Below are 72,089 nucleotides of genomic sequence, written 5' to 3' on the forward strand. Positions count from 1 at the left end.
TTTAAACGTGGGCAAAGGGCAGGGCATGGTGGCTCATGCCTGTAATCCCAGCACTTTGGGAGGCCAAGGTGGGTGGATCACATCACCTGTGGTCAGGAGTTTGAGAGCAACCTAACCAACATGGTGAAACCCTGTCTCTACTAAAGATACAAAAATTAGCTGGGTGTCATGGCACATGCCTGTAGTCCCAGCTACTCAGAAGGCTGAGGCAGGAGAATCATTTGAACCCAGGAAGCGGAGGTTGCAGTGAGCTGAAGTCGCACCACTGCACTCCATCCTGGGCAACAGAGCGAGACTCCATCTCAAAAAACAAAATGAAACAAAGCAAAACAAAACAAACAAAAGTGTGCAAAGGTCATGAACAGACTCTTCTCAAAAGAAGACATAGATGCAGCCAACAAACATATGGAAAAAAGCTCAATGTCACTGATCATTAGAGAAATGCAAATCAAAACCACAATGAGATACCATCTCATGCCAATCAGAATGATGATTATTAAAATGTTAAAAAACAACAGATGCTGGCAAGGTTGCAGAGAAATAGTAACACTTTTACACTGTTGGTGGGAATGTAAATTAGTTCAAACATTGTGGAAGACAGTGTGGTGATTCCTCAAAGATGTTGAACTGAAATACCATTTGATCCAGCAATTCCATTCCTGGGTATATACCCAAAGGAATATTAATCATTCTATTATAAAGATTTATGCATATGTACAGTCATTGAAGTACTATTCGCAATAGCAAAGACATGGAATCAATTCAAATGCCCATCAATGATCAACTGGACAAAAAAAAATGTGGTACTTTAAACCATGGAACACTATGCAGCCATAAAAAGTAATGAGATTATGCCTTTTGCAGGAACATGGATGAATGTGGAAGCCATTTTCCTCAGCAAACTAATGCAGGAACAGAAAACCAAACACCACACATTCTCACTGATATGATTTGGCTGTGTCCCCACCCAAATCTCCTCTTTAATTCTCACGTGTTGTGGGAGGGACCTGGTGGGAGGTAATTGAATCATTGGGGAAGGTGGTTCCCGTTCTCATGATGGTAAGTCTCATGAGATCTGATGGTTATAATAAGGGGAAGTTTTTCTGCACAAGCTCTCTCTGCCTGCTGCCATCCACGTAAGACGGAAATTGATCCTCCTTGATTTCTGCCATGGTTACGAGGTTTCCCTAGCCATGTGAAACTGTAAGTCCAGGAAAATGAGGGGTCAGAGCCTCCACACAGAGACCCTACTGGGGTACCGCCTGCCTAGTAGAGCTGTGAGAAAAAGGCCACAGTCCTCCAGACCCCAGAATGGTAGATCCACTGACAGTTGCACCATGTGCCTGGAAAAGCTGCAGACACTCAATACCAGCCCAGGAAAGCAGCCAGGAGGGAAGCTGTATCCTTCAAAGCCACTGGGGTGGAGCTGCCCAAGACCCACCTCTTGCATCAGCGTGAATTGGATGTGAGACATAGAGTCAAAGGAGATCATTCTGGAGCCTTAATATTTGACTGCCCTGCTGGATTTCGGACCTGCATGGGGCCTATAGCCCCTTCGTTTTGGCCAGTGTCTCCCATTTGAAATGGCTGTATTTATCCAATGCCTGTACCCCCATTGTACATAAGAAGTAACTAACTTGCTTTTGATTTTTCAGGCTCATAGGCAGAAGGGACTTGCCTTGTCTCAGATGAGACTTTGGTCTGTGGACTTTTGAGTTAATGCTGAAATGAGTTAAGATTTTGGGAGACTGTTGGGAAGGCATGATTGATTTTGAAATCTGAGAACATGAGATTTGGGAGGGGCCAGGGATGCCATGAGATAGTTTGGCTGTGTCCCCACCCAGATCTCATCATGAATTCCCAGGTGTCGTGGGAGGTACCCAGTGGGATGTAATTGAATCATGGGGTCAGGTCTTTCCCTGCTGTTCTCCTGACAGTGGGTAAGTCTCATGGGATCTGATGATTATTATAAGGGGCAGTTTTCTTGCACAAGCTCTCTCTTTCCCTGCTGCCATCCATGTAAGATGGGGACTTGCTCTTTCTTGCCTTCCACTATGATTGTGAGGCTTCCCCAGGCACATGGAACTGTAAGTCCAATTATAAACCTCTTTCTTTTGTAAATTGCCCAGTCTTGGGTATGTCTTTATCAACAGAATGAAAACAGACTAATACATAACTTATGAGTGGGAGCTGAAAAATGAGAACACATGGACACAGTGAGGGGAACGAGACACACTGGGTACTGTCAGGGGAGGGCGGGGTGGGGAGAGCATCAGGAAAAATAGCTAATGCATGCCGGGCTTAATACCTAGGTGATGGGTTGGTAGGTGCAGCAAACCTCCATGGCACACGTTTGCCTATGTAACAAACCAGCACGTCCTGCGCATGTACCCCAGAACTTAAAATAAAGGAATAAGAGAAGTGGCATGCAGATTCAGCAGCTTTTAAGAGAATAATAAAGGCATGTTATGAACAATGTCATACCTATAATTGTGAAAACTTAGTTGAAACAGTTGAAATTTCTTGAAAGACTCAAACTACCAAACTCACTTAAGAAGAAATAAATAACTTGAATAGGTCTGTATCTATTACATAAATTTATAGTTTAAAACCTTCTACAAAGAAAACTCCAAGGTCAGATGGCTTTATTGGTGACTACTCTAAAACATTTTAGAAAAAATAATACCAATTCTACGCAAACTCTTTTAGAAAATTGAGCAGGAAAAAATTATTACTAACCCATTCCATCAGACCAGCATTAACCCAGCATCAAAAGTAATTGAAAATATTTCAAGAAAATAATACAGATTAATACCCCTTATGAACATAGATGCAAAAAATTCTCAACATGATTTTTCCCAATCAAATTTAAAAATATATAAAATTGATAATACACCATGAGAAGGTGGGGTTCCTTCCAGGAATGCACAGATAAACATTAGAAAATAAATCAATGTAATTCATTATGTTAATAAATTTCTTAAAATAGGATCAGCTGAATAGATGCAGAAAATTCTATTGAAAAAATCCAGCGTTTATTCCTGATGTTAAAAACTCTCAGAAAATCAGAAGATAACTTTATCAACCAGTTAAAAGGTATGTAGGGGAAAATGTACAGCAACATCAATTTTAACGGTAGAAGGCTGAGCAATTTCTCCCTATAGTTCTATACAGTAGCAACGAGCAATCAGGATTTGAAATAAAAACATTATCATTTAACAAATCATCAAACGACATGAAATATTAGAATAAATGTGACAAAACAGGTGCAACACTTGTACACTGAAAATTGCAAAATATTGGACAGAATTTTTTAAAGGCCTAAATAAGTAGAGAAGTATACGTTGTTCTTAGGTCAAATATCAGTTCTCTGCATTGATCCATAGATTCAACTACTATACTGGAAAGAAAGCTAATGAATCACAGCTATACGTATGAAGGGGATCAGAATATGCCACACCAAATATGCCACTTTAGCATAAGGATTATTTTAACCTGAAGGCAATCAAGAAAAAGCAAAGACAGGAAAAGCTTTCTGTCCTGTCCCTATCCGCCTAAAAGCAGGGCATAAATTCACGTTGTGAAAGTGCAAATTTCTCCCCTATATCAGAAAGAGGAGAACAGCACTTATTACTGGAGATGGAGACCATACTGAGATGAGTCTGCATATACAAACCTTACTAAATAACCCTTATCTACCATTAGTTTCCTCCATATGTTTCCATATGTTTACCTTCCCACAATTTACCATCCCTAGAAGCCCAAGTTCCCTTTCCTTTATCTAATTATTTCTCCGCAATCTATCACTCTTTTTAAAAATGGTTTATAAGCCCCTAGTCTAATTGCTTATTAAAAAAATTTCTCTTCTGTGAAGCCCCATATATGTAAAACTGGAAACATTAAATAAAATTTGTATGCTTTTTTTCCTTGTTTATCTGCCTTTGGTAAGTCACAGGTCCCAACTATAGAACCTAACAGGGTAGAGGAAAATTCCCACCGTTCTAGGTTGAATGACTCTTAAGAAATAGTACACAAAGAATGAGGCCAACAAAATGGCATGCTAGGAAGCTCCAAGCCCTGGTTTCCCCTAACCTTATAGAATCTCTGGAAAAAAGTTCCGCAGTAACCAAGTGAATTTATAATTGCCCAGTCAAGAAAAAGTCATATTCAAACAGAAAATTTCACTGGCATTTTTACTCATCCTTTCCCCATACCCACCCCAGGAACATGGAGTCGTCCTGTTCTGGAGGAAGCAGCATTCCAGTTTTTCATTTCCTTCTATAAACCAGAGGGAGAAGAGGTGATCTTATTTGCTGTGCTCTAACTGGTCTGGGGCTGCCTTAATTATTTGTCTGTCTCACCTATCTCAGTTCTAGGGTGAAAAAAAAAAAAAAGGACACCACTGTTCCTGAAAGCTGCAAGAGGAATACATACCCACATAAGATATTATGTGTGGAGACTGTTAACTTAAATTAAGTTTGGCCTAAAGCTGCCTCTGTATATAGTGAACTGCCACCTAATTTAGTCTATAAACTGCAACCAAATTAAGAGCACATTCTTGTAACATATAGCTGAGTCTCAGCCAATCACAGAAGCTGAGCTTCAGCCAATCACAGGTTGCCAACTGATCAGACCATGTCCATATAAGGCTAATGCCTCATGACATCACACCTAAATAAGCCAAATGCCAAGCTGTAACATATCAAGCTGTTTCTGTATCTCACTTCTGTAAATACTGTCTGTACACATTCATGAGTGGTGCTCTCTGAACTGGTATTTTCTGATTCATGGATAGTTATTTCCTCAAATAAACTCTGCTAAATTTAATTTGTCTAAAGTTTTTTTGTTTTCTTTTAATAAGACATACGATAGAACATCTAAGAAGATGGGGTGAGACTTTTTGGGAAATCAAGACATTCAGAATCAGCTCTATATATCCATTAGAATGGCTGTTTTAAAAAGAAAAAAAAGAGAAGAAAGTAATAAGTGTTAGCAAGTGTAGAGACATAAGAACCATTGTTTATTGCTGGTGAGAATCTAAAATCACGATGCACTGTGGGAAACAGTATGCTGGTGCCTCAAATGAATACATATAGAATAACAATATCATCCAGCAATCTCAGTGTTAGATATACACCCAAAAGAACTGAAAGCAGGATCTCAAAGATATATTTGTTCATCAATGTTCATAACAATATTATTCACAATAGCCAAAAGGAATAAACAACCAAAATGTCCACGAATAAATGAATGAATGTAAAAACAAAACTTGCCATAGCCATACAATGGGATATTATTCAGTCTTATGAAAAAATGAAATTCTGATACATGTAACAACATAGATGAATCTTGAAAACATTATTTTAACTAAAATAAGTAAGACACACCCACACATAAATGTATAATTCCACTAATATGATGTGCCAATAGTGATTAAATTCATAAAGATAGAAAGAATAGTCAATAGCAGGGAAGGTGAAATGGGGAGTTATTGTTTAATAGTTATGGAGATTCAGTTTGGGATGAAGACAATGTTCTGGAGATGTATAGTGGTGATTGTTGCACAACAACGGAAAAGTATTTATTGCCACTCAATTTTACACTTATAAATGGTTAAAATTGTGATGTTTATGTTATCTATATTTTACCACGATATAAAAAATTGTAAAAATTCATCAGCTACCAATGCATCACATATTAAAACAAATAAAAAATATTCAGAAAAATAAACAAATCACTGAAGAATACCTACACTTATAAATTATGATTCTACTTACTTTAAATTTAAGAACTGACAACAATAAATAATATTTTATTTAGAGATATGACACATATTGTTGGTTAAATTATAAAGAAAACTAAAATAAGATTAATGGATATTTAAGGGAATGATTAACTCTGAACAAAGGGAATGCAATGTGAATGGGGAACACAAGAAGGTTATTTCTAAGGAATTATTAAGGTCTCCAAACTTATGTGGTAAGTAGACAAATGTTTCCTTTTTATTAGTCTTAAACTCTGCATATGTGTTTGATTCAATATTTTGTATGTATGATTTATTTCACAAGAAAGAGGTGGCTAGAAAGGTTGGAGGAGGTTATTAGATACTCAATGGTTAGGTAAGGGTCATATATTTAACTTCTAATATCATCCAACATTGCCTCGCTCAAGAAGAAAATGCTTGTGGAGAGAACATCTCTAAAATTAAACATCAATAATTGATGCTTTCTTCAATTTGCTTTTGTTAACATTTTACTCTGTAATTAATTCAATAAATGCTATGCCTCCAAACGTAGTTGACATATAACCCACTTTACATACATTCCAAAATTGAGAGTAGTGAGCTCAATGTTCTACTGACAAAAACAGTTATTACACTTAAGTAAGAACTTCTGTATTATGTCCTTTAGTCACTGACATTCGTTTTGTTTTTTCTCTTTGCTCTGAAACACTGAGAATTCGTTTCACTTAATTCTAAACAATTAGAAAATTAAGTTAAGAAAAAATCAGCAGAAACCAAATTTTTGTATTTCTGTCATTGACAATGATTTGGACTATACCTGTAATGCAATTTATTACCTAAAAATAGGTTTCACAGCATTTCCTTACCTTGAATAAAGATTAAATGGTTTAATAAATGTATAGTGTTTGCATATACAACACATCTCTATTAATATACTAATGCTGATGTTGTGCATAATACAAACTCAGTTCTAGTGCCATTTTCTATAATCACCTTAGTCTTACCACCAACTTGGAAATGCATTGACAATTTACTCTTTTGAAACCTACCTTGGGTTCTTTAAACCTGACCTCAGCATTATTTAACAAAGCGTAAAGAAAAAAATCATATTAAATCATAGCTCTGTCTTCCTAGCTGAGTCTCAGTGAATGCTTCTGGATCTTCAGAGCAAGAGGGAATGACAGTAGCGATGGTAAAATTTTTGCATGTAAATAAGATCTCCACCTTTTCATTATGTATGAGAGCTTTCTTCCAGAATACAGAAATCTAAATCCATGTACTGAATAAATGAGGCTGCGGAGAAATAAAGGATACTGGTCCCTTTATAACAACAAAGGATATTGTTAACAAATGAGTTAACAACAATAAAACAAAATTTTTAAAGTGCCCAAATTTTTCATAAGATTTTAGAAACATATGCTGTAGACCCTAATGCCATCTTTTGGTGTAACAAAGCAATATCAATACTTTACATTTGTATAGTTCTTGATTATTTACAAATTGATTCCATATACTTCTCTCACTTTGTCCTCACAATAGACTTATAAGTTAATATATTTCACAGCTGATGAGACACCTCAGAGAGGCTATGTGGCTTCTCTGATACCAAACAGCTAATGAATCAGAACATGATACTTAATGCCAGGTCTTTTTTATTCTAATGGTTATTTACACGATTCCACACCCTAAAGGGCACATGCCTACACACTTCATAAAGGAGAGAAACTGTAAGTTAATTGACAGCAAGTGTTATAATGAGGAACCTGTTTGATTATCCAGATGACTGATACCACAGTTGGGATATTTCACCAATTTAACAATGCTTACTTATGAATTCATTAAATAGCTTGGCTTTTCATGAAAGGGCCATGTATTTGTAACTAAATTTTAATTTAGAAATTAGAGAAGCAATTTTAGCAACTTAGTGATTTGCAGAAAGAAAAAAAAATTAAAAATTACTAAATAATTTTTCCTCCTCTAGGGAACTAAACTACCTGCCTTATAATTAAAGGGCGTTTTAGTGTTTGTGTGTGTGTGTATGCATGTGTGGGGTGTGTGAGAGAGAAAAAGATACTTTTGTATATAGTATCAATGTGTCATTTTATTTTGCATATTATCTATTTATTTATCTAGCTACCCATCCCAAGCAAGAATAATCAATATAAGCACATCCTTAACAAAATTTTCTAAACATGTTTTCCCACTATGAATAATAATATCCAGTATCTATGTAAGAGCCTATGTGCTAAGAAAAGCACATTTTAAAATGGTGTGTACTTAGGACCTAATGTAAACATTTCAAATATTTCATGGTACTCTTCTTTTAGCCTTAAAATATAGAGACTCTCATCAGAAAGAATTGCCTTCAATAATGTAACATCACAAGTAATACCAGAGTTACAGCTTTTTTTATTTAAATAACTTTGACTATGTTTGGGAGCAGAAATAGATTATTCTATTTGATTAGCATTATAAGACTTAATAGCTTTTTAAAATTTTGGATTTATTTTGCTTCTATGTTTTAGCTTTTTTGCCTTGTGAAGTGGTGTTTACCTTGTAAGAAGACTGAAGGAAACTCAAGGAAAACCCATTTTCATAAAAACATGGGAAATTGATTAAGATCAGATATTTTTGCTCAAAGATAAGAAATGTACATGCAAACATATATATATATACTCACAGAATATGCTTATTGTTTAGAAGCAAATATATGAGAGTTGGGAGAATAAAACAAGTTGCTATTTTTTTTCATGGAAGAAACAATTGTTAAAATACTCTGATGTTTCTAACCCAAATGATACCATTTTCAACTGTGTAATAGAAAAGGACTGAATGTCTTGCTTACCCACCCTCATCTCCTAATGTGTGGATGAATAAAGTGCAGGCATACTATCTTGCCTTTGCTTTTGTTCTTCAATAAATAGGTAGTTTCACACTCTACATTCTTACTATTTGCCACCTTTTCTTGAGACCGCCATAGAACTGCCTGTCAATTTATTCCTTCTCCCTAATGCCACTGTGCTCAGATCATTATTACAGGCTCTTTTCCACTTCTAACATCCAACTGAATTTTGCCTGTTTATTCAGTTCATAGACATCAGAAGATACTGAATGACTCGACATTGCTAATGAAACCATTGAGACAATCCCTAGAACTGAGATTGCAGGCTTGTTCTTCAGGGTACTAAGGCAGAACAGGAGTTGAAGCCTGAGCAACAAGAAAACATTGTCTTTCTTCATGAACACATTACATTTAATCAATTGACCTTAAGGAAAGTCATCCTTTGACATGACAAAGTAGATTGGTTTATCCAACATAATTATTTTTAAAAACCATATTTGTTTAGAAAGAAATTATTTGACCTTTAGCATATATAATGAAGAACCATAATCTCATTGTATTTTTCCTCAGATTGGTTGAATTTTATTGTGAAAATGTACATACAAGGGAAACATGTCTTGCTTAGGAACTCATTAAAACTATCTGCTGAAGAAAGAAGAGAGAAATGACCTTCCTGTCATCAATTACCTTGAAAGATGGTCAAATTCACATTGTAGATAATACGAAATCATTTTCACATTTGAAATATGCACTACTTTCAAATTCAATTAAATTCAGTTTTCAAATGCATTTTTAAGTTCATTCACTCAGGTTGTTTCTACACAACATATTAGTCGGTATAACTAAGTTTGACAGTTGATTTATTTATTAAAATGCTTTTGAAATTCACTGATGAATTCAGTCAAACCGGTGAAACTAGACATGTCCTTTAAAACTCATTTTAAAAAAAAGCAAACAGTATTTTGATGTTTGCTTCAGTATTCCCACTAGATGGCAAACTTCAGTCATAAATGCAGAAGTCATTTTAAAAACAATATAAGATTTTTTGTTATGTGACAAAAATGGCTAACAAGATGTTAACATTAATTTTTATTATAATCATCATTTTATCACTCTTAAGATAAAAGTCTTAACAAGATATTTGCTGGAATAGTTCTAAAATACTAAATTTGGAAAAGCAAAACAGGATAATCTGTAAAGTAAGGTATAAAATAAAAGGTATGGCAATAACAAGAAAGCTTTCAAATCCTTGATAAATCCAGCAATCCTGGACTCTTCGTTAGGGAAAAGATCGATCTGATAAAGGGAATAGAGAGAAAACAAGAAAATAATTTTTTAAATTTAAATCTAATTTCCATGATTCCTGTTATAACTTTCATATTTGTGATATATGATTGCCAGAAAGCAGAAAGTTGATAATAAGTTAAAAAGAAAGGAAATATGTTAAAGGTAAGCTTCTAAATTAAGTGTAGGACCGAAAATAACAGATGCTAGTTTTCTGAAGAGTTTTAAGTGAGCCATAAATAAGTTTTTTTTTTTAATTTGGGGAAACAATCTTTTATAAGATACTATTCTATGCAAGTATTATAACTGAATAAATCTCTGAAAGATCATTGAACACTATGGCCAGGCATCTGAAAATCCCCTGATTGTTGTATGAGATTCTGTTATACTGGTTTGAAAGGCTTTCAAGTAGATATTTTCTATCACAGTTCAAAGGCTACATTAAAAAAGAGAACATTTATATATTTAAAAGTCATGTACTGATTTTCAACATGATTGCCTACAGACAAATATAATGCTTTCCCTCCAAGACTCAGTCTCACTGACTAAAATTTAATATTCTGTTTAAATGAATTTTATTAATTTATATTATGCAAATGTAAATAAGGTAAATTGAAAAGAAAACGTGGCATATTTGTTACTCAGGTATATCCACTTCCAAAGTTACTGCTTAGTAGTTTATGATATTTTCACTGTAAAGTAGTCTAACCTCTGACTTTGCAGTTTTAAGGGAATTGTGCTACCTAATCAGCCACTACGTCTAAAGTTTTCCATTTAACAGATGCTAACATCATTAGTAAGATAATCTATAATGGAACTATAGAAACTCACAATTGCAGTTAGGTACAAAAGTCTTTAATGATGACAACCCGCAGAAAGATTGACAATTTGTGACATTTTACGACATGCAATATTGTAGAATGTTGTGCTTTGATGTGTATGCCCAAGAGTTATATACAGCAATAAGTCATTGGTGCTCCTGGGTTCCTATTAGAACCTCATGGATCGCATTATCCCAGAACATTCCTCAAGGAAAGCATGGTCCTAGAATGACACACACACACACACACACATATATATATAGAGAGAGAGACAGAGAGAGAGAGAAAGAGAGAAAGAAAGAGAGAGAAAAAGAAGGTAGAATTATAGAAGTCTGGGTTATGTGTATTGTATATCATGGGTTTGATTAAAATGTTAAATTCTACAATGCTTTATAAATGTGATGTGAAACATAGGAAAGAAATCACTTGACTATCGATTTAAGAGAACTTTTATATCATAATTACTTTATTATTATTAAGGAAATACAAATAATAATTTTATTTGATATATAATTCAATTAACCACAAACTAAAAATCTTAATTTATATCAACGGAAGGTACAACTCTGTTCACCCACCAATGTTGACCCAAAACGTGAATTTCTAATACAGAAATTGTAAAACATACAAACCCCAAATTTTACAAGTTTCATTCGATTAATATGAAAGCTAAATGTAGGACTAAAGATTAATGGTCTCCATGACTTTATCTTCTGTCATTCTTCACACATTTTTCATGTGGCTCAACCACCTACTCCCTCCAACCTGCCATTTGTACAAACATTGAAAAGTTTCCCAGGCCCAAACACTGATTCACGATTGAAAAATAAATATCTTCATTACTTATTTATTCCTTCTGGACTTCAGGCATTAACAGAAAAATTGTCTTCAACCTAACCCGGTCAAAAAATACCTTCAATGGGATTCATTGCTTCTATATATTATTTGTGAAATTGTTAAAGATAATTTGCTTCATTGTGCACTGCTCAGAAAAGGAAAAAACAAAACAGATTGGCAAACTTTCTAAGGAAATGGATTGACTTCTTCAGGGACAGAAGGTAGGTACAAAGTGGGAAGAGTTTCTATGGGTACCTTATGTCTTTCTGTTTACTGTATTCTAAGTTACTTTGTGTCTTATTTCTAGTTGGTTTTACACTTTTGCTATGGGTGAGTGGCATATTTTTTTACTTTATTTTGTTTAATTATTGTTATTTCTCAAATCTAGTCTCTCTTTTTTTACTCTCCATTGAAACGTTAACAAATGGAGAAGAGTATAACTATCAGTGAGTCACCAGGCAAGTCAGAGAAACCAAGGAGGAAATATTTAGATTGGATTTTCCACATTATCTCTTCTTTAGCCTTATTTTTTTGAAACAGAGTCTCGTTATATCACCCAGGCTGGAGTGCAGTGGTACGACCTTGGTCACTGCAAGCTGTGCCTTCTGGGTTTAAGCGATTCTCCCAGCTCAGCCTCCCAAGTAGTTGGGACTATAGGCCCTCACTACCATGCCTGGCTAATTTTTTTTTTTTTTTTTTTTTTTTTGGTGGAGACAGGGTTTCACCATGTTGGCCAGGCTGGTCTTGAACTTCTGACCTCAAGTGATCTGGCTGCCTTGGCCTCCCAAAGTACTGGTATTACAGGCATGAGCCGCCATGCCTGGCCACTTTAGCTATTTTAAAATTCCCATATGTGGAAAATATTTTTGAACTTTTATATCACTTTCAGAAAAACTAATAGTTTGTCATTTGTTGAGAATACAAAAAAAAAAACTCATAGTATAAACATCCAGATATCACAGCAGGTCAGAATATGTTTATGTCTGTGTATGTCTGTGTATGTAATTCTCCTCTGCACCTCGCCCTCCCCCCCAAAAACAAAACTGACTATCAAAAATCTCAGAATGAGTAAATTATTTAGATTGCCACACAGTGCAAATAGCTGGCAGAATCGTTTTTTGACTGCCAAGAAAAACTACGGTAATCCTAAAGTACTAGATACAAATCTATTTTGACCAGTTTGAACCTCCTCCCTAGTACAGACACATATATTTTTTCTATAATACAGACATAATCCAAGGAAAACTATTGAGATACCTTGGTTTTATAAAATATGCATTCAGTGTCATACATACATATTTGTGCTGATAATTCTTATTGATAAAGCAGCATGTGAGGGAGAAAAGAACACTCTACTGGAAGTATATAGAGAAGTTAATCTTATATTTTGTTATAATGTAGGCAAATTGGTTAGACTATTAACTAAGAATTTATAGCTACTGAGTTGTTATGATCTTATGCAGACAGAGCCATGCGCATGCAGGATATCAGAGAGAGAGCTCATGCCCCCAAGGATCCAATCTCTTACTCCCTAGTGTGACTATTATATTATCCCCTCCTTTTGTTTCTTCTTCCTGACATTCATGAAGCAAAATAATAATATCTTACTTCCAATTCACTCACTGACATTTCTACTGGTAACACTCTCGTTTTGAAAAGTGAGCTGTAAGCATTTCTCCTGCATTTTTAATGCTGAACCAAAATAGCTTCCAAAAACTAAAATTCATTAAATCCCATAAAGATTGCTATTTTTTCCTTTTAAATGCAGAAATTAAAGGGTCATCTGTAAGATCTACTTCACAATGCAAAAGTTGAGCACATTATAACAGTGAGCTCACAAAAGAAATCAAGAAAGCCTCTACTCACTGGAGTAAAACAGACTGAAAAATGCAGCCTCACTTTCCTGTCAGTTGGAGACAGCAAGGAGTCTCCTGAAAGAAAAGCTCTCCCAGGAATTCATACCACCTCACTTTACTACCAATTAAAATCACAGGAGAAACAGCAGGGGCATTTCAGCTGATTCTAATTACCATGAGGCTGTAAAGGGCTACTCAGAGACAGCTTAAAATCTGCAAACTATGGTTTATAGAAATGGATAAATAAGTGTATGCTGGAAGGAGTGAGAGTGATGATAACCTCTTACACTGGCCCAGGTAGACCTATCAAGTGGCCTTCAAAGATGGGGGACATTCTGCTGCTGCTATACTGTCTGATTGACAGAATGATGTAGACTGCCATGAAAGACAGAAGAGAAAAGGCTGTCACTTTCATCACTACACAACTGTATGACAGCTCTCCATAACTGCCACGTGGAAGTAAAGTAGCAACTGGAAATCTAGAAATATTCTGAGATGGTGAACCTCCATGCTAAGGGGTACACTGGGCACTCGAATTGAGGGATCATACATCTAGGGTGTCATGGGTTCTTAATGTTCCTCTTTACCCCTCAATATCACATCTGTTTTTGGATTATGTGTAAGTCGGGTTTACTGGGAGCTATAAAATGAATAAAACTCTCTCCAAGCAGTCTCTTTTTCATCATATGTATTTTACTTGGACAGTTATGAAAATTCAATAGGATTTTTCAGTCAAAAGGCAAGATACGATTTGTACTTTGAATCATGCTTAGACTCCAGAGTATGCCAAATGTCACTTCAGAGTGGGAAAAAAGGTATTTCCTTAACTCATTCAGGCTTTGAATACCATTACATAAATTTCAGTTAAAAGTAGTCCTTGAGATAAAAATTGGTCATTTGCATACTGTAAAGAAAAAGTTTTTTAAATCAACTTTTGGTTCACAGACTTATATGAAAATCCAATGAAAATTATAAATCTTCTTTAGATAATGTAATTTCATATATTCACAAAATGTTGAATGCAAATGTAAATGTTTCCTGTGTTGCTTTAGTTCCATTGATTTATATTATGAACTGCTGCTCCCAAAGACCAAATATGGAAACGAAACAGTCAGACTTCAAGGAAAATAATTTGTCATTGTTGGTTTTCTTTATCCAAACTATTCTGAGAGGGTGGCTCTTTGACAATGGTGCTATAGCTAAAGTAAAAGCACCTGTATAATTCCACAATTCAAATTACACACTTTGATATTATTTGAAGAGCTTATCAATTGAGCGAGGAATTTATAAAAACAAGCTTAAAATATCCAACTATTTTTTTGAATCAAACATAACTAGAGTAGATAAACAATTTTGCTGTGATTCAGAGAATTAATGTGTATCTCCAAAATGTGTTTACATACATAATTACATGCAGTGCAAAACCAGAAGACTATGCAATTAACTGTGTAGTATTAGTTTTTACTCTCGAAATTTAAGCTTCAACTTAACAAAATGACTCTCTTTATCTCGGATTCCTCTGAAGATTCTGGTTTCAGGTTCCCTCAAGCTCTTCAGTCTGCATGGCAATGATAAAAGTTGGAATTCCTGAGGTTTTAAAAATAATTAACTCAGTTTTACCAGTTGTAAAATTAAAACTTACAGCTCCAACCAAGCCCTAACTTGGATAGAATATTTTATTGTGAACCATATTTTTATAGAAGCATGTATAAACTAGATGTTTGATTTCAACTTTTCTTTAAAATCTGTTTAATTCTAAATAAAATTATACTAAATGTCCTCAGTAATATCTTATCTAGAAATGAATATAGCCCCATAGAATATGAGGCAACATATCCCATTTTTGAAAGTGCTTTGTAATATAACTCTGTGGTCAAGTATTCTCTGCACTCTACTTCCAAAACTTACCCACTGTTCAGCCGGTATAATTCTTAAATTGTCTTTAGTTACTTCAAATAAGTGAAAGAATTCATCAAGTCAAACCCTACTTTTTTTTTTATTATACTTTAAGTTTTAGGGTACGTGTGCACAACGTGCAGATTTGTTACGTATGTATAAATACAAGGAGATGTTCAAATAAAAGTGGGGTTTGACATTAGGTATATCTCCTAATGTCGAACCCTACTTTTATTTGAACATCTCCTTTATTTATACAACATACTCAGCTACGACCTAGAGAAATCAAACATGACCATTACACAAATGAACAGTGGAAGAACTCCAGTAGCTGCATATGATATTTTCCTATGTAATTACACTTATTTAACATTTTGAGAACCCCAAAAATATTATTGCTGTGCATAATTATTTTCCTATTTAAGTGATTAACTCTTCTAAAGTATATAAGATATGAGACACAAAACAGAATTGATGCATAAGATCTGAAATTAGATTCAATCCAAAGTGTCTTATCATCCTTTATTTTTTCCTGGGTGTAAACACAATAGTGGAGAATTCTATAGTAAGTCAATGGAAGCAAGCCTTATTCCCTTTCAATTTCTAGAAAACATAGTTCAATTCTTTTCAGCCTGAATCACTGAAGCCTATTAAATGCTTGCCTAAAAAAAATTCAAGATAATCAAAACCTGACTACTTTAATTGCTCTATACTCCTCTCCTCTGACCATCCTAATGGCTAAATAAAACTTGGAAACTCATAAGCTGAGGAAACACACTCACTGTCCAGTTTAGTTCTGCCACCTTTAAGTATATTGGCTTTTTGGCTGGTACTCATTTGAATTTTGCTTTGTTTACAAACTATTTTCTTTCAAGATGGATCAGTTTACCTTTGGACTCAATGATTACTGAAACTTGGTTTTTGTTTCAGATTACATTATTTTGGCTTTGATGAACTTTGTTTCACAGCACAGCATCACAGCTGCATGGTGGCTGTTAAGAGATGCCCATTGCACTCTTGGTCTTCGGTTAACACCCAGCTCAAAAATTTCTCTTGCTTGACTGAAATAACAATGTAATTTGCAGTGGAATTTCCCTTGCTACCACAGATCTAGGATCTCGTGTCCCTAGCACAACTACACCACACCTTCCTCTATTTTCAGTCCCCGCAACTGGAATTCTGCCTCAATTCAGCCTGACTTGTGCTCTACTATTCTAGAGAGACTAAGTCCTAGATCAATGGACCATTTGCAATGTTCACTTAAATACACTAGAGAAAGATGAATATCAATAAAACTGCCTGTCTCCCTTCTAAATGTACGTAATCATGCTGTATATACTGATTACCCATTGACAGTCAGCCCTCCATATCCATGGGTTCTGCTTCCATGGATTCAACCAACCGCTGATATTTGGAAACAAAGTTTCAGTTCTGAACGTGTACAGATTATTTTCATGTTATTATTCCCTAAACAATATAGTATAACAACAATTTACACAGGATTTATATTGTATTAGGTGTTATAAGTAATCTAGAAATGATTTAAAATATATGGGAGGATGTACATAGGTTATATGCAAATACTATGCAATTGTATATAAGGGACTTGAGCATTCATTAATGTTGGTATCTGCAGGGGTCTTGGAACAAGTGTTCTATAATATTAAGGGACAACGGTACTGTCTGCCTCATAAAATACCAATGCTGTACCCCTCTCACTAGATTGGATTTTCTTGGACATTGATACCTGCCTTCACCAAATTCTGGTTTGAAACACCATGGGGCACTGAGCCAGTCTTCTGCTCTTCCTTAGACGAGCCTCTTCTTTCTCCCGAGGAGCCTAGGTATTATACATTCCCAAGAGGTTTCATGTAGGAACTCAGCTCAATTATGCACAGGTGAGTACTTCTCCTTGTATTACCTACCTTTGCTCCATTTAATTCCCAACATTACCCAGGCTGTTCTCAGATTCATTTCCTGTGTTGATCTATCCTTCTGATCTCAATCTCCTTCCTCCATGAACTCTCCTTGCAACCCTTTAGAAGACTGACCTACAATTTTAATTCAGCATTCTCCAAAATGCAAGAACTTAGTAAAATACTCCTGCATTTCTGATTCACGTTATCTATAAGAGTTAATTCAGGCATCTAGAGGAAAACTACGCAATTTAAACTATATAGATTCCCTTCAATACTTGACCAAAATATCTTACTACAATCAAATCCTTTGAAAGAAATTACAAGTATGTTCAAGAGCATGGTATTATAATTAAAATATAGCTAAAAATCTGTGTTCTGAAAAAATCTGTATCAAAAGAAAAGATGATATCCGGACAAAAAAAGTGTTTTAATCTTCATAAATATATGAAGAAGAAAGAAACTCCTTTGAATACTTTTACCAATACCTATACCTAACCACGTGTTATGATAACTATGAGAGGTTTACACTTATTTTTTGTGAGGGTAATAATATGCACAGGTATTAAAAATATTTCATTAATTTTTATTGTTTTTGCTTAAGGTTATAAAAGCTGACATAGAGTTTTAAAAATTCATGTTATAATCAGAGATTCACCTTTCAATCTCCCTCTCACAAATATAAGGTCAGGGTCTTCATCCACCTGGCAAATTTGTGATTCACCAATTTCATGAATCATCTGTTCTTTGAGGTTGCCTCTAGTTTATACTAAAATCACTGTACCTAATTTACATTTACCTCTAAAGGACTAATGATGTTGCACTGTTCCACCGAGCTTGATTTTAAAGTAGTAAAATACAATGATAATTTTTTAAAAAATGACCATGATGAGATTTTCCTGACTTCATACTGATCCTCCTGTTACTTTTCTTCTTCTTTCTGTTTCTTTTTATATCATTTTTTGTTTTAAACTTGCCACACGTTTGTCACCGTACCTTTTCCTATATAACACTGGCAATATGGATTTGAAAGCAAAATATCTTGAATCCTGAGTTTAAAAAATTATTCTCTCTTAAATTGAGGGTAAGAAGTATATAGTATTTATAATACAATATGTTGTAGCTCAGCACAATGAAATATCAATTCTCCATTCATTTATTAAATTCTTATATATTTCATTCAACAATGGTTTTATTTTTGAGAGAGCTTAAGAATGATAACTATTTATAGAAAAAGTTGAGGTAAGAGTAAGACACATAAAGAAAAAAATTGAAATTATGAAAGTAAGCAGAGAGAGGTGGTTGAGATTGGTACTCAGAATGACACTATTATTCCTGTGCATTCAGTTATCTATTTTTCCATAGTACAGAAAATAGAAAATCTCAACCCTCACTTGAAAAAAACAATTTTAGAAAATGAGGGAAGAGTTCTATTTCCATAGCTCATTCTGCCTTTGAATAATCTAATGTACCAATTAGTACAATTTGTAATGTGCACACCAGCTCACCAAGAGCTGCATTGACTAACATAACCAGTTTCTAATTTTATAGTTTCCCAAGCTGCATTAGAATGATAGACATAAACGAACATAACTTGTTCTATTTTCTATTGCTTTTTAAAAATATTTTTTTCTCTAAATGATAACACTGTATATTCTTTTTCATAATAATGCAAAACATTGAGCTCCATACTTCTTCTCCATGTATTCATTATCTGGCAAATTACAGAGATAACTTGGAATACCAAAATATTTTTCAGTACTATTTTTCACACATGGAGATATTCGAGTCGGCCTGGGTATTCTGTTGATCACTTGGGGGAAACATGTCCATAAAACTAATGGGAAATAATTCTCACTGGGATGTAAATAGGTGGAAATAACTTATTTCTAGCTGGAAATCATTTTTATCTTCCAAGATAGCAAGGTCATATACATACCAATAACAATGTATAAAAGCTTCTCAGTACTTACATTAAGAATAATTCACCTGTCTGAATAAGAAGCATAAACACTATGTATTTTATTCCACCATTAAGATACTGGGGACATATTCAGTCAAGATGGTAGTCAACGTTTTGTTCTTAATTAAAAATGTACTGAAAATAAATCAAAACAAAAGATTTGTTGCGATTCACAACTACGAAAGTCTAGGCAACCTCTTTTTCTGGTTTCAAGCAATAATACTTGTGCTTTAGTGCAGTAAATTACATGCTGGTTAGAGTTCAGCCACTTAAGCCTAATTATTATATAGTTTACACTTGAGGATGAAAATCTAGAATGGTATTATGGCTTTAAATCTTCCCAATACAGATAAAAAGATTTCTAACAAAAGAAATGTATGTAGATAAATTACCAACTTTGCATGCTGGAAATTTGTAATAACAATAGTTTCTGTCATACTGAGTAATATTTAGTAAATGTACTTGTATAAGGCTACTATGTTCATAGACTACTAACATGCCAAAAGTATTGGAAGTGTTTTCTATTCATGATAACATTATATTGTGTCCAAGTGCATAGGCTCTGTCCTTAGAAGCTATGAGCTGAAATTCCAGCACTGTCTACTTGGAAATTGTGTTACCCTAAGACAATTTTAAAAATTCTCTGTGCCTTTGATCTAACATCCAGAAACTGGGATAGTACCTACCTTATAGAGTAACTGCAGAATTATAAAAAATGATCCATGCAAAATGTTTGGAGGAATTCCTGACACATAATAAAAACCAATAATTGTTAGGTATATAATTTCAATCATTATTATTATCATTATCATTATTATTGATGTAGTTTTGTTGTTAGATAATGTGTTACTCACAGCTAAGATGTGGTGATTGACAAGAATAATTCTATAGCTGTTCTGGATTGCAGTTTTCTCAGAAATAGGTACTTTCTCCTTTCACCTAAAGGATTTCTGAGAACTGATAAAGAACAGAAGTTCATAAGAAAAAATATGAGAAAACAACAACAACAGAAACCCAACAGATTTAAGTCACAGTAGCATTGGAGAAGATACAGGCATAGAAATGAGATTTTTTAGAAGTCTAGAGATAAGCCTTCTGTCAGTCATATCTATCATTATAATGTAAGAAATAATAAATATAGAGCCATTCATGACTGCTGATTCCAGGGAAAATTTGTTTTCGTCATTCCTTACTTCTCCATTTCAATAATTTTCCTCCATACTACAATATCCCTTTTCTCACAGGTGTCCAAGAATCCCACAAGGTTGATTACTACTCTTAAGGAAATTGAGCTCTGGCAAACTACCTTGAACGTATTGATGGCTTAGGTTATGAATCATCCCAGGAATATTTAATGTTAAAATAAGAATTTCAGGTGATAAAATGCTTAATACAAAACAAAGAATTATCAAGAATGGCATTTCACTTCAATCAGGGATGTATTTTGAATGAGGAGCTTCCACAAGTGACTTAAGACCTACCCTTCAGCCAATTACCTTCAGCTTTCTTTCTACTGTGTTATATATTCCAGGAAACATGAAGAGGTCTCATATATATATATTAGGTCTCAATTTCTAAAATTTAAGACAAGGGATATATTCTAGATTCAGAGGGAGCAGGATTTATGTAGGTATATTTTCATTCAACTTTTAAATTAATAAAATAATATAAATTTTAAAGGATATAAAAATAATATTGTCAATATAATCAATAAAAATGAAAAAAATATCAATTCCAAAATAAAAGAATAAAGGGAAATAATGGAAAGTCTTTCTTTAAAAGTTTCTACATCTACATTAAAATAGGCAAAATCTCTTAATTCTAACTTTACAATTGTAAGTTGTAACATAATCAGGAATGTATGACTAGATACTAATAAAAATTAAAATTAATAGAGGCATTTTGATTTTTAACCTACAAGTAAAATTGAATGTATAGGGCAGTGTTTTCATTGAAAAATGTTAAATCTACCAGAAATACTTGGAATGAATAAGTATGCTTCATGGAAGCAGAAACTATAAATTGTATTCCATTCAAGTCCTCTACGGGATTGACTCGGCACTGTCTGTCAGTTGTCTGTTTACACTGTATAATAAAATATATGTCTTCCAACAGACACAGCATAACTTCCTCTTATTCTCTCCAAACTAAATAATAACCTTTGCTTTTACCAAATACTATTTTAAAATTACTGACACTTGCATATGCAAAGTTGAAAAGGTCTGGCCTATTGGCTGTGGAATTTTTATCTGGGGATCACCAGTGGCCATTTTAATTGATTGTTTATATCTCAGCTGTAACCTAACCAGAAGTCATACTTTTTTTCCTTTTCAATAAAAAGTACCGCACAGCATATGAGGATACAACAGGCCACTACTCTTGGAAATATATTCATTCAGTAAGAAGCATTCTAAGCCAAAACACCCTCTTTCAACAGCCAAAGTTGAATAATCATGTAAGTGGTCATTTTACATTTTCTGGAAATTAGATTGTCACGTTGCTATAGTATGGATGTTTGTCCCTGCCCAAATCTCATGTTGAATCATGTTGGAGGTGGAGCCTGGTGGGAGAAGTTTGTATCATGGGAGAGGATCCCTCATGAATGGCTTGGGCCATCCCCTTGGTAATAAGTGAGTTCTCACTTGAGTTCACATGAAATCTGGTTGTTTAAAAGTGTGTGGTACCTCCCCGCCCCCACTCTCTCTCTCACTTGCTCCTGCTTTCAACATGTGACATGCCTGGCCCTCCTTCACCTACTGTCATGGTTGAAAGCTCCTTGAGGTTTCACCAGAAGCCAAGCAGATGCCAGCATCATGCTTCCTGTAAAGACAGAACTCAGAGTTAATTAAACCTCTTTTCTTTTATAAATTACCCAATCTCAAGTATTTCTATCTATCTATTCATATATATGCATATATATATGCATACACACACACACATACACACACACACACATATATATATGAGAGAGAGAGAGAGAGAGTGTCTCACTATGTCACCCAGGCCAATATTGAACTCCTGGGCTCAAGCAATTCTCCTGCCTCGGCCTCTCAAACTGTTAGGATTACAGTCATGAGCCACCACGTCTGCCTTCAGGTATTTCTTTACAGCAATGCAAGAACAGCCTAATACACATGTTAATGGAAATTGAAAAGCCAAGAGGCAAACACACCTCATATATTACCATAGTGTCTGCATCTGTGAGATACTTGGTCTCAAAAACGTGAGTTTGTAAAAATTGTATTTCAGTCTTGTGAACAACATAGATGTAGTTTTCATACTGATTACTACTGCAAGTGTCCCATCTTCACTGACTATTTAATCAACATGGAATGAACAAAGGCAAGGCAATAACATATTGAATCAATGCTGTAAATTGCTCACATGAAAGTAGCAGCTTTGAAGGAGGCAAACATTGAAAATAAATAGAGGTTTGATTATATTTATCACCAGTAACCATGGCATCTTCAAGACACTTGCTTTCTTCCTTAGTTTTACTGTCTGGAATTTCTCTCCATGGTAGTAGAAAGGCAAAAGCTGTCACTCAGTTGTTAATACCATAAGGACTTTGACTACTTTCTAAAAATAAAGCAGAGAAGGAAAGATGAAGAGAACAGATGACTGGAAGATGAATCACTTCATGATTGCTGTTTTCATAAGGATCAGGACAGCTCAGATTATTTACTATTTTACAATGTAGAAGCAATTCATAAATCTAATAAAATATACCTATTATATCATGAAGTGGATTATTTTAGATTATGGGCAATCACTTTACCTTTTTTGTTTTGTTTGTTTTCTGGAGGGGTTAACGATCATATGCCCACCATATACCCATAATCAAAATAGAATAAAACTTAAACTCCACACTTTTCCAGGTGATAATACACTTCTTACTTTTATCTCGGCAAGTTCTCCAAACACCATTTATCCTCTCCATCATGATGAAACTAGGAAGAATATTGTATTAGTGTTCTATTACTATGTAACAAATTACCACAAACTTAATGGCATAAAAAGACATTCATTTATCAGCCCGCAGTTCTGCAGGTCAGAAGTTTAGCATGGCATTGTTAAGTTCACTGCTCAAAGAATCACAGTGCTGGAATCAAGGCCTCACCTGGTTGAGTTTTTTTCTCAATGACCTGGGGAAAAATCTACTTCCATGCTCATTCAGGTTGTTGGCAAAATTCATTTCATGCAGTTTTATGACTGAAGGTCCCATTTTTTTACTGACTGTGATTCAGAGAAAGCTCTCAACTCATAGAAGCACTCTTCATTCTTTGTCATGTGCCCCTCTCCACCTTCAAATCCAGCAGTAGACAATTACTCATGTATGGAATCCCTCTGATTTCTAGATCCAGATGGAAAGGGCTCGTGTGATTAAGTTAGACCCACCCAGATTATGTCCCTTTTGATTAACTCAATTTGAATTGATTAATAACTTGAATTACTTCTAAAATATCCCTTTTGACATGGAATATAATGTAATTACAAAATCAGCATCTTATATTCACAGGATCGTCACACATTCAATGGGAGAGGCGCATTCAATGCAAAGGGATTATACATGGGAGTGGGTTATTGGAGGTCATCTTAGAATCCTACCTTCCTACAGTCAACTCTCTGATCCTCAATGACTCCCATCCCTCCCAAATGCAAAATACATCAACCACACCAAAGGAACCGCAGGGTCTCATTTAATTATAACATTAGCTCATATTCTAAAATATCATAAAATAGGTATTCATGAGGCTTCCAGATATAAAATTTCTGAAGGCTTGTGAAAATAAGCATACAAGTAGTCTTCCCTCACTACCCCAACATACAATATTGGAATAATCATAGCATAACACTAGTAGACATTATAATTCAAAAGAGGCAGAATAGAAGCTAAAAATAACTTAGTGGCTCATGATCATATTGAAATCTATCAGGGAAAACATTAGTTTTTCTTTAATTAGGTTTTTTTTTTCTTTTATTATTATTAGTATTATTATTATTATTATACTTTAGGTTTTATGGTACATGTGCCCAATGTGCAGGTAAGTTACATATGTATACATGTGCCATGCTGGTGCGCTGCACCCACCAACTCGTCATCTAGCATTAGGTATATCTCCCAATGCTATCCCTCCCCCCTCCCCCCAACCCACAACAGTCCCCGAAGTGTGATGTTCCCCTTCCTGTGTCCATGTGTTCTCATTGTTCAATTCCCACCTATGAGTGAGAATATGCAGTGTTTGGTTTTTTGTTCTTGCGATAGTTTACTGAGAATGATGATTTCCAATTTCATCCATGTCCCTACAAAGGACATGAACTCATCATTTTTTATGGCTGCATAGTATTCCATGGTGTATATGTGCCACATTTTCTTAATCCAGTCTATCATTGTTGGACATTTGGGTTGGTTCCAAGTCTTTGCTATTGTGAATAATGCGGCAATAAACATACGTGTGCATGTGTCTTTATAGCAGCATGATTTATAGTCCTTTGGGTATATACCCAGTAATGGGATGGCTGGGTCAAATGGAATTTCTAGTTCTAGATCCCTGAGGAATCGCCACACTGACTTCCACAATGGTTGAACTAGTTTACAGTCCCACCAACAGTGTAAAAGTGTTCCTATTTCTCCACATCCTCTCCAGCACCTGTTGTTTCCTGACTTTTTAATGATTGCCATTCTAACTGGTGTGAGATGGTATCTCATTGTGGTTTTGATTTGCATTTCTCTGATGGCCAGTGATGGTGAGCATTTTTTCATGTGTTTTTTGGCTGCATAAATGGATAAATTCCTCAACACATACACCCTCCCAAGACTAAACCAAGAAGAAGTTGAATCTCTGAATAGACCAATAACAGGAGCTGAAATTGTGGCAATAATCAATAGCTTACCAACCAAAAAAAGTCCAGGACCAGATGGGTTCACAGCCGAATTCTACCAGAGGTACAAGGAGGAGCTGGTACCATTCCTTCTGAAACTATTCCAATCAATAGAAAAAGAGAGAATCCTCCCTAACTCATTTTATGAGGCCAGCATCATCCTGATACCAAAGCCTGGCAGAGACACAACAAAAAAAAGAGAATTTTAGACCAATATCCTTGATGAACATTGATGCAAAAATCCTCAATAAAATACTGGCAAACAGAATCCAGCAGCACATCAAAAAGCTTCTCCACCATGATCAAGTGGGCTTCATCCCTGGGATGCAAGGCTGGTTCAATATACGCAAATCAATAAATGTACTCCAGCATATATACAGAACCAAAGACAAAAACCACATGATTATCTCAATAGATGCAGAAAAGGCCTTTGACAAAATTCAACAACCCTTCATGCTAAAAACTCTCAATAAATTAGGAATTGATGGGACGTATCTCAAAATAATAAGAGCTATTTATGACAAACCCACAGCCAATATCATACTGAATGGGCAAAAACTGGAAGCATTCCCTTTGAAAACTGGCACAAGACAGGGATGCCCTCTCTCGCCACTTCTATTCAACATAGTGTTGGAAGTTCTGGCCAGGGCAATTAGGCAGGAGAAGGAAATCAAGGGTATTCAATTAGGAAAAGAGGAAGTCAAATTGTCCCTGTTTGCAGATGACATGATAGTATATCTAGAAAACCCCATTGTCTCAGCCCAAAATCTCCTTAAGCTGATAAGCAACTTCAGCAAAGTCTCAGGATAATTAGGTTTTTAAAGCCTGGGAATAAATTTTCTTGGGCCTAAGCTCTGCCCTTGGGCTCTAGGCTCTACTTTCTGAATTCTTGGCTCATCTGTTGGGTTCTCAGTTCCACCCTGTGGACTGTCATCTCTGTGTTCTGAGCCATCATCTCTTTCTTGAAAAGTATCAAGTGTTGTCATCCTTCTTCTTGTCAGTAAAATTTTGTAGGTCCAAAAGCCTCCTTTCATTTCCTTTAAGTCTAAGATGGTAATATTTTTTGTTATATAAATTTTCCAAGAACCTTGTGGGCCTTACAGGGATACCAGGGGGATTCACCGTACTAGACAAAAACCGCACTCACCAACATCCATATTGCTACTCACAATCTGTTGAAAGAAACCTAAAATTTTTCTATCATGCTCTCCAGCCCACTTCCTAGGTCTAGTCTTCACCAATGTCTGGTTCTAAAGACAGTTACTAATTTATATGTAGTTTTTACTCATTATAGACACCAAAATCAGCATCATTTTTCTATTACTGCCTAAAAATTACCACAAAGAAGGATTTAAATTAATACACATTTATCAGCTCATTTTGTAGGTCAAAAGTCTCAGTAATTCATAGGTCATAGTAATCATACCTGGGTCATTACTATGTGGATTTCCAGAAGGTTCTCTTTTCATATTGAAATCCAACAACTCAAAAATAGTATGTATATTCATCTTGAAAACCAGAAACAAATAGACTCTAACTAGTATATATCCTGGAACAAAAATTCTGAAGCTTTGGGCTTCTAGTACCAACAACCCAACAGAGATACCTTATAATGATACCTCCCCAACACCTATGTAACAGCATATAATATGATGGATGAAATAACAAACTAAAATGCTTACATATAACAAAGGCTTTAAAAAATAAAATAAAATCCTACGTGCCAAAAATGGTAACCTAAACAGGAACTTAAAGCTACAATAGTAAGTTTATGAACTGGCTTGAAATGGCCTATTAGACATTAATATAGGCTCTAATTCCTAGGGTTGAGGGTTTGATGCTGAAATCAAGACAGAAGATATGACATTGGCTTTTTGAGAGCGAGACAGAGACAAAGAGAGAGAGAGAGATAGTGAAGGTACTGATCTGAGAAATTGCCTCCTCATTTAAAGAGTAATTTAAATAACTCTTGCCAGTTGACCAGGAAAGCATTCAAACAAAAGTATCTTATAAAAAATCAAAACATCATACCTTTGCAATATGTAGGTGTGGAATCTGAATTTATACTACCCATGAGGTACAGGAATCCCAAAACTGAGAAAAGTAGTATATAAAATAGATTGGCATAGGCCTTGCTCTACATCAAAGAAACTGATGAAACTGATGTAAAACCTTTCTGTAGGAACAAACATAGGACAAACATCACAGAGCATTCCTGCAGGGGGGAAATCTCTTCAAAAGTTTAACTCAAAAACCAAAATTACAAACCATACAAGGGAAAAAATATCTACTGTGAAGAAGAATCACCAGACTCAAAAACAGGTAGATTGGGACCTCAATGACTTCAGACAACTGAACACCAGAAATAAACCATAAAGTAAATGTTTAAACAATTAGGGAGTTAAAAGAAGAAACAGAACATGAGATAAACATAATGAGCACTGTGGAAAAAGTACTAAGCGCATCTGCAAAAGATCTAAGATTTAGAAATAATCTAAGTGTTCAAATGTAGAAAAATGGACAGTAAACTGTGAAAGGGTCACACAATAGAATACTGTCTCACAGTTAATAAACCAAATCTATATTTTTAATAATGAAACAATAAAATACTATCTCACAGTTAATAAACCAAATCTGTATTTTCAATAATGAATACATCTTCAAAATGTCATAAAAAGCAACTTGGTATCATTTATATAAATTATGTACTTTTGAGAAACATGGGATGAAACTATAGATAACTACAGTAACATAAAGTTGTAATTAAAGCATAAAAATATATATTGATAGGACAAATGCAGTTCAGGAAAGTGCTTATCTGTCTGGGGTGGTGGGGTTAGGGGAGATGTAGAAGGCCTATCTGTTTCAGTAGTGCTTTAGTTTTTAAAAAATTAAAAGAACTAAATCAAACACAATGTTATATGAACATTTGTTAAATCTGGATAGAATTTTATAGATCACTATTAGATTATTTTCTATAATGTTATGGACAGTGGTAATTCCATAACATTAAAAACATTTTAAAAGGAGAGAAAAACATCACAATTTTTTTTCATAGACTAGAGCTTGGCCAACATCACTAGAATAAAGATACTAATCCAAACATAAGTTGAAAAAGTCATTTTAAAGTAAATTACTTTTACCAAAGAAAAATCTAGTTGCTTTATTTTTAAATAAAAATTGTCATTAGTTTGGGAGTCTTGATTTTTTGTGGGAAGTTGATAGAAAAATGTGTACACGAGCTCTGGAACGTGGTCTCAAGCAAGACATAATCTGACTCTTAGTTTCTTATCTGAAATTTTGAGTAAACTCTATATTCACAATTTTCTGAGAATTAAATGAGATAACATGAAAAGGACTTAATGTAGTTGCTGGGTTACCCTTTAGGTTGGGAAATGATTGTCATAGCCCTAAAACTTTTAGCCCACATTTTCAAGATGAGTATGAAAGATTGATCAAAGATATTATATTCATATATATATATATATTTCTAAAACACAACAAATCGTGAGCAGACATGATTTCAATAAACAATTTGTTTATAAAGAAAAACATGTCTTTTTTTCAAGATGGTGGGTTACAGGCATTGCTAGCATACCTTTCCTAAGTGGAAGAACAAAATAGTGTATAGAGATTCACACTGTGAACTTTTCTTCAAGAAGCAATGCAGGAATTGAACAGGAAATCCAAAAGAATCTACAGACCCTTTGAAGGAAGGAGGAGGATGCAGCCTACACCATGTGTCAGGCAAAGGGCTGTGAGATCCCAGAGTGTAAGAGGCATAGAAACTGCCTCTGGGATATATACCTCAACCAGGGCTGAACATCCAGGCCATGGGGGAAGACCTTAATCCTACTTAGCACAAGAATCGACTTGAGGAGAGGTGTGGATATAAAAGTAGAAGCAGTAGCAGGAAGACCCTTGCATGCACTCTCAGTTTCCAGTGTGGGCCAAGGAAAGCCATTCCTTGTAATTCCTCACAGGGGATGCTGCAGAAGGCAACCAAATGGATCAGGCAGTGCTCACAGGTGGAAAGAAGCCCCCAGTTGGGTTTCATGACACAACTTCAGATGAGAACAAACCCCCTTGTCCAGGACTAAGGCAAGGGAGAGTGAAAAGTGAGCTGTAGCTGTGACTACAGCATCTGTGAGTGCAGGAGCTGGGCAGCTAGCTTTGCAGCAAAGAGGGAGGGGCATAGTCTGAAAGCTGTGGTTCCTATTTCTGCAAGGACAGCTGATGACTCAGGGCAGTTTCAAAGTTTTTTTTTTGTTTTGTTTTTTTGTTTTTTTGGTTTTTTTTTTTTTAAGACAGGATCTCATTCTGCCACCCAGGCTGGAGTACAGTAGCATGATCACAGCATCACAGCTCACTGAAGCCTTTAACTCCTGGGCTCAGGTGAATCTCCCACCTCAGCCTTCTGAGGAGCTGGAACCATAGGTACATGCCATCCCATCCAGCTAATTTTTTGTATTTTTCATAGAGAGGGGGTTTTGCCATGTTGCCCAGGCTCGTCTTGAACTCCTGGGCTCAAGCGCTCCATCTGCTTCAGCCTCCCCAAATGCTGGGATTACAGGTATGAGCCAACTTGACCAGCTAGTTTCAAGTTCTGAGTGCAGGTTGCCTAGAACTTAGCCTGCTACTGCTCATGGAACACTGCCTTGCCAAGTGCATGGAATATATGTGGGGCTTATATGTGGGGCTTACTACTGCCTGCTACTCCCCACACCCTGCATGAATTCTTCTGTGCAACAGAGGCAGCAATACTCATCTCTAGAACATCAACATAGTGGCCTGAGAACTGTTCCCATCCCCCAGCACCCACAGGGGCTGCTACTTGCCCTGCACATGGAAACTTAGAGCATGAAGCAGCCTGTCCCAGCCCCCACCTGGCTTTGCCCTGCCACCTGTTCTGGTAGTTTAACACAAAGGGCAGAAACTCTTGAGAGCTATATGGCACCAATCATTGCCTGAGAAACCAGAGTACCCTCACTGGGCAACATAAAGCAAGCTAAAATCCCACTGTTACTACTGCAGCTGGTGCTCCTTTGCAAGTGCTACCTCCTGGCTGGAGGCCAAGCAACACAGTTCATTACAACATTTTCTGGTAGAATATTACTGTGCCCAGGTAGGAGAAAACAGCTACATGATCTCAGCTATCACCACTGACTGCACCACTCTGGCTTACAAGGAGGTCCCGAGTCTGTTCACATAACCAGTTCATTACTACTATAACTGGCATTGGAGAAAGCCAACACACTAAGGCTATCAATAACCAAGGAATCTCACAGAGTTTATGTCACCCCCTTAACACCTCCATTAGAGCGGGTGCTGTTACCCACTTCTGGGACACTTGAGGACAGGTTACATCACCACATTCCTTGCAGAAATGCCTAAGCACCAGCCTGGAGTGTGACAACTTCACCAGGTGGCTAGACTCAGAGGGGCAACAACACTTATGGTAGTGTGGCTCCCAAGGATTCCCACTCCTAGAGAGGGGGGAATGTATCACATCAAGGGGACACCCCATAGGACAAAAGAATCTGGATGGGAGGCCTTGAGCACCAGATATTTTTTGCTGGTGAGAAGTTTCTTTCAGCAAGACACTGTTACAGTGATGGGCTCAACGGGGAACGTCTGCAGCTCTATCTCAACCATGAGACAGTCCTGGTGCAAATGAAGGGTCTTGAGGAAAGAACATCTTTCCATCTTTGTCCACCACCCCAGGCACAATTAGGACTTCTCCCATGGGAGCTCTGCATAGGTGCAACTATAGACAGCCTTTCTGGAACACATCAGGGTGACTGCATCTCCACAGAAAGAGCACCCTCCAGGTTCAGGCTTGCACGAGAGACAAACTCACAATTCCTCTCTGCTTGGAACATCAACATCTCTACAGATAAAAAGAGGTGCCTGTCTGATTTGAATAGTTGGAGCACTGGGACAAGATTTTCTTTAAGAAGAGGATAACTATCCTGCTGATCTGGCAGACGAACTGAGGTGGCTTCAAACTTTCCCCCTGATAAGACATCAGTGTGCCTCACTGAGAGCTTCTCTAGCCACCTCTGCCCACCATTGGGTATTGTATTTACCCACCTGCTTTAGACACAATCAGCTCCCACCCAGGGACACTTCTTGTACTGGCTTGACGTTTGAACCATCAAGCCAGTGAATAAAATACCAGGGAAAAATAAATAAATAAATAAGTACATTTCACAGGTGAATAAGATAAGCCTCAAGATACGTCTACTATTGCAGCCCTGTAGGAGATAGTGAACATTCTCACACACCAAATACATTGCTACTACAATCAGCATATGAGAAAGCCATCATACAAAAACTTTCTATAACCAAAGAACTCTTGCAGAGTCTCCACCTCTGAAAACACCAAGAACCATATTGGACTATAATTAACTATAAACATTAGAGTCACATCCTTAGGGGAAAAATAAGTTACAAACCAAACAAACAAACAAACAAAATACAGTAAAATCAAACATACATTCAAGAATAATTAGAAGAAATAGTCTAACAAAAACAGAAGGAACAAGAAAAGTAATCCTGGCAATATGACAAAACAGGGTTCTATAACTCTCCCAAAAGATCACACTAGCTCTCCAGCAATGAATCCAATCCAAGATATAACTTTTGAAATATCAAATAAGGAATTCAAAAGGTCAATTAATAAGCTACTCAAGGAGATATCAGAGAAAGGTGAAAACCATCATAAAGAAATTGAAATGGAATTCAGGATATGAATAAAAAATTTTCTAGAGAGATAGATATCAAAAAGAAAAAAACAATCAGAACTTCTGGAAATAAAAGACAGACTCAGGAAATTACCAAATTTAGTGGAAAGTTCTAACAATACACTATAATAAGTAGAAGAAAGAATTTCTGACTTAGAAGATAAGGCCTTTTAATCAACCAATCACACAAAAATTAAAAAAAAGAATCAAAAGAAATGAACAAAGTCTGCAAAAATCATGGGATTATGTAAAACTGCCAAATCTAAGAATAATTGGTGTTCCTCAGGTAGAAGATAAAACAATAAATCTGGAAAACTTATTTCAGGGAATAATTGAGGAAAACTTTTCTGGCCTGGCTATAGATCTAGATACCCAAATCTAATGAGCTCAAAGAACTCCCAGGAAGTGCAGTGCAAAAAGAACTTCACTGAGCTTTACAGTCATGAAGCTACCTAAAGTCAACATGAAAGAAAGAATTCCAAGAGTACTAAGAAAAAAGCACCAAGTAACCCAAAATTAAATCCTATCAGGCTAACAGCAGACTTCTCAGCAGAAATCTTTCAAGCCAGAAGAGATCGGGTCCTATCATCAACCTTACCGAACAGAACAACTGTCAGCCAATAATTTTGACTCTCAAAACTAAGTTTCATAAATGGAAGACAAATAAAGTCATTTTCAGACAAAGAAATACTTAGGGAATTTGTCTCTACAAAACTAGCACTACAAAAAATGCATAAAGTAATCCTAAACCTTGAAATAAAAGCTTAATATGCACCAAAATAGAACCTCCAAAAACTTAAAACTCACAGACTTGTAAAACAATAACACAATTTTAAAAAGCAAACTATCTAGGTAACAATTAATATAATGAAGAGAAAAGTACCTCACATCTCAGTGTTAACATTGAATAGGAATGACCTAAATGCTCCACTTAAAAGATACATAATGGTGGAATGGATAAAAAATTACAAACCAAATATCTACTGTCCTCAAGATACTCACCTAACATGGAGGGATTCATATAAACTCAAGGTAAATGGGTGGAAAAGGATATTTCATGCAAATAGAAAGAAAAGCAAATGGAAGTAGCTATTCTTATATAAGAAAAAACAAGACTTCAAAGCCACGATACTAAAAAAATACAAAGATGGTCACTATATAACAATAAAATGATCAATACAACAAGAAGATATTACAATTCTAAATTTATATGCACCTAATGCTGCACTCCCAGATTCATAAAGCATTTATTACTAGATGTAAGAAATGAAATAGACAGCAACACAATAATAGCGGGAGACTTCAATACACCACTGACAGCACCAGATAGATCATTGAGAAGGAAGACATATTAGCAAGTTATCACACTATAAATAAACACATACCTGATACTGGGTAATTTATAAAGTAAAGAGGTTTGATTTACTCACAGTTCTGCATGGCTGGCGAGGCCTCAGGAAATGTGTAATCATGTTAGAAGAGAAAGCAAAAATCTTCTTCACCTGGAGGCAGGAAGGAGAAGTGTCATGCAAAATGGGGAAAAGCCTCTTATAAAATCATCAGATCTTTGAAAACTCACTCACTATCATGAGAATGGCAGCATGGGGTAACCATCCCCGTGATTCAATTACCTCCCATCGGGTCCCTCCCATTACATGTGGGGATAATGAGAACTACAAGATGAGATTTGGTTGGAGAGACAGTCAAAACATATAAGAAGTCAACAACAACAACAACAACAAAGTAGACTTAAATGACACACTAAAACAAATGGACTTAATAGATACTTACAAAACATTCTATCCAAGAACTACAGAATATACTTTCTTCTCATCAGCACATGGAACATTCTCCAAGATAGATCATATGATAGGCCAAAATCAAGTCTCAATAAATTCTAAAAAATAAAAATCATATCAAGTATCTTCTCAGACTTCAGCAGAATAAAACTAGAAATCAACTCCAAAAGGAACCGTCAAAACTATGCAATTACATGGAAATTAAATAATCTGTTCTTGAATGATATCTGGGTTAACAATGAAATTAATATGGAAATTAAAAAATTATTCAAAGTGAATAATAATAATGACAAAGTTATCAAAACCTCTAGGATAAAACAAAAGCACTCCTAAAAGAAACGTTTATAGCTCTAAATGCCTACATGAAAATATCTGAAGCAGTACAAATTGACAACCTAATGTGACACCCCAAGGAATGAGAGAAACAAGAACAAACTAAACCCAAAGATAAAAGAAAATAAGTAACAAGTTTGGAGCAAAACTAAATAAAATTCAAACAAAAAATATAAAAGATAGAAGATCCAAATAAGCTGAATTAGAAATGAAATGGGAGACATTACAAACAACACCACAGAAATACAAAAGATCATTTGAGACTCCTATGCACACCTTTACGCACACAAACTAGAAAAACTAGAGAAAACTGATAAATTTCTGGAAACATACAACCTCGTATATCAAATCAGGAATAAATAGAAACCCTGTGCAGACCAATAACAAGCAATGAGTTTGAATCAGTAATTAAAACACTGCCAACAACAACACAAAAATGCCCAGGATCAGATGGATTCACAGCTCTGAATTCTAACAGGTATTCAAAGAATAATTGGTACCAATTCTTCTGAAACTGTTCCAAAAAATTGAGAAAGAGGAAATCTTCCCTAATTCATTCTGTGAAGCCAGAGTCACCCTGATACCAAAACCAGGAAAGGGCACAACAAAATAAGAAAACTACAGACCAATATTCCTGATGAACACAGATGCAAAAATCCTCAACAATATACCATTTAACTGAATCCAACAGTACGTTAAATAGATAATACATCATGATCAAGTGAGTTTCATCCTAGGGATACAGGGATAGCTTAACATATACAAGTCAATAAATGTGATACATCACATAAGCATAGTTAAAAACAAAAACCATATGAGCATCCCAATAGACACAGAAAAAGCATTTGATAAAATCCAGCATTCTTTTATGATTAAAAATCCTCAACAAAATAGGAATAGAAGGGACTTTCCTCGAAGTAATAAAAGCCATATATAACAAACCCACAGTAAACATTATACTTCATGGAGAAAAGTTTAAAGCAGTCCTCCTGACAATAGGAACCAAGCAAGGATGCCCACTTTCATTACTCCTATTTAACATACTTCTGGAAGTCCTATTCAGAGCAATTAGGCAAGAGAAAGAAATAAAGTACATCCAAATTGGAAAAGAAGAAGTCAAACTGTCACTGTTTGCAGATGATAAGATTGTATAACTAGAAAATCCTAAAGATTCCTCCAGGAGACTCCTAGATTTGACAAATGAATACAAAAAGTATCAAGTTACAAAATCAATGTACCCAAATTAGTTGCACTGCTATACACCAAGAATGGCCAAGCTGAGAATCAAATCAAGAACTCAATTTCTTGTTTTGAAAGCTGAAAAATAAATAAAATAAAATAAAAAATAAAATATTTGGAAATATACTTAGTCAAGGAAGTGAAAGATCTCTACTAGGAAAACTACAAAACACTGCTGAAAGACATCATAAATGACACAAACAAATGGAAATGCTTCTCATGCTCATGAGTAGGAAGAATCAATATTGTAAAAATGACCATACTGTCCAAAGAAATCTACAGATTCAATGCAATTCCCATCAAAATACCAACATCATTTTTCATAGAATTAGAAAAAAAATCCTCAAATTCATATGGAACCAAAAAAAGAGCCCAAATAGCTAAAGCAACCCTAAGCCAGAAGAACAAATCTGGAGGCATCACATTTCTGGACTTCAAAATTATACTACAAGGCTATAGTTATCAAACCAGCATAATACTGTTATAGAAATAGACAAATAAACCAGTGGAACAGAATAGAGAACCCAGAAATAAAGACAAGTACATACAACCAACTGATCTTTGACAAAGCATACCAAAGAATAAATTGGGAAATGGACACCCTATTTAATAAATGGTGCTGGGAAAACTGGCAACTTACATGTAGAAGAATAAAATTGGATCCCTATATCTCACTTTATATAAAAATCAACTCAGGATGGATCAAAGACTTAAATCTAAGGCCTGAGACTATAAAAACCGTATAATGTTCAAAAAAACTCTTCTATTAATTGGCCCAGGCAAAGAATTCATAACTGAGACCCCAAAAGCAAATGAAACAAAAACAAAAATAAATAAATGGGTCTTAATTAAACCAAAACGCTTCTGCACAGCAAAAGAAATAATCATCAGAGTAAACAGACAACGCACAGAATAGGAGAAAATATTTGCAAATTATGCATTCCACCAAAGACTAGTATCCAGAATCTTTAAGGAACACAAATGAATCAGTAACAAAAGACACAAATAATCCCATCAAAAAGTGGGCAAAAGACATGAATAAACATTTTTCAAAAGAAGATGTACAAATGGCCAACAAACATATGTAAAAATGTTCAACATCAGTAATCATCAGGGAGATGCAAATTAAAACCACAATGAGATACCACCTTACTCCTGCAAGGATGGCCAATATTCAAAAGTAAAAAAACAATAGATGTTGGCATGGATGTGGGGAAAAGGGAATGCTTATAAACTGCTGCTGGGTAAATTAGTACAACCTCTATGGAAAACAGTATGGGGATTCCTTAAAGAGCTAAAAGTAGATCTACCATTCAATCCAGCAATCTCACTACTGGGTGTCTACCCAAAGGAAAAGTCATTATATGAAAAAGACACTTATGCAATTGTGTTTATAGCAGCACAGTTCACAATTGCAAAGATGTGGAGCCAACCTAAGTGCCCATCAACTAATGAATGGATAAAAAAATGTATATATACATCATGGAATACTATTTAGCAATAAAAAGGAACAAAATCATGTCTTTTACAGCAACTTGGATGGAGCTAGAGGCCATTATTCTAAGTGAAGTAACACAAGAGTGAAAAACCAAAAACCGTATGTTCTCATGTGTAAGTGGGAGCTAACTTACGAGTATGTAAAGGCATACACAGTGATATTATTGATTATGGAGACCCAGAAGGAGGAGAGTGGGAGGGGGGCTAGGGAAAAAGTCTACACATTAGGTACAATATACACTACTGAAGTGAAGGGTGCACTAAAATCTCAGAATTTACCACTATATAATTTATCCATGTAACAACAACAACAAAAAAACACACTTGTACTCCAAAAGCTATTGAAATAAAAATTAGAAAATAATAAAAACATCCCTTCTTCACATTGCACTTTTCAAAATAAGAGAGAGAACAAACTATGGGTCAAGTTTTGAGATGCTAATTTGAAGTCATTAGACGTTACTACCTTTGTGTTCATTTAGGATACATTGGTAAACGTGTTGTTTGAGGAATCTTATTCTTCTTTTGATTGTGTCGAATATTTGGTACCTAATTGGTCACTGTAATAAGCAATTCTAACTCACCTACCATTTTATACTTGCCTATACATCCCTTATACTGTTCTTTTAGTGTAATAGGTTTTCCCATCATTAGTAATGCTCCTTGCTCCTAATTTACTTGTGGAAAATCATGCTTTGCTGGGGATGCAAGGAGCTCCGCTATTTCATTATCTCTTCAGCCTTACAATGTCCAGCCAGCATGGATGGCTCATTAAGCTATGTAGCAAAAATAATTCTTTTGTGCTGCTCAAGAGGTAGGTAGGACATACAAGTATAAATTTTTCCTGTTATTTCATTTCTCTTCTGATCTTTATAGGGTTTTTATCCAGTATGCGTTAGAAGGAAGTATTTCAATGAAAATCCATTTCAAAAGAATTTTTGAAAAAGTTACTGTTGACTAGTTACTTCATTAGTGAACTCTGTTTAGCTTCCTCATGTTCCAAGTGATACATAGCATTTTGGGTTTCAGAGTTACTCACCAAAATATTTTGATAGATTTTCTTTTTAAGGCAAGAGATTTTTAGAGTAAATTAACAGGTTGTATGAAAAGACTGGAGGTAATGGTCCCAGTTTTTGATCTTTGAACACACAGAATCTGGCAGTAGAGCATGGGAGTGGTCAGTAACAATTTACAAATCGCTTTCATATTGGATTTGATCTTACAGAAACATTATTGAGGTAGGTATTAGTTTATACCCACTCTGAAAATGATAGAACTAAGACATAGCACAAGACAAATGGCTTCCCAAAGGTCAACCACTGTGTAGCATAGGACCAGAATTTGACCTTCAGTTTTTTCGAACCAAAAATCTTGTTCTTTCTACTATCTTGCTGCCCCCTCAAAAGTTTTCATCTGAGATTTCATTGTTACATTTGTCTGATTCTAGTCAATTGGGTAGAAATTTTGGGATTCAAGAACTGAGAGTTTCAAAATTTCACTGTTAATGTAACTGAATTCCTCATTTACCTATGAAGAGATTAAAAAATGGAATTTGGTGGACTTGGTTAAGGATAAAATGAAATATCTATAACATCTTGATAAAAGACAATTTATTAATATCTTCTCCTGAATCCCCTTATGCCCTCAGATTGTAAAGGATTAAATATCCATATACAAGTGGACACTGAATATAAAATGCAGCAGAATAGAGAAAACTGTTTTCACATTGTTACGAACACCTTTAAGTACTTTGGCCTCAATTCTACTCATGCACATAAATACCACCACTCTGTTAAATACAAAAATTATTTCAATAATACCAGTGTACCTAACGCAACAACAGCATAAAACTACAGTACTGAAAAAAGAAAAAGAGAGTTCCTGAATGAGAGTCAGTGTTTAAAGGTAAAAATTAAACCAAGGTATTCAACTGAATTTCATTTGCTAAAGGCAATATTAGGGTGAATTGCATACCTAGATTTGCTGTAAAACATTCACTCAGACTCTAAATCAATAGTAGCTACTAGTATCTAAATTCTTCTTATCTGCCTCATTGTATATTAGCTCCACAACTGACCATATATTGAAATGAATGACAGAAAAATGCAAATAAATATTTAAATATTGAAAATATTTGAAAATAACCATAGCATCTATCATGACTGCTCTAAATATGTTTGCTTTCAATCTAGTATTTCCAAAGAAGTTTACAGTTCTCACTTTATGACATGGCCACAATATTTACATTTGCAGCCATTTCTATTCATAGTTAAGTACAAAAGTGCACATTTCAAAGAATAGAAGCATGGCTTAGAAGTAGTCTAGTTTGTGATAATTTTATTATCATAAAAATAAATCAGTATTTCTAGCAGATTAATGATATTCACAAATCTTTTGACACTATTCCCATTGTGAAGTAGGAGTCTATGCCCTTTCCCCTTGAGTCTTGTGGGTTGTGTGATTGCTTTGACAAATAAAATAATGGCAGAACCAACCCAGTGTCAGTTTCCATGCCCAGGTTTTAAGAGACTAACAGCTTTTATTTTTATCTCTTAGAACACTCTCTCTTGGATCCCTGAGCCATCATATAAGAAGTCTTACTACAATGTTGGAGAAAATGTAGAGAGACTCTGATATTAAATTGAGAGAGAAAAGAGCCCACCTAAGTCCAGCTTTCCCTACCAATGTGCCCAGCCTGTAATCAAAGAAATTTTGGACCTCCCAGACAAATGAGCCAGCAGCTGAATATTGCAGAATGACCTAAATCACATCATGGGAAGAAATATTGTTTAGTCAGACATGCCATGCCTGAATTTTTGACAAACAAAAATCTAAGATATATTAACAGGTCTGTTGTTTTAAGCCACCAAATTTTGAGAGAGTTGACACACAGCAGTGCATAACCATGATTCAGTAACTATCACGTATTCCCTCCCAGCATTTGACTGCTTTGCTCTCTCCATAAAACTTCGGACGACAATTTAACGAAATATATTTTCCAAAATTTACTATTTGGGGATTTGAAATTTTTAAAAATTAAAATATATTTGTAATCCATAGTTTCTGTGGAAACAGGATATTCAGTGTTCCAGTGTTGGACAACAATGACTGTACTGGGGACAAAATGCTTTCTAAATGAGACATATGTGTTCTAAAAACATCACAGGAAAATCCTAAGGTAGAAATTAAAACGACATCTCTTTAATTATTTATAGTTTAGGTGAAATAATGTTATGACTTGTGGCTGAAATTACCATTGCCACTATCATGCAGTAATTTCCATTCATGCCAAATAGCAAAGGACTTATACTTAAATAAGTATACTTGTGTTCATTGGAAAATTTACTACATCATTTTACGAACTAGCCAGGAAGTTGTCAGGAAATATCAGAGATAAGAGTTAATGTTTGCAAAGGAAAAAAGAAAACATAACAGCAACCATATAACACTATTTCTGAAAATAAGAAAGGGTTAATTTTTGCAGAAATGATATTATGAAACTAAAAATCACTAGCTGTATTAAAAGGATGTAGGTTTTGAGAATACACAAATGTCATATAATGTGTCTAGTTTCTTCATATATAAAATTAAGTCTTCATTAAGCACACATTTTAGAACAGAAGACTTTTCACAGGAAGCCTAAAAGCCATTAAAATGCATACCATTATCTTGAAGAAGGTGATAAGTGTTCGAAAAAACATATATACTAAAATAAAATCACTTTGCTTCTCTTTTAGAGGTGATATTTAATTTTAAATTTCACATAACATTAAAAGAGCATGAGATTTGATGTTTACTAAATGGAAATTGCATTTAAAAAATGTTGAATCATTGCTGTAGAAAGTTTTCTAGGATAAGATAGTAGAAATTACTACAAAATACTTTGAAAATTGTTAACACTGAGTGGGCTTGTAGAGTTAATGCCCTTCCACATGGTGATTTGATTACTAGCCAAAAGGCATTCCTTCTCCAGTGTGGTGAGGTGGAAAGAGTTCTGAACTTAGAATTAGTAGATCTGACATCTAGTCTTTGATCTGCCACTAACAAGCCCTTAGACCACAGGAAGTGACTTTTTCTCCCTGGCCTTTGTTTCTTCAGTTTTGAAAAGGAGCATTTTCATAAGATTTCTAAGGTCCCTTCCAGCTATAATATTCTATGACCGTATCTTCCTCACTGGGTGTACAAAAGTTTCTATATTATTTACTTCTTTGGGTTAAAAAAACTGAGTGCTCTTTTCAAAGGCAAATATTGTCTGAGAAATGTCCCACATTAAGTCATTTTTAGCCATTAAAACCTCAGCTTGATTCAGTTAATTAGATTACCTAACAGGGACCTGAGGAAATAGAGCTAAAATAAGGAAAGTTTGACACAAAGGGAAAAGGCAGAAAAATGATGGCACAGTGTACCAAAAAGTGAAAAGTTAGTACATTAGATATTGGGCATTAACCTAGTCAACTTCAATAATTGCCTGGGAGAATGTTTAGTAATATTTTCATGGGTGCCATGCAATACTATTGTGCACATACTCTAATTGGGGCGCTATGAAATATAAAAGAGGTGCTACTTTTGGCAACTTAGGCTTCAAATATTTTATCCTGGATCTGCTGTCTCAAATATAGCAAGTGGCCGGCCATTATTTTGTGATGAGAGAAAATGATTACATGGAAGAAAAAAATGCTGGTGCCCAGCTCCATACAAAGGGAATTATAACAACTCATTTTGTAACTATGACACAATAAACAAAGCCTATCCAGGGTGCAATAGATCTCTGCTTCTATGGAACTATGTGAGGGTTTTCACCAGCCTTAAATTACATCTGCATTCAATAATAAAAAAGAAAGCATAAGAGTCCTCTCTCTCCTGTTTAAGACTTTTCAAAATACTCACACAAAACTTACACTTTTGTCTAACTGACCAGATGTTAGTCACATGACCACAAATAGCTGCAAAAGATTCTAGAAACAAAATGTTTCATCCTGAGTGTCATTGTGTTCTATTAAAATTGGGATTCTCTTATTCTGGATAAAGCGAAATATGTTCTTGGAGGGCAGTGGCAGTCTCAGCCACATAAGACCCTATCAGTGTCAGAGACCTCCACACACATACATGTATCTCACTAATTTTGCTTATGAATAGTAAGTCTTCAGGTGAGATAAAAATTCAGTTCCTCAGGAGAAGCCTTAAATAAGAAATTATTAAGTACTTCAACACCTCATTTTGAAGGACACATTTATCACCTAACAAAGATGAGGAAATTACGATCTCAGGGTATATTAGTTTTGAAGGCTAGCCTATACCATTGTTTTACAAATAATATGAAATTTTACAGAAATCCTTTAAAGTGTATAACTAAAAGTTATCAATATCTTCTCTGTATATAAAAATGTTCATTGGCTCCAAAGTAGATTTTTAAAAATTAATTTAATTTATTCTTTAGGATTTTTCCACCTCTTACGTATGGACTAGTCTACACTGATACTCAACTTTGTGACACGGTACTACCATAATTATTTAAATACACAAAAAACCAAACACCACATATTCTCACTCATAGGTGGGAATTGAACAATGAGAACACATGGACACAGGAAGGGGAACATCACACTTCGGGGACTGTTGTGGGGTGGGGGGAGGGGGGAGGGATAGCATTGGGAGATATACCTAATGCTAGATGACGAGTTAGTGGGTGCAGCGCACCAGCATGGCACATGTATACATATGTAACTTACCTGCACATTGCGCACATGTACCATAAAACCTAAAGAATAATAATAATAAAATTATTTAAATACACAATACAATAATATACAACATATAAAAGTATACTTTCTGTCTTGGATTGCACATAATTATGACTTTGAAGCACCAGAAAACATTCAAATGAGAAAATTACTGATTAGGTATATCTTTCACTATAATGGCCCTTACAGAGAGCATTCTATATTAATTTCTGCCAAAATTTCAGGAAACAAGTTGTTTTTCAAGTAATTAGGTAGTAACAAAGATAAAAAACTTTTCAAACTAACCTTCTTCTAAAACTTTTTATAACTTTGCCAAGAGTGTCTATAAATTTCAAGGCCAAAAACATAATTTATAAAGGGACACATTCTCTTTGCATCTTACTTGAAAAACTGGGTTTTACATGCCTTTGCTATTGTTGAAGCAAATGTCAAAGAGAAACATACCTCTTTTATAAAATGACGTTTCAGAAGGTAAACAGGTATATTTTATTTTAATTTGCTAATTTGTTTATATATTCTGTTAGCTTAATGAGGAAAGTGCATGTAAATAATGTAGAGCCAAGGGGATGTGGTATTGTATTGTTTTTTAAAGAAAAAAAAAAGAAGAGGCATTCTAAGGCCAAAAGAATCATGGGCCACTGAAACCAGCCAAAAAGCTTACTGCTGTGCTGCAATCAGAAGTGACTCATTTTGAACAAAGGCTTCACAAAATATGTGAAGCAAACAGAGGCTGAGCCACAAGCAGTGACAAGCCTGAAAATAGTAGTTATATCTGTAAAATGAAACCAGATGACAAATGGTGTCAGAACAGCAGAATATTATTGTAAGTTACCCACATGATGCCATTTCAGGGACACTAGACAAACATATTCCCTACTGGCCCAGACATGCAGGCTAAAAGTCTCAGATCAGCCAAACATACTATGAATTACAAGGGTGGAATAATGTAATAGCCTGCTGTTAGTCATTAATGCCAAAACTCAAATTTATTTCTTGTCCTAACAGTCTTCATCTCACTGGATAGTTAAGGTTGATGTTAAGAAGGTAGTTAGGCTATGTCTGAAGCAAAGCAGGACTGGCAGATTTAGGTTGGTAACAGGGCTACCTAGGAGGATTGACAGGAGGCAGATGACAGAAACCTTAGCTAAGTAGCAGGAAATAGGACTTTGGGGAGATACCAGGATACCTAGTAACAAGTAAATAACATAAGCCTCAATCTCAAAAGTATGTTTTCATTATGTCTACACAATAAACATTTTATTTATACACATAAAATAGGTAATAGTGTAGCTTAATCAGGGATATGAAAAAATCTACAAAATGTCTACTAATAAGAATGCTAACCTATACTACAGAATTGGAATCCTTTAACTATCAATCGTCATACCAATCAATATGCATTTATCAAATTCCTACCATTGGGTTAGCAGGCACTGGCTATCTAAAAATAAAGAAGATAGTTTCTTAATTTTTGAAGTTCAGAAAGTAGGTCCTTATAGACAAAGAATTCCCATGAAGCTGAGAAATAATATTATCAAACTACTGCTGCATCAATTTTCCATATTTAAAAGTCATTTTCAAATTTGAATTTCAATTTATTTTCTACAAGAGATCATAAAGTCACTGCCACTTGGCAGCTCATAAAATACTTGAAGCATCATGGTGAAATTCTTCGTTGCTCAAAGCTTGGTTCTTTGTACACCGTGAGTTGTACTTTGTGAAATAGTAAGTCTTTAGTCAGCAAACATGTCCTTGCTTATACAGCTCTGGGTATACTGCCAGGACTCTGCAAATAACAAAATTATAATAATTAAACAGTTATTCATGAATGAAAACACTTAACCCAAGAGTGTTCCAGTAGAAAGGGCAGGAAGAGCTAATATATTAGTCAGCAACACACACCCACCAGATGAAAGAATGAGTTTTTAAAATGTAATTTGAAACAAAGGATAAAGGGACAGTCTGAGAGACCCAAATTCCTAAATCCAGTGTTTTGGGGCAGGAGCCAATGAGTAAAAGAGAATTTTATGCATGCAGATATTTAATTAAGGTTCCAGTAATATTGTAGACTAAGTGCTCTTTCATTTGCCTTTATCTTAGGAACCCAGAGAGCTAAGAAATCAGTGAAGTGTGTGGTTGATAGTCCCTGATCTAACAGCTTACCATGAAAGAAACCAAAGTTCACATTCAATAGATAAATATTTAGCTATTTTTATTGCAATTTTTTCCCTGCTCCTTTCAGAAATTGTTGAATACAAAAAAAGAATAAGGACAGAATCACTAGATCTCACCGAAAAACAAGGTTCACAAAATGTTAGTGGATTTTTTCTAGTATTTAAAGACACACACACAGAATCATACTGTAAACACTTTTTTAAATTTGTATAAATACATAGTAAGTTATTATATTTGTGGGGTACATGAGATGTTATGATACAGGCATGCAATGGACAATGGACATAATCACATCATAGAGAATGGGGTATCCATTGCCTCAAGTGTTTATCGTTTGTGTTAAAAACAATCCAATTACACATTTTTACTTATTTTTAAAAATACAATTAAGTTGTTATTGACAATATTCATCCTGTTGTTCTCAAACGGTATGCCTAATTTATTCTTTCTATTTATTGTACATATTAACTATCCCCACCACCTCCTCAGCTTCCAACCAAGCTTCCTAGCCTCTGCTAAACATCCTTCTACTATCTCCATGAGTTCAATTGTTTTGATTTTCAGATCCCACAAATAAGAGAGAACATGTGATATGTGTCTTCCTGTGCCTGCTTATGTTACCTAACATGATGATCTCCAGTTTCATCCACGTTGTTGCAAGTGATAGGATTTCTTTCTCATTATGGCTGAATAGTACTTTATTGTGTATATATACCACATTTTTTTATCCATTCATCTGTCGATGGACACTTAGGTTGCTTCCAAATCTTAGCTAATGTAAACAGTGCTGCAACAAACAAGGGATTAAAGACATCTATTTGAGATACTGATTTCCTCTCTTTTGGGTATATACACAGGATTAGGATTGCTGAATCATATATATGGTAGCTTAATTTTACTTTTTTGAGGAACCTTCAAACTTTTCTCTAATTATTGTACTAATTTAGATTACCACCCACAGTGTACCAGATTTCCTTTTTCTCCACATCCTCACCAGCATTTGTTATTGCCTATATTTTGGATATAAGCCATTTTAACTGGGGTGAGATGATATTTCATTATAGTTTTGATTTGTATTTCTCTGATGATCCATGGTGTTGGACACCTTTTCTTTTTTTATGTAGATGCTTTTTTTAATTATTATTATTATTATACTTTACGTTTTATGGTACATGTGTGCAATGTGCAGGTAAGTTACATATGTATACATGTGCCATGCTAGTGCGCTGCACCCACTAACTCGTCATCTAGCATTAGGTATATCTCCCAATGCTATGCCTGTTTCTCATTTGTATGTCTTCTTTTGAGAAATATCTATTCAAATCTCTTGCCCATTATTTGAATTATCTGATTCATTTCATTCCTACAGAGTTGTTTGAGCTCTTTTTATATTCTGGTTATTAATTTATTGTCAGCTGGGTAATTTGCAAATATCTTCTCCCATTCTATGGGTTCTGTGTTCCCTTTCTTGTTTTTATCTTTTGCTGAGCAGAAGATTTTCAATTTGTCTATTTTTGCTCTTGTTGCCTGTGCTTATGGAGTATTGCTTAAGAAATTTTTGCCCAGACCAATGCCTGGGAGATTTTCCCTAATGTTTCCTTGTAGTAGTTTCATGGTTTGGGGTCTTACATTTAAGTCTTTAATCCATTTAATTCGAATTTTGTATATGGCAATAAATAGTGGTCTGGTTTTAGTATTCTGGAAATCCAGAAGAAAATTGGATATCCAGTTTTCCCAGCACTATTTATTAGGAAGACTGTCTTTTCCCCAGAGTATGTTAGTGGCCCCTTTGTCAAAAATGTATTCATTGTAGGTGTATGAATTTGTTTTTGAGTCCTCCATTCTGTTCCATTGGTCTATGTGTCTGCTTTTATGCCAATATCAGACTGCTTTGGTTACTACAGCTCTGTAGTATAATTTGAAGTCAGGTAATGTTATTCCTCCAGTTTTGTTTTTTGGCTTATAAGAGCCTTGGCTAAGTGGGGTCTTCTATAGCTCCATATAAATTTTAGAATTGTTTTTCCTATTTCTCTGCAGAATATCATTTGTATTTTGATAGGGATTGCATTGAATCTGTAGATTACTTTGGGTAGTATGGCATTTTACCAGTATTGATTCTTCCAATTCATGAACATGGAGTATCTTTCCATTTTTTGGTGTCCTCTTCAATTTCTTCCATCAGTGTTTTATAGTTTTTATTGTAGAGCTCTTTTACTTATTTGGTTAATTGCTAGGTATTTAATTTGATATGTGGCTATTATGAATGAAATTCCTTTTTTTTTTTTTTTTTTTTTTTGGCTAGAGTACAACTGTCTTGTCCAGGCAGTGATGCAATTATGGCTCACTGGGGCTTCAATCTCTTCAGTCTAAGGTGATCCTCTTACCTCAGCCTCCCGAGTAGGTGGGACTACAGGCACGTGCTACCATGTGAGCTTAATTTTTGTATATTTTTTGTAGAGATGAGGTTTTGCCATGTTGCTCAGGCGGGTCTTGAACACGGTCTCAGGCGATATGCCCACTTAGGCTGCCAAAGTGTTGAAATTACAATTGTGAGCCACTGTGCCCTCCAGAACTACTTTTTAAATTTTTTTTTTCAGACTGTTCACTGTTGGCATATAGAAATGCTACTGATTTTGTTTGCTGAATTTATATCCCACAACTTTACTGAATTTGTTTTTTAGTTCTAATTATTTCTTTGTGGAGTCTTTAGGATTGTGCAAATATAAAATCATGTCACCTGCAAATAAGAATAATTTGATTTCTTCCTTTCCCATTTGGGTGCCCTTCATTATTATTTTTTTCTTGTCTTGTTTCTCTAGCTAGGACTTCCAGTACTATGTTGAATAACAGTGGTGAAAGTGAGCAGTCTTATTTTGTTCCAGGACTTAGAGGAAATATTTTCCACCTTTGCCCATTCAATATAATACTAACTGTGGGTCTGTAATATATGGCTTTTATTATATTGAGGTATGTACTTTCTAGACCCATTTTTTTGAGGGTTGTTATTGTAAAGAGGTATTTAAATCAATTGAAATGATCATACGGCTTTTGTCTTTCATTCTGTTGATGTGATGCACCAACAACATTGATTGATCTGTGTAAGTTGGACCATTTTTGCATCCCAGGGATGTATCCCACTTGGTCATAATGAATGATCTTTTAATGTATTGTTGAATTCTGTTTGGCATATTTTTTGAGGATTTTTGCATAAATATTGATCAGATATTGGCCTATAGTTTTCTCTTTTTGATGTGTCTTTGTCTGGCTTTGATATCAGGCTAATACTGGCTTCATATAATAAGTATGGAGGTATTCCTTCCTCCTCTGGTTTTCAGAATAGTTTGAGTACAATTGGAATTCTCTTAAAAATTTTTCATAAAATTCAAGAGTGAAGTCATCAGGTCCCAGCCTTTTCTTTACTGGGGATCTTTTTATTATGGCTTCAATCGTATTGCTACTGGTCTGTTCAGATTTCAGGTTTCTTTCTAGTTCAATCTTGGTAAGTTTATGTGTTTAGGAACTTGTTCATTTCTTCCAATTTATTGGCATATAGTTGCTCATAGTAACCACTAATGTTCCTTTGCATTTCTGCAGTATCAGTTGTAACTTATTTGTTTTCACCTCTGACTTTATAAATTCATATCTTTTCTCATTTTTCTTAGTTATTCTAGATAAAGTTTTGTCGATTTTGTTACTTTTCCAAAAAACCAACTTTTTGTTTCATTCATTTTTGTTTTCTTCATTTACATTTTATTTATTTCTGCTCTGATGTTTATTATTTCTTTTCTTTTAATAATTTCGTTTTCTTGAATTTTGCCTTTCTAATTTTTAAGATCCGTCATTAGATTGTTTGTTTGAAGTTTATCTTGTTTATCTCTGGTCTGAGGCACCTAAGCCTCGGAGTGGACAGACCCAAGCACCCCTGTGGAAACCACCAGTGCGACTGTGCTGGGTCAGACCTGAGGCCAGCTCAGTGCTATGCCTCACTCAAGGCCTTCTGTAACCACTCCTTTGATATTACCTATGTTCACTCAGGTTTTTGGGGCTCTACAATCGTCAGGTGACATAGGCAGCCAGGCTTGTACTCTTCCCTTCAAAGTGGTACATTTCCTCCGGTCCTGGTTGATCCAGTTATTCCAATTGGGAGTCAGAGATTAGAGTCAGAAGCCTTGGAAGTCTATCTGGTATTGTAGTGTACTGCAGCTGAGCTTGTACTCAGACCACAAAATGCAGACTTTCCCATTCTTCCTTCATTTTTCCAAATGCAGAGGAGCCGCCTTACCTTGTAGCAATTGCCACCACAGATCACTGGGAGTTCTGCTAGGTTACAGTCGATGCTTTCTTAAGTAAGCTTTTGGTGAATGTTTCCTGGCTAGAATCTCACCTTTCAGGGCATTGGGCTCCCTTCTGGATCTAGCAGGTTTAGAAATGCCATTCAAGTGTCAAGTCCTGTAATCAGGAACCTCAAAAGCCTGCTTGGTGTTCTATCCCTTTGTGGCCATGCTGGTACCTAAGGTGCAAGACAAAGTTCCCTTTACTTTTCCCGCTGCTTTTTTCAAGCCAAAGTTTTGACCCATAGCCACCACAGCTGGTAATGTGCTGAGTTTCACCTCGAGCCAGTATATCTCAGATGTTCACCAAGGCCCTCGATGTAGTAACTGGGTATTTCTGATTATTATTCAGGGATCGAAGAGCCTTCAATTAGCAGGTAATGAAAGCTGCCAGGACTAGTTCCTACCCTTCAAGGCAATGGGTACCCTTCTGACCCAGGGTATGTCTAGAAATGTTGTCTTGGAGCTAGGTCCTGGAACAGGGGCCTCATAACTCAGATCAGTGACCTATCCTGCTGCGGTTTAGCTGGTATCCTGGATCCACGATGAAATCTTCCCCACTCTTCCCTCTCCTCTCCTCAAGTGGAAGAAAGGGGTCTTTTTTTGTAGCCATGAGCTCTGCACTGTGGGGGTAGATGTCAGCACTCCCTTAGCCACCTTAGCTGGTGTCTCACTAGGTTACTTGCCTCCCCACCCCCAAGTCCACTGTGTTTGGCCCAGTTCAGCCTTAGGTCTCACCTAAGAGTCATAGTCATTATGACCTTGACTTCATTTCAAGTTTATTTAGAGACCCAGATACTTTGACCCTTAGTGGCAAGGCTTGTATGAGTTCGCGTTTGGATTGCTGGGATCAGTGATCTCCCGCTGGCTAGGCTAGGGCTTGTTTAAATGCTCCTTCCATGACTGGGTGTCAGCTGATTTTGGTTCTGTTTTCCTTTCTGTTCTAATGGAACAGAAATGAGTTCAATGCCTCAGAATTGCTGAGTTCTCATTTCTCCAGTGTCCAGAGACAATCTCCACACAATACCACTGCTGCTACGGGAGTGGGGGAAAGGTGGCATCAGTGATTCAAGGCTGTTTTTTATATCTTGTCAGTGGGTCTTTCAGCAATACATAGTTAAAAATAGATACTATGAGTGCTCACCTGATTTTTGGTCCTTATGAAGTTGTTTTCTTTGTGTAGACAGTTGTTACATTGTCGTCCATGCAGGGGGAACAATAAGTGGTGCTTTCTATTCTGCCATCATGCTCCACCTCCCTCTCTCTCTGTATACCCATTTTAAAGTTCTTTCTTAGCATTGCAAGCATGGAATTTTTCCATGTCATTAAGAATATTGTGAAAATTATATTTTCATAGTTTTTGAAATAATGAGATATAATTTACTTAAAATGTATTGTACAAATCTTAAGGGTACAGTTTCAATGAGTTTTGACAAGTGCATACACTCATATAGTGAACACCCCATCATGATACAGAATATTTCCATCATCTCAGAAAGTTCCTGCAAGCCCTTTTCTACTCAGTCACCCTCAGGAGAAAACCGCTATTGTAATGCATTTTTACCATAGATTAGTTTCATCTGTTATTGAACATCACAAAATTTAATCATTCATTATGTAATCTTTTGTGTCTACCTTTTTGTACTTAACAGAACATCTATGAGATTCATCCATGCTTTTGCATGTATAGTTAATACTTTAATAATATCCAATGATATATATATATAATTTTTATATCCATCTCCTTCTAGTTCAATATTTATACTATTTTTAATTTATACTATCTTAAGTATTTATTACCTGAATAATGTGCTATCATATGGATATGCCTTTATGTTCCCATTTCTCGTGGACATTTACACTATTATCACATTCTGGTTATAAGCAACACTACAATCAGCATATTTATAAATAAACCTTTGCTTGAGTACATGCTTATTTCCTAGAAATGTGGTTCTGGTAGAATTTCCCTGTCTGTCAGATATGGATATATTTTAAGATTTTGTTATAGTTTTATCAAATCATCTTCAGATGTTCTTTACAAATTCACAATACTCAAAATAATGAAAGTGATTTTATTACTCCCTATACTTGCCAAAGTGATCATTAACATTATCAATTTTTTCAATTTGCACATCAATGTTCTTTTAATTTTGTCTTCAGTGGATATTAGTAAAAGTGACTATTTTATTCATATATTGAACATTTATATTTCTTCTTCTATGGCAACTATTAATAACCTTTTTTGCTTTACATTGGAAATTTGGGGTTTTATTAATGATGTGTAGGTGCTTTAAAAACATAAATAAATTTTTACTCATTGTTTGCCTTATTTGACACTCATAATATTTTACTAGATTGTTAGCATTTTAATTGTTTATTTATATATATACTGGCATACATTTGTTATCAATTGTGGCACAATATGCAAAACATAAAACTTACCATCTTAACCATTTTTAGTTATACAATTCAGTAGTGTTAAGTACAATCACATTGTTTTGCAATCAACCTCCAGAACTCTTCATCTTGCAAAACTGAAGCTTTATATCTATTAACAATAACTCCCTGTTTTCCCTTCCCCACATTCTACCACCATTCTACTTTCTGTCTTTATATTTATAACTACCCTAGGTAGCTCATATACATGATATCATATTGCCATTTTTTGACTGCTATAATTTGTTTAGTATAATGTCTTCAATGTTCATACATGTTGTAGCATGTGTCAAAATATCCTTCCTTTTTAAGCTGAATAATATTCCATTGTATGTATATACCAAATTTTATTTATGCATTTATCCATCAAGGGATATGTGAGTTGCTTTCACGTTTTGGCTATTGTGAATAATACTGCTGTGAACATGGATATACAAATATCTCTTTGAGATCCTGCTTTCACATCTTTCAGGTATATACCCAGAAGTAGAATTGCTAGCTCATATGGTAAATCTGTGTTTAGTTATATGAAAAATTGCCATATTGTTTTCCATAGTGGCTGCACCATTTTACATTCCTACCAGTAAAGCACAAGGGTTCCAATTTTTTCACACCCTCACCAACACTTGCTATTTTCAGTTTCTGTTTTGTTTGGTTTTGTTTTTTATAGTAGCCACCCTAATAAGGAGGTGGTAACAGGTATATATATATGTAGAAAATTATATCAGAATTTTCTATTGAGATTTTTTGTTTTTATGGCAAAAAAAGTTCTTTCACAGCCTGTTACTTTTTTTAGTTTTCATTTACATAGTTTTAATTATTATTCTTCTGGTGTTCCCCAGTCTGATACTTTTCTCTGGATGTTTTTCAGGTTCACTCTTTTATATTTAGTTTTTACTCCAAATTAGTGCTAATAAATGAATTCACTAAGACTCTTTTGGAACTCAAACTCTTCACCTACTAACCTGAAGGTCGTAGAGATTTTCACTGAGAACAACTAAAAATTATAAGCTTCTAAATAATTGTCAAAATATTAATAATAAGTTTGCAAAAATACATACAAAATACATGATGAAGATATGATACAACAGGTAATATCATAATGGATGCCTAATTGGTAAGAAATTTGGTATTATGAAGAACTGAAAATTTTTATTGTCTGGAATTTTTATTTTTTAGGTCTCCACAGTAAATTGAAGAAAATTCTATAAAAAATGTGTGCTTGTTACAATATCAGAAAAAGTCAGCAGTAACTAGACTGGCCAACAATGCAAAGATTATTTAAATTATGATATATAATAATATAGGTATATTGTAGCCATTTGAAAAGAATGTATAACATGCAAAATGTTTTTGTTATAACTTCCATCAAAGAAAAATCTATGCACAGAAAAAGAACTCTATTAGGATGTACATTGAATTTTTAATGTTAATTATTGTTGGGTAATGAGACTATTTCTGATTTTTTCAAAAATACCTGTAATTTCCAAATTTTTTAAAGTTAACATTTATTACTTTTATAATGGAAAACAATAACCACATTTACTTAAATATGATACTATTACGCATTGAATAATTTTCTGTGGTGTTTATATTCAATTTCCAATCTAATAATCACAATAAACATGTTAAATTTGTGTGATTTCTTTCACACACATAGTTCTAGTTCTGTTGGGCTCAGAGTCAGTGGTCATGAGGGGCATGAAATCTAGTGAGAAACCAGCCCGGACAGCTAAGGGAATGATTGCACCACCCCTTCCCTAATCCCAGGCAGCACAAGCTGCAGAAACAAAATGTGGCACATATACACCATGGAATACTATGCAGCCATAAAAAATAATGAGTTCATGTCCTTTGTAGGGACATGGATGAAGCTGGAAACCATCATTCACAGCAAACTATCGCAAGGACAAAAAACCAAACACCGCATGTTCTCACTCATAGGTGGGAATTGAACAATGAGAACACATGGACACAGGAAGGGGAACATCACACACTGGGGACTGTTGTGGGGTGGGGGGAGGGGAGAGGGATAGCATTAGGAGATATACCTAATGCTAAATGATGAGTTAATGGGTGCAGCACACCAACATGGTACATGTATACATATGTAACAAACCTGCACGTTGTGCACCTGTACCCTAGAACTTAAAGTATAATTTTAAAAAAAAGTGATTTCTTCCTTCCACTTGAGGAGAGGAGATGAAAGAGTAAAGTGGGCTGTGCCTTGCCTCCTGGATACCAGCTCAGCCATAATAAGCTAAGACACCAGGCACAGTTGTGAGGCCCACATTCCAGGCCCTAACTCCCAGATAACATTTCTAGACACACCCGGGGCCATAAGATAACACATCACTTTGAAGGAAAGGACCTAGTCATGGCAAGAATTGTCACCTGATGAATAAGGAGCTCATAAGCCCCGAAGAACAAGCAGCAATACTCAGGTAGTACATCGTGGGTGCTGCATGAGATTCTGAGACATGCTGGCTTCAGGTAAAACCCAGTACACTCCAAGATTTGGTGGCTAAAGTGAGAGATTCCTGTTTGAGAAAAGCAGAAGGAAATGTCAAGAGGAGCTTTGTACCTTAGGCACCAGCTCGGCCACAGTTGGGTTAGAACACCAAGAAGGATCTTGAAGTCACCGATTCCAGGCCTTGACTCTTGGATGGCATTTCTCGACCTGCCCTGGGCCAGAGGGAACCACAATGCCCTGAGGAGTATGTCTCAGGCCTGGAAACAGTCACCACAAGCTGACAGAGGAGCCCTTGGGCCTTAATTGAACATTGGTGGTAACCTGGCGGTCCCTCGATGTGTTTTTAGTGGTGGTGGCCATGAGGAGAGGCTCCTTTGCCTGTGGAAAGGGAAGAAAAGAGTGGAAAAGTCTTCATCTTGTAGTTTGAGTGACAGCTCAGCTGCAGTAACATTGAGCACAATATGCATTTTTGTTTTGTGACCAGTCCTTGGCTCCCAGACAGCATCTCTGGGCCTCCCCAGAGCCAGAGCCAGGGGAAACTGGATGCCTGGCTGGCTTCAACACTTGCTGATACTGGAGCCCTAAGGTTTTGATGGAACGTAGGTTGTAGCCAGGTAGTGGTTACAGAGGGTCTTAGGTAAGACTACCCAGTTCTGTGCTGGCTTCAGGTCTGACCCAATACAGTCCTAGTGGTTGTAGGCACAGGGCTGTTTATGCCACTCTACCCCCAGCTGCAGGTGGCTCAAGGAAGGGAAATAGGGAGAGAAAGAGAGAGAAAAAGAGACAGAGAGAGAAACTATGTCATTTGTTCAGGAGAAAGTAAAGGAAGAAAACAAGAACCTCTGCCTGGTAATCCAGATAATTCTTTCAGATATTACCCAAGACCACTGATACCTCTGTGAGTCTGCAAAAACCACAGCATTACTGACCTTGGAGTACCCCCAATGCAGATACAGCTTAGATCACAACATCCAAGTCCTTTCAAATACCTGGAAAGCTTTCCCAAGAAGAATTGGAAAGAACAATCCCAGACTATGAAGGCTAGAATAAATACCCAACTTTTCAATGCCCAAATATCTTTAAACATCCACAAGCATCAAGATCATCCAGGAAAACATGAATTCACCAGATGAACTAAGTAAGCCACAAGGGAACAATCCTGGAGAAACAGAGACATGTGACATTTCAGAGAGAATTCAAAATAGCTGTTTTGAGAAAACTAAAAAAAAATTAAGATGATACAGAGAACAAATTCAGAATTCTATCAGATAAATTCAACATAGGGATTGAAATAATTGAAAACAATCAAGCTGAAATTCTGGAGTCAAAAATGTAATTGACCATGCTGAAAAATGCATCAGAGTCTTTTAATAGCAAAATTGATCAAGCAGAAGAATGAGTTAATGAGCTTAAGGACTGGCTATTTGAAAATACTCAGTCAGAGGATGCAAAAGAAAATAGAATGAAAAACAATAAAGCATACCTACAGAATCTAGAAAACAACATCAAAGGGGCAAATTTAAGAGCCATTGGCCTTAAAGAGGAGGTATAGAAAGAGATGTGTGTAGAAAGTTTATTCAAATGAATAACAGAGAACTTCTTAAAGTAGAGAAAGATAACAAGATTTAAGTATAAAAATGTTATAGAACAACCAAGCAGATTTAACCGAAGTAATAGTACCTCAAGAAATTTAATAATTAAACTCACAAAGTCAAAAGAATAAAGAAAGGATTCTGAAAAGAGCACGAGAAAATAAACAAATAACATATAATGGAGCTTCAATGTATCTGGCCACAGTCTTTTCAGTAGAAACCTTACAGGTCAGAAGACAGTGGCATGAAATGTTTAAAGTGCTGAAAAAAATTACCCTATTATATAGTTGGGACGTGTGTCACTGCCCAAATCTCATGTTGAAATGTCATCTCCAATGTTGGAGGTGAAGCCTGGTGGGAGGTGATTGAATTGTTGTGGTGATTTTTCTCATGAATGACTTAGCACCATCTCCTTGATGCTGTATTCACAACAGTGAGTGATATCTTGCAAGATATTATCATGTACAAGTGTGTGGCCCTTTTTCCTCTCTCTTGCTCCTGCTGTCACTAAGTGAGGTGCCTGCTCCTGCTTCACCTTCTTCCCTGATTACAAGTTTTCTGAGGCTTACCCAGAGGCGCATGCCACAGCTATGATTCCTGTGCAGCCTGCAGAAGCAGGAGCCAATTAAACCTTTTTTCTTTTAAATTACTCAGTCTCAGGTATTTCTTTGTAGCAATGTGAGAATGGCCTCATACAGAAAATTGGTACCGAGGAGTGCAGCATTGCTATAGAGATACCAGACAATGTGGAAGCAGTTTTGGAACTGGGTAACAGGCAGAGGTTGTAAGATACTTTGGAAGGTTCAGAAGAAGAGAGGAAGATGAGGGAAAGGTTGAAACTTCATACAGGCTGATTCAATGGTTGTAACCAAATTGCTGACAGTAATATGGACAGGGAAGGCCAAGCTTAGGAGGTCTCAGATGGAAATGAGAAACTTATTGAGAACTGGAGCAAAGGTCATGCATGTTATGCCTTACCAAAGAGCTTGGCTGGATTGTGTCTATGCCCTAGGGATCTGTGAAAGTTTAAACTTCACAGTGATAATTGAAGGTATTTGTCAAAATACATTTCTAAGCAGCAAAGTGTTCAAGATATGGCTTGGGTGCTTCTAACAACTGATGCTTAGATGTGGGGGTAAATAAAGACTTTAAGTTCGAACTTATATTTAGTAGGGAAGCAGAGAATAAAAGTTTGAAAAATTTGCAACCTGGACTTGTGGTAGAAAAAAAATGCCCATTTTCAGGAGAAGAAAACAATCCAGCTGCTCAGCAACCATTTGCTAGAGAAATTCACATAACTAAAAAGAAGGCAGGTGCTAATAGACAAGACAATGGGAAAAACACATTGAAGGCATTTCAGAAATCTATGAGGCAACCCCTCTCATCAAACCCCCTGAGGCCTAGGAGGACAGAATGGTTTTGTAGGAAAGTCCCAGGGCCCTGCTGCCCTGTGTAGCCTTGAGGTATTGCTCCCTACACCCCAGCCACTTAAGCTCCAGCCATGGCATGAAGGGGTACAAGTACAGCTTGGGCCACTGCTTCAGAGGGTGCAAGGTATAAGCCTTGGCAGCTTTTACGGGATGTTAAGCCTGCAGGTGGATAGAATGAGAGAGCATGTGAGGATTGGCACTGTTTACCTAGATTTCAGAAGATTTATGGGAAAGCCTGAGTGCCAAGCAGAAACCTGCTGCTGGGAGTTAGGAGCCCTCACAGATAACTTCTACTAGGGCATTGTAGAGAGGAAATGTGGAGTTGGAGTCCCCAGCAAAACCCCCACTGGAGTACTGCCTAGTAGAGCTATGAGAAGAGGGACACCATTCTCCAGATTACAGAATGGTAGACACACTGGCATCCTGCACCCTGTGCCTAGAAAAGCCACAGGCACTCAGCAACCTGTGAGAGCAGCCTCCAGGGCTGGGTCCCACTAAGCCACAGGGACTGAGCTTCCCAAGTCCCTGGGAGCTTATTCCTTGCATCAGTGTACCCTGGATATTGGACATGAAATCAAAGGAGACTATTTTGGAGCTTTAATATTTAATGACTGCTCTCCTGGGTTTGGAACTTGTGTGGGGCCCTTAGCCACCTTCTTTTGGCTGATTTCTCCTTTATGGAACACGAATGTTAACCAATTCTTGTACCCCCATTGTATCTTGGAAGTAACTAACTAGTTTATGATTTTGCAGGCTCAGAGGTGGAAAAATCTTGCCTTGTTTCAGATAAGACTTTGTACTTTGGACTTTCGAGTTAACACTGGAATGAGTTAAGACTTTGGATGATTATTGGGAAGGCATGATTGTATTTTAAAATGTGAGATGGACATGGGATTTGGGAAGGGTTAGGGTCAGAATAATATAGTTTGGATGTATTCTCCCACCCAAATATCATGTTGAAATGTAATCTCCAATGTTGGAGTTGGGTCCTGGTTGGAGGGGATTGGTTCATGGGGACAGTTGTCTCAAGAATAGTTTAACACCATCCCCTTGGTGCTGTCCTCATAATAGTGAGTGGTTTCTTGTGAAATCTGATCATTTAAAAGTATATTGCACTCCCCCCTCTTTCTCTTGCTCCTTCTCCCACCATGTGAGGCTCCTGCTACTGCTTCATCTTTCCCCATGATTGTATGCTTCCTGAGGCCTCCAAAGAACCTGATACTGGAGCTATGCATCCATTACAGTCTGCAGATTGTGAACCAATTAAAACTCTTTTCTGATAAATTACCCAGTCTCAGGTATTTTTATAGCAATGCAAGAATAGTTTAATATACCCTAGAATAGCATATCTAGTGAAGATATATTTTAAACATGAAAGAGAAACAGACACTTTCCCAGGCAAACAAAAGCTGAGGAATTTCATCAACACCAGACCTGTCCTAGAAAATGCCAAAGGGAATTCTTCAATCAGATAGAAAAGAACATTAATGAGTAACAAGAAATCATTTGAAGATACAAAACTTTTGATTTTGCAGGCTCATAGTTGGAAGAAACTTGCCTTGTAAATACACAGTAAAACACAGTATAACACTGTAATCGTGGTGTGTAAACAACTCTTACCTTAAATATAAAGACTGAAATGTGAACCAGTAAAAATAATAACTACACCTTTTCAAGACATAGACAGTACAATTATATATAAATACACACAGCAAAATGTTAAGAAGTAGGGAATGAAGTAAAAGTGTAGAATGTTTCCTAGTTTTCTTTTTGCTTTTATATTAGGCTGTTCTTGCATTGCTACAAATAAGTATCTGAGACTGGGTAATCTATAAAGAAAAGAGGTTTAATTCACTAACAGTTTTGCAGGATGTACAGGAATTATGGCTTCTGGTGAGGCCTCAGGAAACTTTTACTCATGGAGGAAGGCAAAGCCAGAACTTGCACATCACATAGTTAAAAGCAGGAGTGAGAGAGAGAGAGACAGAGTAGGGAGGCGATGCCACACACTTTTACAAGACCAGATCTTGTGAGAACTCACTCACTATCACAAAGAGAGCACCAAGCAATAAGAGATGCATTTCCATGACCCAAACACATCCCCCTAAGCCCTACTTCCAGCATTGGGGATTACAATTCAACATAAGATTTAAATAGAGACACATATCTAAATTACATCAGCTTGTTTGTTTGGTTATGTAATCAGTGTTCAGTTTCCATAAATTTAGAATAATGGGTTATAAGAGTGTTTGCAAATGTCATGATAGCCACAAATAAAAAATGTTAATATGCAACAAATAAAAAGCAAAGAAGTAAATCATATCAACAGAGAAATTCATCTTTGATTAAAAAAAAAAAGAAAAAAAGAAAGAAGGAAAGAAGACCACAAACCACCAGGAACCAAATATTAATAACAAAATAGCAGGAGTAAATTCTTACTTATCAATAACAACATTGGCTGTAAATGGTCTAAGCTCTTCAGTCAAAAGACATAGAGTGGCTGAATGGATAATCAAAAAAGGCCCTTGATTTGTTGCCTACAAGAAACACACTTCACGACTTCACCTATAAAGGCACACATAGACTGAAAATAAAGGAATAAAAAAAAATTCCATGACAATGGAAAACAAAAAAGCAGGAGTAATTGTATTTACACAAGAAAAATAGATTTCAGACCAAAAATATAAGAAAAGGCAAACAGGGTCATTATATAATGATAAAGGGTTCAATTTAGCAAGAGGATACAGTAATTATAAATATGTTTGCATCCAACGTTGGAGCACTCAGATATATAAAGTCAATATTATTAGGACTAAAGGGAAAGATAGACCTCAGCAATAATAGATGGCGACATCAACACCCACTTTCAACATTGGACAGATCTTCCAGGCAAAAAATCCACAACGAATCATCAGACTTAATCTGCACTGTAGATAAAATGGACCTATTAAATATTTATAGAACATTTTATCCAATGGCTACAGAATACACATTTTTTTCCTGAAGCTCATGGATCCTTCTCAAGGATACACTATATGTTAGGTCACAAAACAAGCCTTAAAACATTCAAAAAATTGAAATAATATCAAGCATGCATCTCCACTGATCACAACACAGTAAAAATACAAATTCATAATGAAAAGAATTTTGGAAACTATACAAAAACATGGAAATTAAACCATATGCTCCTGAATTACCAGTGGGTCAATGAAGAGATCAATAAAGGAATTTATAAATTTATTGAAACAAATGATAATGGAAACACAATATATCAAAATCCATGGGATGCAGCAAAAGCAGTACAAAGAGGTAAGTTTACAGCTATAAGCACCTGCATCAAAAAAGGAAGAAAAGCTTCAACTAAATAACCAAATAATGCATCTGAGAAAACCAGAAAACCAAGAGCAAACCAAACCCAAAATTAGTAGAAGAAAAGAAATAATAAAAATCAGAGCAGAAATAAATAAATTTGCAATGAAAAAAAATACAAAAGATCAATGAAACAAAAAGTTGTTTTTTTGAAAATTTAAACAAAATTGACAATTCTTTAGCCAGACTAACTAAGAAAAAAAAGAGAAGACCCAAATAAATAAAACCAGAAAAAAGACATTACAACCAATACATCAGAATTTCAAAGGATCATTAGTGGTTAATATGAGCAACTGTATGCCAATGAATTGAATTATATAGAGAATATTAATTCCCAGACACATACAATCTACCAAGATTGAATCATGAATAAATCTCAAACCTGAGCAGATCTAAAGCCAGTAAAGAGATCAAAGATGTAATAAAAAGTCCCCCAGTAAGGAAAACCTCAGGACCCAGTGTCTTCTCTGCTAAATTCTACCAAACATTTAAAGAGGAGCTAATAGCAGTCCTACTCAAAAGATTCTGAAAAACAGATGGGAAGGAAATGCTTCCAAACTCATTCTACAAGGCCAGTATTACCCTGATACCAAAAAGAAATATACATCAAAAACAGAAAGCTATACACCAATATCCCTGATGAATATTGATGCAAAAATCTTCAACAAAATCCTAGCAATTCTAATTTAACAACACATTAAAAATACCATTCATCTTGACCAAGTGGAATAATTGTTTTTTACTGACAAAAGGATGGTTCAACCTAAACAAATCAATTAATGTGGTACATCATATCAACCAAATGGAGGACAAAAGCCATATGATTATTTCAACTGACGCTGAAAAAGCATTTTAAAAAAATTCAACATCCCTTCATGGTAAAAACCTACAAAAACTTGGGTATACTCATAGTCTCAACCCAAAAGCTCTTTACACTGATAAACAACTTCAGCTAAGTCTCAGGATACAAAATTAATGTGCAGAATCACTGGCAAGTCAAGCTGAGAGCCAAATCAGGAACACAATGTCATCCACAATTGCTAAAAACAATAAAATACCAAGGAATAAGGCTAACAAGGGAGGGGAAAGACTTCTACAAGCAGAACTACAAAATACTGCTCAAAGAAATCAGAGATGACACAAACAAATGGAAAAATATTCCATGCTCATGGATGTAAAAAAATCAATGTCGTTAAAATGGCTATACTGCCTAAAGCAATTTATAGATTCAATGCTATTCCCATTGAACTACCAAGGACATTCTTCAGAGAACTAGAAAAAAAATTTCAAAATTTATATGAAAACAAAAAGGTGCCTGAATAACCAAGACAATTCTAAGCAAAAAGAACAAAGCTGGAGGCATCATGCTACCCAGCTTCAAACTATACTGGGATATAGCTTGAAGGATACAGTAACCAAAACAGCATAGTACTGGTACAACAACAGACACAGACCAATGGAACCCAGAATGTAGAACCCAGAAATAAGGCTGCACATCTACAACTATCTGATCTTCAAGAAACCTGACAAAAACAAGCAATGGGGAAAGGATTTCTTATTCAATACCTGGTGCTGGGATAACTGGATAGCCATATGTAAAACATTGAAACTGGAACCCTTACTTACACCATATACAAAAATTAACTCAAGATGGGTTAAAGACTTAAATGTAAAATTCAAACCTATAACAACCCTGGAAGAAAACCTGGGCAATACACTTCTGGACATAGGAAAGAGCAAAGATTTAATGATGAAGATACTAAAAGCAATTGCAACAAAAGCAAAAACTGACAAATGATATCTAATTAAACTAAAAAGCTTCTCCACAGCTAAAGAAACTATCAGCAGAATAAACAGAAAACCTACAGAATGGGAAAATTTTTTTGCAAGCGATGCATCTGACGAAGGTCTAGAATCAAGCATCTATAAGGAACTTAAACAAATTTACAAGAAAAAAAAACAAACAACCCTATAAAAAAGTGGGCAAATGACATGAACAGACATGTTTCAAAACAAGACATACATGAGACCAACAGTCATATTTTAAAAATTCAACATCACTGATCATTAGAGAAATGCAACTGAAAACCACAATGTGATACCATCTCATATCAGTCAGAATAACTATTATTAAAAAGCCAAAAAATAACAGATGCTGGCGAGGTTGCAGAGAAAAGGGAACACTTATGCACTGTCGGCAGGAGTGTAAATTAGTTCAGCCATGGTGGAAGATGGTATGGTGATTTCTCAAAGAATTAAATATAGAAATACCATTAGACCCAGCAATATCATTACTTAGTATATACCCAAAGATATACACATCATTCTATTTAAAAGATACATGCACACATATGCTCATTGTAGCACCATTCACAATAGCAAGGACATGGAATCAAACTAAATGCCCGTCAATGATAGACTGGATAAAGAAAATATGGTACAGGTACTCCATGGAATGCTATGCAATTATGCAGCCATAAAAAAGCATGAGATCACGTCCTTTGCAGGGACATGGATGGAGCTTGAGTCCATTATCCTTACCAAACTAACACAGGAACAGAAAAACAAATACCACATGTTTTCACTTATAAGTAGAACCTAAATGAAAAGAACACATGGACACATAGAGAGGAAAAACACATACTGGGGCCTATCAGAAGGTGGAAGGTTGGAGGAGGGAGAGGATCAGGAAAAATAACTAATGGGTACCAAGCTAAATAATTACAAGATGGAATAGTCTGTACAAATAAAAAATCCCATGACACAAGTTTATCTATCTAACAAACCTGCACATGTACCCCTAAACTTAAAATAAAAGGTAAATCAAAAGAAACTGGGTATAGAGTGAAAGTACCCCAACATAATAAAAGAAATACATGACAGGCCCATACCTAGCATCATACTGAATGTAACAATATAGAAAGCCTTTCCTCTAAGATCAGGACCATAACAAGGGTTCCCACTTTTACTACTGCTATTTAACATAGCACTGGATGTCCTAGTTAGGGGAATCAGGCAATAGACAGAAACAAAGGACATCCAAATTGAAAACAAAGAAGTCAAATTCTCCTTGTTTACAAATAATATGATCTTATATTTGGAAAAATCAATAGACTCCAGCATAAAACTATTAGAATTGATAAATTCAGTAAAGTTACAGGTTTCAATCACCATGCAAAAATTAGTAGCATTTCTATATGCCAAAAGCAAACAATCTGAAAATACAATCAAGAAAATAATTCCATTTACAATAGCTACAAATAAAATAAAATACCTAGAAGTTAATTTACCCAAAAATGTGACACATATCTACAATAAAAAGTATAAACCACATGGTGTTGCCTCACCCAGGAAGTGCAAGGGGTCAGGGAACTCCCTCCCCAAGCCAAAGGAAGCCATGAGGGATGGTGCTATTTAGCCCAGATACTATGCTTTTCCCATGGTCTTCACAACCCACAGACTAAGAGATTCCCTCGGGTGCCTACACCACAAGCTCCCTGGGTTTCAAGCACAAAACTAGGAAGCTGTTTGGGCAGATACCGAGCTAGCTGAACGCCTTCCCCCCCGCCCCCCAACCCCAGTGGTGCATGGAATGCCAGCAAGACAGAACCCTTCACTCTTCCTGGAAAGGGGGCTGAAGCCAGGGAGCCAAGTGGTCTTGCTCAGTGGATCCCACCCCCATGGAGCCCAGCAAGCTAAGAGCCACTGGCTTGAAATTCTTGCTGCCAGCACAGCAGTCTAAAGTCAACCTGGGACATGCAAGCTTGGTGGGTGGAGGGGCATCCACCATTACTGAGGCTTGAGTAGGTGGTTTTCCCCTCACAGTGTAAACAAAGCCACTGGGAAGTTCAGACTGGGCAGAGCCCACTGGAGTGCTGCAAAGCTGTTGTAGACAGACTGCCTCTCTAGATTCCTCCTCTCTGGGGAGGGCATCTCTGAAAGAAAGGCAGCAGCCCCAGCCAGTGGCTTATAGATAAAACTCCCATCTCCCTGGGACAGGCACCTGGGGGAAGGGGCGGCTGTAGGAGCAGCTTCAGCTGACTTAAACCTTCCTGCCTGCTGGCTCTGAAAAGAGCAGCAGATCTCCCAGCACAGTGCTTGAGATCTGCATCTGCTAAGGGACAGACTGCCTCTTCAAGTGGGTCCCTGACTCCTGTGCCTCCTGACAGGGAGACATCACCCAGCATGGGTTGACAGACACCTCATACAGGAGAGATGCAGCTGGCATCTGGCGGGTGCCCCTCTAGGATGAAGCTTCCAGAGGAAGGAGCAGGCAGCAGTCTTTGCTGTTCTGCAGCCTCTGCTGGTGATACCCAGGCAAACAGGGTCTGGAGTGGACCCTCAGCTAACTCCAGCAGAACTGCAAAAACTCCATCCAAAGGTCACCAACAGCAAAGAACAAAGATAGATAAATCCACAAAGATGAGGAAAAACCAGCACAAGAATGAAAAGGAATGAACAAAGCCTCCAAGAAATATGGGACTATGTGAAAAGACCAAACCTACATTTAATTAGTGTACCTGAAAGTGACAGGGAGAATGGAACCAAGTTGGAAAACACTTTTCAGGATATTATCCAGGAGAACTTCCCCAACCTAGCAAGACAGGCCAATATTTAAATTCAGGAAATACAGAGAACACTGCAAAGATACTAATCGAGAAGAGCAACACCATGACACATATTAGTCAGATTCACTAAGGTTGAAAAGAATAAAAAAATGTTAAGGGCAGCCAGGGAGAAAGGTCGGGTTACCCACAAAGGGAAGCCCTTCAGACTAACAGCGGGTCTGTCTGCAGAAACCCTACAAGCAAGAAGAGAGTGGGGGCCAATATTCAACATTCTTAAAGAAAAGAATTTTCAACCCAGAATTTCATATCCAGCCAAACTAAACTTTATAAGTGAAGGAGAAATAAAAATCCTTTACAGAGAAGCAATTGCTGAGGGATTTTGTCACCACCAGGCCTGCCTTACAAGAGCTTCTGAAAAAGCACTAAATATGGAAAGGAAAAACTGGTACCAACCACTGCAAAAACAAACCAAAATGTAAAGACTATTGACACTATGAATAAACTGTATCAACTAATGGGCAAAATAACCAGCTAGCATTATAATGTACAGGAACAAATTCACACATAACAATATTAACCTTAAATGTAAATGGGCTAAATGCCCCAATTACAAGACACAGACTGGCAAATTGGATAGAGTCAAGATCCATCAATGTGCTGTATTCAGGAGACATATCTCACTGGCAAAGACACACCTCACAGGCAAAGACACACATAGGCTCAAAATAAAGGGATGGAGGAAGATTTACCAAGCAAATGGAAAGCAAAAGAAAAGCAGAGGTTGCAATCCTAGTCTCTGATAAAACAGACTTTAAACCAACAAAGATCAAAAAAGACAAAGAAGATTATTACATAATGGTAAAGGGATCAATGCAATATGAAGACCTAACTATCCTAAATATATATGCACCCAATACAGGAGCACCCAGATTCATAAAGTAAGTTCTTAGGGACATGAAAAGAGACTTAGACTCCCACACAATAATAGTGGGAGACTTTAACACCCCAATGTCAATATTAGACATATCAACAAGACAGAAAATGAACAAGGTTATTCAGGACTTGAACTCAGCTCTGGATCAAGTTGACCTAATGGACATCTACAGAACTCTCTACCTCAAATCAACAGAATATACTTTCTTCTCAGCACCACATTGCACTTATTCTAAAATTGACAACATGATTGGAAGGAAAACACTCCTCAGCAAATGCAAAAGAACTCAATAAACTAGGTATTGATGGAACATATCTCAAAATAATAAAGATTTAATACAACTCCTATTAAAATACCAATGACATTCTTCACAAAAATAGAAAAAGCAATCCTAAATTTTCTGGAGAACCATAAAAGATTCAGTATAGGGAAAGCTATTTGAAGTAAAAAGAACAAAACTGGAGAAATCACATTACCTGGCTTCACATTATACCACAGACTTATAGTCACCAAAACAGTATGGTACTGGCATAAAAATGACACACAGAACAATGGAACAGAATAAAGAACCCCAAAACAAATCCTCACACCTACATTGAACTCATTTTAGACAAAGGTATCAAGAACATCCATTGAGGGAAAAGACTATCTCTTCAATAAATGGTGCTGGGAAAACTAGCTATCTGAGAAAACTAGTTATCTGTGTGCAGAAGAATGAAACTACACCCCTATCTCCTGTCACATACAAAAATAAAATCAAAATGGATTAAAGACGTAATTCTAAGACATCAAACTCTGAAACTACTACAAGAAAACATTGGGGAAACTCTCCAGGACATTAGAGTGTGCAAAGATTTCGTGAGTAATGCCCCACGAGTACAGGCAACCAAAGCAATAATGGAAAAAAATGAATCACTTGAAGTTAAAAAGCTTCTGAACAACAAAGGAAACAATAAACAAAGTAAACAGACAACTCACAGAATGGAAGAAAATATTTGCAAACTACCCACCTTACAAGGAATTGATAACCAGAACATATAGGAAGCTAAAACTCTGTAGGAAAAAGCTAATAATCCATTTAATGAATGGGCAAAATATTTGAATAGACGTTTCTCAAAAGAAGGCATACTAATGGCAAACAGGTTTATAAAAAGGTCCTAAACATCATTGATCATCAGATAAATTCAAATCAAAACTACAATGGGATAGCATCTCACCCCAGTTAAAATGGCTTATATCCAAAAGACAGTCAATAACAAACGCTGGCAAGGATGTGGAGAAAAAAGAACTTTCGTACAGTGTTGGTAGGAAAGTAAATTAATACAACCACTATGGAGAACAGTTTGGAAGTTAATTAAAACACTGAAAACTGAACTATCATATGATCCAGCAACCCCCTACTGGGTATGCACCCAGAGGAATGAAAATCAGTATATCGAAGTTATATAGGCTCTCCCATGTTTACTGCAACACTGTTTACAATATTCAAACTTTGAAAGCAATCTAAGTGTCCATCAACAGATTAATGGATAAAGGAAATGTAGCATTTTTAGACAATGGAATAATAATCAGATAGCTGAATACTATGGATGAATAATTAGATTCAGCCATAGAAAAGCATGAGTTTCAGTCATTTGCAACAACATGGATGGAACTGGAGAGCATTATGTTAGGTGAAATATACAGGTTCAGAAAGATAAACTTTTCGTGCCCTCACTTATTTGTGAGAACTAAAAAATAAAACAACTGAATTTAGGGAGATAGAGAGTAGAAGTATGGTTACCAGAGGCTGAGAATAGTAGTGGGGGAGTCTGGGGGTAAGTGCAGATGGTTAATGGACTAAAAAAATAGAAATAATGAATAAGATGTAGTATTTGATAGCACAACAGGGAGACTATAGCCAATAATAATTTAATTTTACATTTTAAAATAACTAAAAGAGTATAATTGGATTGTTTATAACATAAAGGATAAATGCTTGAGAGGATGGATACCCCATTTACTCTGATATGATTATTACTCATTGCATGCCTGTATCAAAATATTTCATGAACCCCATAAATATATACATCGACTATGTACCCACATAAATTAAAAATATAAATTAAAAAAGACTATGATAAATTATGCACATTGAACATGTTTCTAAAAAGTAAAAACAATTCCCCAAAAATTTCATATAAAATGTATAAAAACTGATTTCTTGAAAAAGCCAATGGGATGAAGCCCAAACTTGTAAACACAAAATACAAGGATCTCCATTATTGTCTCTGCCTAATTCTCCAGCTTCATCCTCCCACCCGCAAATATGACTGATGATACATACCCCTAATCCAACGAGGCAGAACTACATGCAGTTCTCTTACATGCACCCCATGGTTTTTTTGTTTTGTTTTGTTTTTCTAATCTTCATGTCTTTGCTCCTCCTTACCCCTGCCTGGAATGATAGTCCTCCTGACCAATTTCATTTTGCTTTACTCTACCTTGCTCATCAGCTTCTACCTTATACATCATTTCCTACAGGATTCTTTACCTAATAGACCATCCCGTCTGAGCTAGGTGAAGTAGCCTTTTCCTCTATTTTCATAAATCTCCCCACATATCCCCATCATGGTAATCTATCAGATAAAAATGGCCTGTTTATATATTTCTCTCCCTTTCTAGGCCATGAGCCTCTTGAGGTTTTTTTTTATTCATGTTCCTATCCCAGTGCCTCATTTCATGCGTGGCACATAGAAGATATTCCAACATACAATAACTAAATCGATGGATAAAGGAATGAAAGGATAGATGATAAATTTATTATAGTTACTTAAAATGTAGACTTAAATGGGTAAGTCACCAATCTAATTTCCCTGGATGAGAGTATATTAATCTACAAAATGAAGAAGACTGTACGTTCTCTATGTCTTTTTCTAAATCAAAATTTCTCCATTTTTTATTCATATAACATTGGGTCTCTATTGTGTCACTTCTTGAAATTCTTAATCATTCATTAAGTTTATCTAAATAGTATAAAACATTTGAGGAACAGAAGACAGTGGTGCTTCACTGCTAACACTGATGAAATGATATGCAAAGAAGTGAGAAATGTTAAGACATAGAGAAAAACTTTTTGTACCCCACATTTATTTACACAGCATAAACACTACAGAAATAACTGAAAAAAAGATATCCTTTGATTTGACCCCTGTGTCCTGCATAGAAAAGCTTATGTGTAAAATCCTACATGGCATGATTGGGACCAAAAATATGCTGAAGTCACTTTTTGTTAACTTATACTAATTCCACTGTTAGCAGTTTAGGTAATTCTGCCTGCCAGGGCACTCACTGAGAATTACACCCAAAGTGAATTGTCTTCATCCTGAAGTCAGGGGTCCTGCATATCTTTAAGGATCTGCACTTCTTGATATTCTAAATGCAATTCTAAGTGTTCAAAGATACATCGTTTTAGAGTCCATTATCCTTAACTACAAGCCATTGCAGGAAAATTGTGATCTGTTCCAACACTGGCAGAGAAACTGGTCATGTAAGACTTATTAAGAGCCTATTTATTATTTTTCAGCACCATGCCTTCCTATGCTTTCAGGGGACTTCAAAACATTCATTAAAATGGAAATAAAATGTAAAAATAAAAGTATATATAAATTTTATTTCTCAACATAAACTCCATCAAGTTCAACACTGATTTGTAAGTAATAAAGCCAGCTATTTAGTCCATCCCTAAAGAACTGAGGATCCTTGAAATTGAACCATGTCAATTCAGCCTGTTTTCATTATTAGCTGAAGAAAAATTGGTTCCCTTTAAAGATTTCTTAAGATTAGGAAACAAAAAGAAGTCAGAAGTTGCCAAATAAGTACTGTAAGATGGATACCTAATGATTTTCTATTGAAACTCTTGCAAAGTTGCCCTTGTTTGATGAGAGTAACAAGAAGAAACTTTGCCATTGTGGAGAAGGACTTCCTGATGGAACTTTTCTGGAAATTTTTCTGCTAAAACTTTGCCTAATTTTCTCAAAATACTGTCATAATAATCAGATGTTATCATTATTTGACCCTCCAGAAAGTTAGCAAACAAAATGCCTTGAGTATCTCAAAAAAAAAACTGTTTCCATGACCTTTGCTCCTGACCAGTCAGCTTTTACTCTGACTAGACAATTTCTGCCTATTGGTAACCATTTTTTGACTGTGCTTTGTCTTCAGGATTGTACTGGTAAAGCCATGCTTCATCTCTCCTTACAATTCTTCTAAGAAATGCTTCAAGGTTTTTATCCCACTTGTTTAAAATTTTTATTGAAAGCTCTGCTCTTGTCTGAAGCTGATGTGGTTGCAACAGTTTTGATACCCATCAAGTGAAAAGTTTGCTTAACTTTAATTTTTTAGCCAGGATTATGTAAGTTTATCCAATTGAGATGTCTATGGTAATGGTTATTCTTTGTGCTGTTAATTGTTGGTCCTCTTCAATTAGGAGCAAACAATATTTTATTTTTCTTTCAAATTGCTATAGATAGTCTGCTGCTTTAGGCTTCAATCTTCAACATCATCTCATCATTTCATAAAATAAGTTATATATTTGTAAACTGCTGATTTCTATGGGGACATTGTCCCCATAAACTCTGAAAAGCATCGATGATTTCACCATTCTTCCACTCATGCTTCACCATAAATTTTGTGTTTGTTCTTGCTTCAATTTTAATAGAATTCATGCTGCTCTGAAAGGGGCTCATTTCAAACTGATTTCTTATTCTCTTTAATCCCTCAAACTAGATCCTGTTCAGATATGTTATAACAAGTTAGTTCACTTTTACTTTAGTGCAAAATACTTTGAAATCCATGCATAGTTTATTCACAATACAAATTTTGAAAAACCTGTTGAAGACTCCTTGTATTTAAAGAGTTTTTTATTTTTTTTTTTGAGATCGAGTCTTACTTTGTCACCCAGGCTGGAGCGCAGTGGCACAATCTCAGCTCACTGCAGCCATGACCTCCCAGGCTCAAACAATCCTCCCACTTCAGCCTCCTGAGTAGCTGGGGATAAAGGTGCCTGTCACCAGCTAATTTTTTGTATTTTTTGTAGAGAGGAGATCTCGCTGTTGCCCAAGCTGGTCTCCAACTCCTGAGCTCAAGCGATCCGCCCACCTCAGCCTCCCAAAGTGCTGGGATTCCAGGCATAATCCACGGTACCTGGACCTAAAGAGCAATTTTGATGATGCACCCCTTTCACTTTACATTGCTGATTTTATAACCCACCTGATATGGTTTGGCCATGTCCCCACCCAGATCTTAGCTTGAATTTTAGCTCCCATAATTCCCATGTGCTGTGGAAGGGACCTAAGGGGAGATAATTGAATCATGGGGGCAGTTTTCTCTAGCCTGTTCTCATGTTAGTGAATAAGTCTCACAAGATCTGATGATTTTCACTAGGCTGTCATTTTTCTTTCTTGCCTGCCGCCATGTAAGGTGCAGCTTTCACCTTCCACCATAATTGTGAGGACTCCCCAGCCACTTGGAACTGTTAAACCTCTTTTTCTTTATAAATTACCCAGTCTCGGATATGTCACTATCAGCAGCATGAAAATGGACTAATATGGTAAATTGGTACCAGTAGAGTGGGGGTGCTGCTATAAAGATACCCCAAAACGTAGAAGCAATTTTGGAACTGAATAACAGGCAGAGGTTGGAACAGTTTGGAGGGCTTGGAATAAGACAGGAAAATATGAGAATGTATGGAACTTCCTAGAGACTTGGTGAATGGCTTTGACCAAAATGCTGATAATGATATGGACAATGAAATTCAGGCTGAGATGGTCTCAGATGGAGGTGAGGAACTTGTTAGGAACTGGAGTAAAGGTGACTCTTGCTGTTTTAGCAAAGAGACTGGTGACATTTTGTTCCTGCCCTAGATATTTGTAGAACTTTGAACTTGAGGGAGATGATTTAGGGTATTTGGTGGAATAAATTGTTAAGCAGCAAAGCATTCAAGAGGTGATTTGGGTGCTGTTAAAGCATTCAGTTTTAAAAGGGAAACAGCATAAAAGTTCAGAATATTTGCAGCCTAAAGATGCAATAGAAAAGAAAAATCCATTTTCTGAGGAGAAATTCAGGCCAGCTGCAGAAATTAACACAAGTAATAAGGAGCCAAATGTTAATCACCAAGACAATAGGGAAAATGTCTCCAGGGCATGTCAGAAGTCTTCACGGCAGCCCCTCCCATCATGGGCCCAGAGGCCTAGGAGGGAAAAATGGTTTCATGGACTGGGTCCAGGGACTCCTGCTGTGTGCAGCCTTGGGACTTGGTGCCCTGAGTCCCAACCACTATAGTGTGGCTAAAAGGGGCCAACGTATAGCTCAAGCTGTTGCTTCAGAGGGGGCAAGCCACAAG

Source organism: Pongo abelii, chromosome X, assembly GCF_028885655.2.
Source record: "Pongo abelii isolate AG06213 chromosome X, NHGRI_mPonAbe1-v2.0_pri, whole genome shotgun sequence".
NCBI lineage: Eukaryota > Metazoa > Chordata > Mammalia > Primates > Hominidae > Pongo > Pongo abelii.